The 72,089-nt window shown below is 41.7% G+C and overlaps 1 long non-coding RNA gene across 1 annotated transcript; it reads right to left on the bottom strand.

The window, feature by feature from the left end:
* Positions 1–24,902: 24,902 nt before the first annotated feature.
* On the bottom strand, positions 24,903–70,967 carry LOC102128375 (uncharacterized). The gene is made up of 5 exons (XR_001493156.4): positions 69,154–70,967; positions 64,214–65,864; positions 62,971–63,135; positions 60,004–60,103; positions 24,903–31,124 (listed from the first exon to the last, which is right to left on the bottom strand). It is a non-coding gene; the product is annotated as an uncharacterized lncRNA (long non-coding RNA).
* Between the last annotated feature and the right edge of the window lie 1,122 nt (positions 70,968–72,089).

The following is a 72,089-nucleotide window of genomic DNA, read 5'->3' as shown; positions in this document are numbered from 1 at the left end:
GTCACCTCCAGCCTGCTTTTTGAGGTCAGTAGGTGCCATGTCCCATGTGACCCTCTCCAAGCAAGCATCAGCTCAGTTACTAGAGATAGGCACCTGACCCCAAATGGGCCAGATTTTCTTTCCTGGAAATCTTAAATAAAGGCATAAAGACTTAAATATCCATACCCTGGAAAATCCTGGATATTAACATTGGAACTCTGGAGACTCAGCTAAAGACCATGTTGGGGCATGAATAAGCAGCAGAAGGCAGTGTCTAAGGTAGACACCAGAGAAAATTCATACAGAGAAGACAAATGAAGGACCACATCATCCAGGAGAGGCAGCAAGGAAGTGGGGCTAGGAAAAAGATAAGAGAGAGAGACAGAGACCTTAGGAGACCTTGGTAAGGGATCGTACTCTCTAAATTGTAAGAAAACAAATTGAGAATCATTATTCCGGAGAAACAGACTTACACATCTGACCTGGAGAAGGTATTGGAACAAAATGCTGCATTCCATTTTATGGTGATTTCAGGAGGCAGAAAAGACCCTGGCAAAGAAAATCTTAGGAAGGAAGCATCCTGTCCTTGCTGTCATGAGGTCAAATGTGGCACAAGGACATTGTGACAATTAAGTGTCCTAGAAATGTGACAAATCAGAGCGTTTGCCTGTGTTTAAGAAAGGAAGCCTTCTGCAGAACAGTAAGGTAATTATAGCCATTATATTTACACATTTGTTTAGCACTGGTAAATTGCTATGCCACATTTTGGGGTTTGGAGTTTTTCAAAAGAATGCTTGGGGTAAAGGGGTAACAAAATAACTCATTGAAGAGAAATGTAAATGCATATGTGCTGGCCATTGTGCCAGGTGGGCACAAAAACATAAAGACTGAAGATGATCCTTACCATAGGGAAGTTTACCTCCAGGGAACACGATAGTATAATGTTAAGTATTATAGTGGAAGTCTTAACAGGAAACTCTAAGAACCAGCATGAGCCAGGGGGATATGGATAACTATTTTCTTTCTCTTTTTTTCTTTTTCTTTTTTTTTTTTTTTTTTTTTTTTTTGAGACAGAGTCTTGCTCTGTTGCCCAGGCTGGGGTGCATTGGCACGATCTCGACTCACTGCAAGCTCCGCCTCCTGGGTTCACGCCATTCTCCTGTCTCAGCCTCCCGAGTAGCTGGGACTACAGGTGCCCGCCACCACGCCCGGCTAATTTTTTGTATTTTTAGTAAAGACAGGGTTTCACCATGTTAGCCAGGATAGTCTCAATCTCTTGACCTCGTGATCCACCAGTATCGGCCTCCCAAAGTGCTGGGATTACAGGCGTGAGCCACCGCGCTCGGCTGGATAACTATTTTCTAGGAGGAAGCATTTGAGTATTACAGAATAAGCAGAAATTCACTGGACAATTAAAGGTGGAAGAGGGAGGGTACTATGAAGAAATTATCGCACTATTCCTCCCAGTAGTATTTCATACATGTAGGTACTGATTCAAAAGCAAAACCTTAAGTCTGCCGAAAGTAGGTTCTGATTTTGTTTTTAGTTGATAAGCTGATATCTTTCTTGTTGCGTCCTGGTCAATCTTAATATATTTAGTGTTACTCCATGATGGTGAACCACATGAGCTTAGGTGTCCAACAGACTGGACCTCGGGTCTAAACTCAGATATTTCCTAGCTATGTGGCCTTGAGCAAGCTGTTTCATAGCTCTGTGCCTCAGTGTTCTAAAACAGGGGCTACCCTAGTATTTACTTCGTTGGATGTTTTTGATAAGTATACTACCTGCAGTAATATAAAAAATATTCAAAACATCTTAAGAAAAACCTTACTCTTTATGTCCCATTCTCCAGTAACATTATCTCCAAGTTATAAATATATTGGTATATGTAGTTTGTTTATGTACTAGCTTTTTAAAAGAATATTACAAGAAATTAAGAAAAAATATTTACCCACTTTGTTCACTCAAATTAAACATCAGTCTCCTCACACTCTTCCAAAGCTCCCTTCTGTTTTTTGATGCCCTCAGACTTAGATATGGAAAATAGCTAAAATTCTAGTATACATTTAATTACATGTTCCACTTCTTTTTACCTAATATTATTTACAAACTTTTTTGTCATATTTTTCATAATTATCGCTCAAACTTTTTAGAATGAAGGTGTTACCATTAATTTAAGTTGCCCCCTATTGTTAGATATTTGAATCATTTACAATTTTGCACTATTAAAAATAATATTACATTGCCTTCATTTATTCCATAAATAATTTTTGAGCATCTATTAAGTGCAAGACGTGATTCTTCAATGTTGGGTTAGGAAATTGATTCAGGCAGATATTCTGCTCGCAAGTTTTCAGTCTAGTAGAGTATAGCTAGATTGGTAGGTAAATACATGCAACAAGGGGAATTGCATGGGTGCTGTAAGAAATGTCCAATTACACTTTCGGAGCAAGTGGTTTTATTTGGCTATAATTCATGGTTAGTGAAACAAAACACGGAGAGATTAAATTGGATAGTAAGGGCAGATCATGGAAGGTCTCGAACTCTAAGTTAGAGAGTCTGGGCTACTTCCTGTGAATGATGGGTTACCATCAATTCAGGCACCATGAAATAATGGCTAAACGAGCATGAGTTCAACGATAAAAGTTTGTTCAATAAATCATGACATGTACAAGTAATGGAATACCATAAAGCCATCAAAATAAGTGGTAAAAGAATAACTAATGACTTGAAAACTATTTATAACATTATCTACATAGAAAATTCAGGTCATAAAGCGACATATACAGTATGACCCCACGTTTGTATCAGAAACAAAAAATAGAAAAAAGCTGGAAAGATATACACAGCAATGTCCTTGTGGTTATTTCTGAATACAGAAATTATGGCTGATTTTCATTTTTTCCTTTGTACTTTATGTTACTTTTTTCATTTTAAAGTTGGGCAAACTTAACAGAGCTCTAACTGTTCAGCATTTGGATTGTCTCCAATTTCCATGATTGGTGGAAATACTTTGATGAAAATTTTTACACAGAAATATTTCTGTGTGTCTCTGTCAATTTATGTAAGTGAAATTTGGGGATCAAGGAATATGCCCACAGGATATATATACTTTGTGTGCTTTTAAATACTTTAGTATTTAAATTTTTAAATTTAAAAAAGAAAAAACACGTTGTTTCTAGAGCTAGACTACCTATGCTTGAATGTAAACTCCACCATTTCCCAGAATGTGACCCTGAACAAGTTACGTTGGTTTTCTGTGCCTCACTTTGGAATGCGAGGATTTTGAAGCACCTTCCTCATGGGGTTATTGTAAAGATTAGATGCATTGTTTCCTATAGTTTACAACAGTGCCCAACACAGGGTAAGCACTTAGTCGGTGTAAAACATGTTTTTTTGTTGTTTTTTTTTGTTTTTTTTTGTTTGTTTGTTTGTTTTTGCCAGACATGGCAGCTCACATCTGTAATCCCAGCACCTTGTTTGGGGGGCTGAGGTGGGTGGATTACTTGAGGTCAGGAGTTCAAGACCAGCCTGGCCAACACGGTGAATCCCTGCCTTTACTAAAAATACAAAAAATTAGCCAGGTGTGGTGGGTGCCTTTAATCCCAGCTACTCAGGAGACTGAGACAGGAGAACCAATTGAACCTGAGAGGCAGAGGTTGCAGTGAGCCGAGATAGAACCACTGCACTCCAGCCCGCGTGACAGATGGCATCTGTTTTGAGACTTGTTTGAGACTTGTTTTGAGCATTGTTTTGAGACTCTGTCTCAAAACAAAAAAAAACAAACAAAACCAACTGACAAAATTATTAAAAAATTATGAATTTTTATTATTGATAATATAACAAAAAAGTATTTTGTTTTTACCTGAAGCATTTTTTCTTGTCATTTAATGTTTTCCATTAAGACAGTGTTTCACACCCTCAGAGTAATTCATTCTTACAGTTTCTATCACCACTTTAGAAATTGTTCTTTACTGGGTTTGAATCTACGACCATTAAGAAAATAGAAAATGTTCTTTAAGAATAATTCCCAAGTTATGGGATATGAGCCATTATCTTTTGCTCTTGATATGAAAAAGTATATTTTTAATAGTTTTTAAGCTATCCGATCACTAGTCACAATATATTTTGGCATGAAAGCTAGTTAGGATGTAGTTCTACAGTGTCAAAATCAATTCTGAAAGAACACAGAGATCCCTACAGGATTTCAAGCTTCAGTTTTCAAGGGAACATTACAGTTTGAACAAGCATTTGTTTCCTACATTTCCCTCTGGAGCCTCTCTGAGATAGATGAAAGAGGGAAAAGAATCTTTTTCATAAAGTGGAAGGTGCACCCGCCAGAAGCAATTACAGATAGGCAAAGAAAGCATCCTTTAAAATTTTGGGTTTTGTAGAACATAATCCTATCACATAAAGTATTCTGTTAAACAAAGCCTTACTTGCAAGATGAGGCTGCATTAGAATTCAGACATATTCTGTATGCCAGCAAAAGAAGTACGTCCTTTCCAGACTCCCTTGTGCTTCCTCTGCAAGTGTCTGTAACTGATACAATACCCACGGCTCCGAGGAAGGAACTGAGGACTGAAATTCAGGATGCTTGGATTTCAGAGTTGCTTGCTACTGATTACCTGGGTGACCTTGTACTAGTAGTTACAAGGCAACTTTTCTGAACTTGTTTTTTATGGTGGAAATGAGTTATAGAAACAGCTGATGTCCAAGTTGTCTTGTGGTCCAAACATTCTACTATGTTTTTCCTGATTTTATTGTTTCCTTCTAGACTTGGCTCAGAGTTAAGAACGCAGTAGGCAGTCATTAAATATTACAAGAGAACTCCCCTTAGCACTTGGAGAGCAGGTGAAAAATCATGTGCTAATATTTTCTCCCTTGACACACAACCCATATTTTTAAGGTACCTCTTAGGTGCTGGGCACTGTTATGTGGTGGGGACACATAATAAGCAAAACAGAAACTGTCTTTGTTCTTTGAAGCTGTGAGGAACATCAGACAATTAAACAGGTGATGACTATTAAGTCTGACAGATGCGGTGACCTCGGGATAGCCAGCTTTGAGGTGCTGTGATTTTAAAGCTGGACCAACCACTGGAAGATACTAATTGCACTAATGTGTCAGCTCCTTCAGATAACCCTCCCTGGCCCTTTCCAACATCCTTAGTTCAGGCTGGATGAGGTGTTTCCGCTCTGGGCTCCCACAGCATCCAGTGCCTACTTTCACCTGGTCCCTTAATACATTGAACCAAAAGTGTCTGGACATATGTATTCGCTCCATTAGATGCACAGTTCTCAAGAAGACGGGTCATTTCCATTATTTCTTTGTGCCTCCACCTAACCCCCCTATTTTAAGACATAGCACAGTTCCTGATGCCTTGTTGGGGCCCAGAAAATATTTGTTGACTAGACATACCAGGTGGTAGAACTCTAATCAGAGTCCAATCAGCCCAGGAGTCAAGAACCAGCTCTAGCCAACTAAATACTGTCTTGCACGGAAAACATCGATATAAAAGTAATTCTCTGGTTACCTTCATTCTCATTCAAATATTTCCTCATTTACCAAGCCACAGAGAGCACCGAGCCCTAAAGAAGAGATGATGTTGGAAAAGCTCTTTGACCTCTCTGCAAGAAGGTGAGTACACACACACACACACACACACACACACACACACACACACACACACGATAACTTTATATTCCTCTCACTTTTTCTTTTCCTTTTCCTTTTCCTTTTTATTTATTTATTTATTTTTTTGAGACGAGTCTCACTCCATCTCCCAGGATAGAGTGCAGTGGCATGATCTCCGCTCACTGCAACCTCCGCTTCCCGGGTTCAAGCGATTCTTCTGCCTCAGCCTCCTGAGTAGCTGGGACTGCAGGCGCATGCCACCACGCCAGGCTACTTTTTGTATTTTTAGTAGAGATGGGTTTCACCATATTGGCCAGGCTGCTCTGGAACTCCTGACCTCATGATCTGCCCTCTTCAGCCTCCCAAAGTATTGGGGTTACAGGTGTGAGCCACCACACCTGGTCTGACTTTTTCTTTTCAATTCAATTGAGTTCTTATCAGCAGTTGACCCTTATCTTCCATTTCAGGCAACATGCTTTTAATAAACTCCGTAGAAAGTCAAAATAGACAAAATTGCTGTAATACAACTTTAAGGCATTGGCACTGTCTTGCTGGTGGCCTGAAGGCACACCAGCAGCATCCTGATCAATCTCTGGCTGCCAAGCAACCTCTTTTCCAATTTGAATCAGGAAAGAAGCTTTCTGAGTCTGTGGATGGCTGGGAGCAGGGAATCTGCAGGTTAGCTGTCAGCCAACACCTTTGGTTCCTCCATTGTCTGTCCCTGACCCGTTAGTCTGTCTTTTCTTTCTTCAGCTCCCACTTGCTCTTGCCAAGCTGAGGCTCTCTGTTCTCTGAAAGCCCAGTTTATCTTCCACCTCCTTGCCTTTGCACAGACTGAACTCTGGCATCAAAACTCTCCCACCCTCTCTGCATATTCAAATATTTCTTATTTTCAAGGTTAAAGTCACAGGGGAAATGCTCCAAAATGTCTTTTCTGATTATTCCAGCTTCATATAGTTTCTCCCTCCTCTGAGCTTTCTATGGAGCCTTCTGTTTGTACATATTCTTAATAGTTCCTGCCTGGTGTTTTGGGAGTTCATGGACTGCTCTCATCTTCTCTGCTAGCTGCGAGTTCACTGAAGGCTAATTCATTGCTACATTCCCACACCCAATACAGAGAGGATGCTCAGGACATTTGAGGCGGATGCAGGGATGGGTTCTTCCACCCACTCTTGCACTTCTCATTCTTCAAAATAATGGACACATTTGCTGTTTGAAAGGAGTGAGGGAGAATTGAGAGGCCTGGTTGCTAGAGAGCTTCCTCAGGTTGGATTCTTCGTTCTATCCAGGCATCCCCCAAGCTAGGCTGATCTTGGGTGGAAAGCACTCAATTCCAAGGGGAAAGCATGGGCAAAGCCACAGGGATGTGGGCCAGCTGTGACTTTTGGAAACCATAGAGTGACTTGAATTCAGAGTCCACAGTGAGAGAAGACATGTAACTGGAAACACAGGAATAGCCTCAGATGCTAGAGACACTTATATGTCGTTTCAGAAGATGGACTTTATCCCATGGCCAATGAGGGCCCCCCAAGGAAGGTAAGCAGAGGAGGCAACAGTGTGTCTCCAAAAAATGACCTTGGCTGTTTTGTGAACAAAGACGGATGGGAAGTGGGGGTCAGGGAGATCAGCTAAGGGAAAGTTTGTTAGATTCCTTGAATGTACCATCTCTTTTGGTTTACTCTGGGTGGGAGAAGGAGAAGTAGTAAATTTAGATGGCATGCAAGCACTTTTTTTATAATTAAAAAAATCTCTGAGAAACAAATGGGCTAAATGTACCCAAAAGGCTTCCAAACACCCAGGCCACACACAAATGTAAGATACACATTCCCTCAGGCTAAGGGAAAAATGAAGCTTCAAATTTAGTACTGTTCCTAGGCACATCCTGCCTGTTCATTATTCTTCACACAGTGATTGACACCGGTTTTTAGCTGAAACATTCCTTCTTCCCCAGAAAATGAGGAGGAGGGCACAGAGCTTGCTGAGCTGGGGGAAAAGAGTAAGTCACAGATCATTCAAAACGTAAGTGTTATTTTAAAGTAAAAAAAAATTCCAAAGTGTTTTTTGTTTGTTTTGTTTAACTCTTTTAAAAAAACAAAACAAACAAAAAGAAACATGAGTTTGTTGTACTCATAGATAGGTCTTTCATTCCTGTCTTGGATTTGTGGCCACACCCCAAGTACATAACTATCACTCGCTGAAGAAGGTACGTGCTTTCGTTTAGGCTACCTTACTCCGCTGTTTGGGATATTCTGCTTTCCTGTGTCTGCCATTTTTAGAGCTCTAGAAGTCATACATAAAGACAGCTGATCAGTGGAGAGAAATTTCAGTTGAGGAAGTGATATAGTTTGGATGTTTGCCCCCTCTAATCTCATATTAAAATGTAATCCCCAATGTTGAAGGTGGGGACTGGTGGGAAGTAATTGGCTCATGGGGGCAGATTTCTCATGAATGGTTTAGCACCATCACCTTTGTACTGTCCTCATGATAGTGATGAGTTCTTGTGAGATCTGGTCATTTGAAAGTGTATAGCACCGGCCGGGCATGGTGGCTCACGCCTATAATCCCAGCACTTTGGGAGGCTGAGGGGGGTGGATCACGAGGTCAGAAGATGGAGACCATCCTGGCTAACATGGTAAAACTGCGTCTCTACCAAAAATACAAAAAAAAATAAGCCAGGCGTGGTGGCATGCACTTGTATTCCCAGCTACTCAGGAGGCTGAGGCAGGAGAATCACTTGAACCCAGGAGGCGGAGGTTGCAGTGAGCCGAGATTGTGCCACTGCACTGCAGCCTGGGTGACAGAGAGAGACTCCGTCTCAAAAAAAAAAAAAAAAAACAAAAGTGTGTAGCACTTCTCCCATCGCGCTCTCTGGCTCCTACTTCTGCCGTGTGATATGCCTACTGGCTGTTCACCTTCTGCCATGATTGTAAGTTCCCAGAAGCCAAGGAGATGCCAGTATCATGCTTCTGTACAGTTTGCAGAACCGTGAGCTAATTAAATCTCTTTTCTTTGTAAATTACTTAGTCTCAGATATTTCTTTACAGCAATGCAAGAACAACCCAATACAGGAAGGGACTCAGAACTGATGCCCTGTGTTGCTATGGTGCTTCCCCCTTAGCTGGGCAGAACTCTTCATTTGGGTCTTGTAGAGCATAATCCTATCACATTAAATATTCTGTTAAGTAAAGCCTTGCATGGAAGATGAGGCTCCTTTAGAATTCAGATGTATTATTTATGCTAGCAAAAGAAATCAGTCTTTTACAGAATCCTTTGCACTTCCCTTGTACGTATATATAGCTGATAGAAGACACTTGATGAGACCCCACATGGCAAAAATTTCTTTCTGAAGTCTTGTATGAATACTCTAGACTCCATTTTCCTGTCTAACAAGTAAGGTTAAAAATAATGACAGCTGACCTTTGGAGTCTGTTAATCTATCACAGGGGCTGGAAACTATGGTTTGTGGACCAAATCCAGCATGCCATTTATTTTCATATAGCCAGAGATCTAAGAATGGTTTTTACATTATTATTATTATTATTATTATTATTTGCGATGGAGTTTCACTCTTGTTGCCCAGACTAGAGTGCAATGGCACAATCTCAGATCACACAACTTCCACCTCCCGGGTTCAAGCGATTCTTCTGCCTCAGCACCCCAAGTAGCAGGGATTACAGCTGTGTGCCACCATACCTGGCTGGTTTTTTTGTATTTTTACTAGAGACAGGGTTTCACCATGTTGGTCAGGCTGGTCTCAAACTCCTGACGTCAAGTGATCCACCCACCTTGGCCTCCCAAAGTGCTGGGATTACAGGCAGAAGCCACCGTGCCCAGCTGGATTTTACCTTTTTAAATGATTGGAAAAAATCAAAACACTAGTAATAGATTGTGACAAATGAAAATGACATAAATCAAATTTTGGTGTCTGTAAATAAAGTTTCTTGGAATACAGCCACTTATTTGTTAACCTGTGGCCTGCAGCTGCCTTCCACTGTGGTAACAGAGTTGAGAAGTTGACACAGAGACTAAATGGCCTGCAAAGCCTAACATATTTATTATCTGGCCCTTTACAGAAAAGAATTTCTGACCCATGCTCTGTCTACTTAACAACCCTATGTGTGAGCTCCCACCAGTGTTTCCACTTTAACGGTGAGGACACTGGGGCACAGAGGATAACATGCTCTAGTGAGCACAGCTAGGAAGTGGATTCAGCGTCTACACCACCCAGTCAGATTCCAGTGGGTATACTCTCATTCTTTATATACTACACTTCCAAGCTTCTGTGTTACTCCCCAAATGCCCCCAAAGAGAAATTGGTTAAAGGGTAAAAAAAATACTGTCAGCTGGAAGAAATACGTTCTAGTATTTGATAGTACAGAAGGGAACTTATAGTTAACACTAATTTATTATATATTTCAAAATGTAACTAAAAGAGAAGAATTGTAACACTCCCAAGATAAAGAAATGATGAACTTTTGAGGTGATGGATATCCTAATTACCATGATTTGATTATTACACATTTTATATGGGTATTGAAATATCACACATATCCCCAAATATGTACAACTATTATTTGTAAAAAATAAATAAATTTAAAACCGAATTGAGGTCTCATCCCCTCTGAGAAGTCTTTTTCCACTATTTTATATTCTATTATTCTCTTTCTCCTAGCAAATTTCCATATCACTCCGTGTCTGTCCCATTCCTTTTGGCCCTTAGTCTTGTGCTACTGCAGTCACTTACTTGTTTTGCTATCCCAATAGAAGGCAAAGCCCATTGAGGGCAGACGATATGCCTGCTTTTATACCCCAGCCATTGGCACAGGACCTGACTCACAGTACGAGCTCGGAGTAAATGTCACTGATTAAACAAATGTGACTTAGTAGGCGAGTGTGATTCTTCTCCCCTCTACTAAAGCAAGCTCATTTATAACAGAGATTAAAACTTTTGCTCCCTGTGTTTCTCCCCACAGGGAAGAGCAACATGCTAGCTCTCAATGGTCCATTATTGGAGACTGCCTGTATTGAAAAGGAAAATAAAGACATTATAACCCTCATTTATTGACAACAGTATTTGGCCCAACCCACCAAGGGGGACTGCCTGCCTTGGGGTTGTTCAGTCATGCCATTTCAGTGTATTCTTTCTCAGTGAATCCTTCTCACGAGCTGGACCATTTCAAGTCTCTCTTTGAGAACCTGTATTGACTCACTACTATCTACAGAATCAAGTCCAGTTTCCTCAGCTTGGTTTTCAGAACCCTCAGGAGTTTGGTCCCAAGACAACTTTCCAGCTACATCTTCTGTTTCCTCACATTAGACTTTCCACCATCTCCCAAGCTGCCACCCTTAGCCTGTGACCATGCCTTTAATCACCCTGTTCCCCACCCCATGTCCCCAGTCATCATATCTTTGAATGCTTAATGCCATGGGGAAATGCAACCTCTACAAGGCCAGAAACTGTGCCTCAGTCAGTGCCCTCCTCTTGTCCTGCAGTGTTTAGCCAAGTCGCTGTGCACAATAAATGCTCAAGAATGACTTGTTTGTTGCTATGGTTCTAGTCTCTTATCCATCCGCCTGTTCTCATCTAAATCCTCTGACTGCATAGGGTTGGAACACCAGAAGAAGGTAGGTAAAGGAAAAAAGGCCTGTGTGCCTACAGTCTTCAAGCGTATTCATTCATCCCGCATTTATTAAACACCTACAGTGTGCCAGGCACTGTGCTGCGAACTTTATATTTATTATCTCTCCTAATATTTATAACATCTCAGCCAGGTAGATAACTTCATTAGATAAAAGGGTTAACCTAGGCTCAGAGAGGTGTGTAATTTGCCCAAGGCCACACAGCTATTTGTGTCTGCTCATGGAACATAACTTATGGTTTCTCTATCACATGTCGTCATCCCAAAATAAAGACCTTGCCACCAGAGAGTGAAGGGAGAAAACACATGAAACTCAAGAAAGTAAATCATAATTCCCTGAGCAGGTAAAACAAAGGAAGTACAAGTGGCTTATTCACATACAGATTTTATTTTTAATTGTGAAATGAGGAACTCTACAAACCTGGGTGGGGTTTTCAACATGGTTGGCCTAGCTGAAACAGAGGAGGAAGTGAAAATCAAAGGAAGGAATGAAACATTGATTTAGAGTGAAAAAATCTCTATTATCACACATGTTCTGGGTTTTTTCAAACTCATTAAAGTCTGTCTTCAAAACAGAAAACTTCAGGAAATTTAGGGGCTGTCCATGAAAATACACTGCTCAGATCTCCTGCCATGAGAAGCTGACTGAATGCCACAGCTGCTGATATCTGCTGTGTTCATGTCACGGCCACACCTCCCATAGGCAGCCCCCAGCCAATGACTACACACTACAAGGAGATTGGTCTGGGCCCATTCCTTAAGGCAGCAGTCCCCAGCCTTTTTGGCACCAGGGGCCAGTTTCATGGAAGACAAGTTTTCCACAGACTTGTGGGATCAGGAGGGTGGTTTTGAGATTATTCAATTGCATTGCATTTATTGTGCATTTTATTTCTACTAATACTATTACTACATTGTAATATATAACAAAATTATTATACAACTCACCATTATGTAGAATCAGTGGGAGCCCTGAGCTTGTTTCCCTGCAACTAGACGATCCCATCTGGGAGTGAGGGGAGACAGGGACAGATCGTAAGGCATTAGATTCTCATAAGGAGTGTGCAACCTAGATCCCGCACATGTGCAGTTCAAAATAGGGTTCACACTCCCATGAGAATCTAATGCCACGGCTGATGTGACAGAGGGTGGAGCTCAGGAGGTAATACAAGCAATGGGGGGCAGGTGTAAACACAGATAAGTCTCTACTGGCTGGGCCACCACTCACCTCCTGCTGTGCAGCCCAGTTCCTAACAGGACATGGAAAAAGTACAGGTCCATGTCCCAGGGGTTGGGGGGCCCCTGTTTTAAGGCATGAAAATGTTCACACAGGCTCAAGAACTCCCTCTGATCATGCCAAATTCTAGAATGTAGAGCTGTACTACAATCTGAGACTCTTTGCCACTCAATTTTCTTTCCTCCTCCTCTCCTTTCACAGGCGTGAGACCTGCAGCAGGTCTGAAGCCTCTCCCTGCCTTCTACTTCCTCTTTTTCTTCATGGGTGTTTCCTCTAATAAATCTCCTGCACAGTTAATCCTGCCCTCTGTGTGTGCTTCTCAGAGGGCCCAAACTTCCACATTAATTCATTCAGACTTTCAGATTATCAAGATTTTTTTTTTTAACTCACCTTCGGAGAGTTGGAAAGAATTAATGACAGAAAAACAATGATTCTCATACCCCTTGTCCAAGAAATTTCTGGCTTCTGAAAAAACTCCTCAAATACCACAGTAACTGCAATAATTGCTATAATGAAATATTTTATCTTTTACTCTGGAATAACCAGCCAAATGACACGAATGAGTGTTTGCTCACTTTAGAGATCAGAGAGCCGAGTCCCAGAACAGTGAGATGACTTGTGTGAAGTGCCATAATGTTAGTAAACAGGTATGGTAAACTGACATTGCCCAGCTCCTAGTTTTATAGGCACTCCATGCTTCAGTGTTACATGACTTCATGTTTCACACCAACTGCAGGACACAATCAAGAAACCTGAAATATCTATTTTGAGAAACATAATCAGTCCATTTAACCTAAAGAAACTCATTTCTGCATAGTAAAGAAATATCTATTTCTTGAGTGTTTTTAACCCACTTTAATTGTCTGGTCAAGGTCTTCAGCGGCATGAGGCCTCATCAGTTGGTCAATATAATCCTAGTGCCTAGAACCATTCCAAGACTACAGAAACCTCCTTACAACATTGACAGACTGTTGTTGGATGGGCTGAAGTTGGGATATCCACATGGCGTAATCTACTTTTCAAAGATGACAACTATAGTTGTTAAGTATGCCTTTCAATGACAAACTGAAGAATATAACATGTTGTCAAAAGCAATTAAAAATAGCATTTATTTGACCCTTACAATGTGCCATACACCATGCCAGAACCACCCTCGATTATTGCCCAATTTTGCAGATGAGGAAATTGAGACATTGACATTGGAGACATTAAGCTATTTGCCCAATGTATCACACTAATAAGTGATAGTGATCAGATTCAAGTCAGATTAGACAACCACTCTGCCATTCTGTCTTCTTCCCCTGGGTATTCCAGGTATGAGCATAAAAATCCTCATTTTGGCCTAGCAGTGCGGGTAAACAAGACTGAAACCACAAATAATCCAGAATAACCTTGTATTTAAAGAAACATTTTCCAGTGCTTCATTCAGACCAGATCAACAAAGTGATGCCTAAAAAGGTGTTGTAGACCATTTGAGCTATGTGCTAAGTAGAGGACATTTATAATTATCTCATTAAAGGCTTGACAACTAATGCTTCCAAGGTGCTTAGTGCATTTCAAATCATTTCTCTTAAGGTTTTTTTCTGCAGATCCCTGTTATTTTGTTCACATTCTAACAGGGGACCTTGAAAAGCCATAGGAAACTGCCCAAAGAGATGACTAAAGGGAACAAGCTTATCTTGACTTCCAGTCTTGCTTAGAAAGGGCTGGGTCATGTCTGTGCATGCAACCTTTGAGTGTACCATCAACCTCACCCATGCTGGCCTGTCTTTGACCACACTGACCAACTCATATCAAAGGCTGAATGCAGACAGTGTGACAAGCCATATTCAGTTCTTTCCACATTACCAAATTTAGAAAGAGTCATTGTCAGACTGAAAGAATAGCTCCATGGCTGCCTACCCCAGACTCGGGAAAGAGGAAACCAGAATTCTAGATGGAAAAAAGGCAAAAAGAAGAACATTCTATTCATGACTTATTTAGTCATTATTTATCCCCAACAAATACATATTGAGTGCCATTTTAGGCCAGGCACTGTGTTAGGAACTGACGAAAACAGCATACTTGTTTCTCAAGGAAAAGGGAGGCATGAGAAAGGAAGTACCTTTTTCATCAGACCCCGCGTACCAAATCGCCTTCCTTGATTCAGTCCCATGGATCAATCCTGAGTCTTCTCAACCAACCCACTTGCTTTGCCAGCCATTTGTTTACAGCTGGATATGTGACACACTTCTGGTCAATGGTATGTAAGAGAAAGGGGCCTTCTTGGAAATATTTGCCTCCCAGATAGAAAGAAAAGCACAGGAGAAGAGGTCCTTTTGCCAGCCCTCCCCCTTTCTTCTTGTCAGACATGTGTTCTGAGAGGATAAAATGCTTGGGGGTGAAGCAGCCATATTGCAACCATAAGGAGAAACATTGCTGAAACTTGAAGAATGGAAGAACAGAAAGATATACAGGAAGAAGGTCCTCGATGACATCGAAAGGTGACATGCATCAGAGTCCAGCAAGTATGTGATCAGCTCAGATAGGCCTAACGCTTGTGAAGATTTAAGAAATGTCAGGTTTTATTAATAATATCAATGAACAAAATGAAAACTTATAGTATCCACTTATTCTAGATCTATTTTGTGCCAAGCAATGGGCAAAGTGCTTTTCACATTATCTGTTTTCATCTGCACAGGAGAGCAAACAGATGCTCAAAAGAGTGAGATTGGGCAGCCACCTCATATTTATCCAGACTAAATGCAGTTTTTAAGTCTCTGTCATCTTTCCCTCTTCTTGTGTTAACAGCCCCTTCATGTTCCCATGTGGAGCCATGGTTACCCATCCCATGTGGTTCTGGATGAACCATCAACTGTGGTGTCTCAGGCCCCTTTTAGATAATTGAGAAACAGTAAACACTGAACTACTACTGATGTTCTCTCTCTCTCCACACCCCAAAGCACATTTGGCTCATTCTCTTTAACATATAAAATATAGTATTTTTACCTTGTTCTTTTTCCAAGACCCCACCACATTTTTTAATGACCATCTTTTTAATATATTTTTCAGCACATCACTTATTCTAGATAAATATACTGTATTACTAAGGTTCTATCTGGGAGTCAAGCAAAGTTCCAGACTCCCAAATTCTATGTGTTCTCTACAGACTAGCTCTAGAGGTATGTGGAGAAGGTGCACAGTTACCAGGAAACAAGGAGTTAGAAGGAAAATATGTGGGAGGAAGGGCTGTCACCACTCACACTTGTTAAAGAAATATTACAAACAAACACAAACTCTGAGAACAGATTCCCCTGCAAGCACACTGTCTCTGCCAGGAAAATGTTGCTCATTCCTTAACGCTGGAAAGGAATGAAGAGACAAGATCGGCCTAGGAAGTTCAAGAACATTTTCAGTCTGTTAATATGGCTTAGCACCTTTCAGATTCACACTGCTCAGACCATAGAATACAGAGGTCAGCAAACTACAGACCAAGGGCCACATCCCGTCTGCCACCTCTTTTTGTAAATAAAGCTTCATTGCAGCACAGCCATGTCTATTTGCTTATGAATTGTCTATGACCATGTTCACACTACAATGGCAGCATTGAGTTTCTGTGACAGGGACAGTCTACTCTGCAAAGTCTAAAATATTTTTTATACCTGGTCATTTACAGGAAAAGATTGTTGGCCACTGGTCTAGTATAATAATGTCAGCAATTATCAGTTATTCAAAATCCACATTTATCTAGATTTAGGCCTCACGACCTCTGAAGTAGGTACCCAAACCCTTATTTCCAAAATGAAAGGAAAGTGAAGCTTAGAAAACTTCAATAACTCACCCAAGGTAATGGACAGAGAAAGGATTCAAACCCAGACTTATTTAATGAATATTACCTGATGCTCTACTGTGCATTGGGCATGGGCTAAGTACAGAAAACACAATCGTGAGCAACAACTCGAATCTCTCTTCACTCTTTGGCAAAAGGGGCAGCCCCTTCTCCATCTACATACACCACCTGGGTGAGTTCCGTTCCCTTCTAGGCATCTCTAGATTCACATTTTTATTTCTGCCAGTAGCAGAGATTTAGGGGGATTTCTGCCAATAGCAGAGATTTAGTGGTTAAGAATGAAACTTCTGGCATCTTTCTGTTCTTCCGTTCTTCAAGATTTAGGGGGTGAATAATAATAATATTCACATTCAAACAACTTCAATTTCCAAAAAGATTTTAGATACATGACTTCATTTCACCTTCACCAATGCTTTCTGTCCCCTTCAGGGAGGCAGTATCACAAAGTGATTAAGAATGAAACTTCTGGCACCAAAATACTGGCATTTGAGCCCTGTTTGCTAGATGTGTGAACTTGAACAAGTTACTCAGCCTCTCTGTGCCTCCATTTTCTCATGTTTAAAGTGAGGATTTTAACAGTAATTATATTGTGGGATTATTATGAGAGTGATTTGCATAAACACATGAAGCACTGAGAATAGTGCCTGGAATATAGTTAAGTGCTCAAACAATGTTTGCTTTTCATATTGTTTTATGGATGAGCCCAAGAATCTTGGTCAAGGCATGTAGGCAGAGGCAGAGCAAGAGATTCCAAATTCCAGCCTCCTCTTCTTAATGCTAGAAATGTCCTGGAACCCAGCCCTCTGTCTCTGCCTCTCAGGTCTTACCACTGCCCTTCACATGCTCTGTTGTTCTTGTCCAGGCTGCAGATGTTGTTCTGTAGTGGAAAATGACCCAGAGCTGGAGATCAGAATGGAACACTGCACAGAAATGTCCAGAGAAGGAGAAAGAGAAGAAAAAAGAGAAAAGAGTATGAGGGCATGAGGGTCCATGGAGCATTCTGAGCAGCATCAGGGCTTCACTCAGGGGTGGGAGCACCCTGGGAAGGGGAATGATTCAGTGCTCCTTCAAGGAAATATGTTTTTAACTGTTTAGCCATCTATTCTGTATGGGGAAATCAGAGAAAATAGCTTTTTGGTAGCAGCCTCAGCCTCCCCTCTGTCCTCTCAGACAATTCAGCTCTGGCCCAGACTTGCATACCTTCCTGGCACTGACCTGATCCACCATCCCTAGAAGATAACTCTGTTGGTACCTCTTTCCACCTTCAGTGTCTTATCAAACATTTTTTCCAAGCAAAATTCTCCATGGAAGGAATATTAATAAATAAACTGTGTTCCATGTCATTAAATTTCCAGTGATGTCTCAGAGCCTATTATAGAATCAATCCTCTGGCAACTTCCTGTCTAGTCCACCCCTTAATTTGACTCTGAGTAGAGTTATTGCCCATTTTCAAGGCTAAGTTAAAAGGCATAATCACACAGATATGGCCAGAGAGTGGAGAGGAGCCAAATCACATACCAGCATGAACAGAAAGATGGCTTTAATTTAAAGGGAATCAAGCCCCTTCCCTACAAAACATTCCTCCACATGCCTTGCCAAGGGGCCTCCTTATCAAGGTATTCATTTTGTTTAAGAGGAAGCAGCCATTTAAGACATCAACTGATAAAAGACTAAATTGGAGCCAGAAATCTGATTTAAATCCTGATTCCAAAATCTATTACTGTTTACATCATTTAAGATGTAAGAGTAGAAATAATTATACTCACTTTACAAATATCATTGCATCATTTGCATGAAATAACATTTCTAAAGTATCATTAAAATGGTTGGCCTATTGCAATTGATCAATAAATATTATTGTCATTTAAGTAGACAAAGGAGGTAAGAGGGTCCAGAAAACTTTGTTTTGCCAGGAATCTGCTAAGCAATCAATCAGAAGGAATGTCCAGATGAGATCCCTTGAAAACATTCCTGTCTACCTGCCACCTCCTGGCAGCTGGTGTCCAGGTGAGTGAGCTTCTGATGCCCTGGACGCTGCACACAGTGTTGGGTGATACAGTGAAGCAGATGAGATGGACCCATGGCCTCTCTGGGAACAAGAAATTGAAGGTGTCCTTTCTTAAGACCACTCTCTCTGAGTGAGGGTCTGAGAGGACTGAAGTGGTGGATGAGGGAGTAAACATAAGAATGGCAACGGACAAGTAGTGGGAGATTTATGTGTCCACAAACAGCTAAATTATCATCCTCACTCACTGAGGCATCCTTTTATGTCCATGGCTGACTTGTCCTGTGAACCAGCCTTTGGATAAGATAATAACAACACAGTGAATGTTTATTTAGCACCTGTTATGAGCTAGACAATCTAGGGGTTTTACATACATTCTTTCTTTTAAAACTTCCCTCAAATCCCATAAGGTTGGAACTCTGATAATCTTCATTTTGTACATAAGGAAATAATCTCAGAGAAGCTCAATAACCTGATTGGGGTCACTGGCAAAATTGGGAATTAAACTCAAGGTCACCTGTGTTGCATTTTCTGATTGGTAACGTACTAGAGCATGTGCAACCCAATAAATGGTAACAATGATGATCAAGATAAGGAGACAGTCATGGGTTCCAGAGCGATACCTTGAAGACATCCTCGTCTCCTTACTGCCTGTCTCTGAATTCTTCCCTTAGTCTTCCCTCCCTCCTGGGACCACCAAATTACTATCTTTTTAATTCTTCTTTTGATTCTAGCTCACCTAGTCAGGAGAAGTTGTGACAGTTACTGAGGAGAGGTTCTCATGATTCAGAGGCTCACTGAACCTCTATGCCTCACCCTCCTCTAGTGAGGAAATGTAGCTTTAACATACTCTCTAAGGAGCCAGGGGACTGGGTTTGAGTCCATTCATTTGTCACTGATTACCCAACCTTGACCAAGTCACTTGACTTCAGTGAGACTTAGTGGATAATCAACACCTGTTCTACAAACACATCATATTCTCAGAAGGTGGCTGTGATGTCACCTCTTTCTACCATCTCCTCCCATCACATACTCTTTCTTAAGATATTCTGCTTCCACTGTACTCCCTCAGTTATGGTCCAGAAGCCCAAAATAACAGCATCTTTTGGAAGAACATCTTCCCAAGGCTCTAAGCCCCTCTGGTGTGCTCAGTGCTCTGTGTAAGTCCTTTCTTTCCTGATAGCACAGTGATTTAGTATGGTCCAGAAGTTCTCAAACTTGAGTATGCAGCAAGACCTACAGGAAAACTGTTAAAACTCAGATTTCTGGGCTCCACTGCCAGATTTTCTGATTCAGTGTCTGGAGTGGGACCAAGACTTTGCATCTGTAACAATTTACCCATTGATGCCAATGCTGCTGGTCCTAATACCATTTTGAGAACGACTGGTATAGTCTTTTGTTATTGAACAAGTACCTGCACAGCCAGGATGAATTGGTCAACCTACCTGAAGTTGCTGTTCAGCTCTTCTACTTTCTAGCTGAGCAAACTTGGACAGGTCAATTTCTCTGAGCCTCAGTCTCAGTCAACATTAAGTGGAGATGATAACAATGCATATCTCAAAACGTTATTACAATGACTGGAGGAGCTCCTGTACATAGAACCTTCAGTGTTCTACCTTGCCCTTAGCAAGTGCTCAATATTTGTGAGTTGTTAAAATTCCAGGGGTTTTAAATCCCCTGGGATCAACTATCCTGCATCCCCTCACTAGGATGCACTGCACAGCGCCCAGAAAAAAAAACAACTATCATAACTATTGAATGCATCTCTATACCATGAGCTTTCCAGAGATGCAGGCCAGCTTCCGAGTAAACCAGTAATTACAGGATGACAATGAGTCATTCCCAATTTCTGGGCTAGTAGCTAGACAACATTAAGTTTTTTAGTTTTTTACTCTAAGGAAAGAGCTCATGACACAATACTAAAAACTCAAAATTTGGACCTGGGTAACCAAGTGGGGTAACCTCAAACACGTTCAATACAATTTCCAGGGCTCAGGTTCCTCATCTGTTCAATGGGAACAATAATGTTAACCTCAAACCAAATGAGCTGCCAGCCTGTTTTGTGAGCTATTGTCTTTCTAGTTGTGAGAAATCCAACAGCTACCTAAACATTTGTGTCCATTACTGAACCAGGCAATTAAGGTGCCACCACTGATCACCTGAGTTCAGTCACTGCTCCCTGTCCCTTGACTGTGCTGCCACCTGGATTCTGTTATGTCATGAACCCTCATTTCTGAGGAAGACCAGTCTCCCTGTGTTTCCAGTGAATGCCATTGGCCTATGTACCTAGCTATAGACCACTCCAAAAAAGTGATGTTTTGCAAAGGCTGGATAGAGCCACAAAGCTCATAGGAGACAAAGTCCATAATCATGTGCCCATTTTTCTTCCCCTTCTCCTCCAAAAGTCAATTACATTACTCACTAGTCATGCTTTGAAAAACCTCCAAAAATCCCACAGGAAAGCACCACAAATTGTTTTTATCATTTTTGTTCCATTTCTCCTGTTTGCTTAGTAATCCTGGCAAATAGTTTTGTGCAAACAAAAACCTTTTAATTCTATTGGGTTCTTGCCTGTGACACTAGAGGCTCAATGTTAAGGTCCAGGGGTAGGTGGAAAAAGTGCTTTGGATTTAAACTACCTTACAAATGAGCTTATAACAATAATGAAAGAACACTTAGCAGTAATTTCTTTATGCATTTAAATAAATATTGAGTGCGTACTGGGTGGCAGGCACAGTTCTTAGCTGCTCAGACTATAACAGAGAATATAGCATAGGCTCTGTCCTCTTTTGTTAATACACAATCAAGGAATATGCTAGATGATACAAATAATTAACAGCAGAGTATTTGGCCAATAAGCACTGGCTCTGGCACCTTCAGTAGTTTAATTTATATTGGCCAATGTATGAGTACAGGAAAGACAAGACTTTAAGAAGTTATCTACCTCTTGCTTTTTAATTTTTTTTTTTACTGTGTCAGAAAAAATTGTGACTCTTCACAAATAATTAAACAAGTAATGTAAAATATTTTACCTATTATTTTAATTGGCTGCATTAAACAGCTATTCATATGTTTATTTATTCCCTCATTCAATCAACAATTGTTTTCTGAGACTTTTTACCCACCAGATACTAGAAATACAGCAGTGAATGAGACGCTCCCTGCCCTCCAAGACCTGTTAGTCTATTAGCGCCAGATAATTACCATTCAGAATGGTGAACTGTAGGAAAGCAAAACTAACAGCTACAAAATACACAAGAATCGTAAAGCCTGTGTGTGCCTGACAATGTGGCTCACATATATTCGCACAATCCCAGGTACCTTACACATGTTTGTGTAACCATCTCAACAATCCTACAAAGGTGGGAAGTATTATGAACGCCACTTTACAGCTGGGAAATTGAACCACGGACACATCAGGTCACACAGCATTTAAGTGCTACATTTGAGGAGGAAAACTTTGTAGTTTTTAATGACCATATGTTGCTTCCTCAAGTAAAACTTCTAAGCATTAACTTACAGGTTGGATGACAACTTAACTTTGCCATCAGCTTAGACTATCTTGACTTACAAATGCCCCAAAACATGAACTTCTTTATATATATATATATATACACACATACATACATACATATACATACACACACACACACATATATGTATTTTATTATACTTTAAGTTATAGGGTACATGTGCACAACATACAGGTTTGCTACATATGTATACATGTGCCATGTTGGTGTGCTGCACCCATTAACTCGTCATTTACATTAGGTATATCTCCTAGTGCTATTCCTCCCCCTCCCCCCACCCCACAACAGTCCCCAGTGTGTGATGTTCCCTTTCCTGTGTCCAAGTGTTCTCATTGTTCAATTTCCACCTATGAATGAGAACATGTGGTGCAAAACATGAAACTTCTTATCCAGTGGGATTCATTTCAAATATTAAAGAGTCCAGCAAGATATTTTTCCCCAGGATTGAGTGCCCAAAAGGTTTAATGACCCCACCGGGTGGTGGCCAGAGAAGCACATCATATATAACAAAGACAATGGAAGAACAGAAGATTTGCTTCCTGCCCCAGTGCTGTCTCTCTCTGCCATGTGACCTCCAGTAAATTGTTGGAGCTTGGGTTCCCCTTTTTAATTCAAAGGGGATTTCAATACCAACTTCAGGCCATCATTTAAGGGGGTTAGATATGACTATGTTTGTTTGTTTATTTATTTATTTATTTATTTAGAGATGGACTCTCGCTCTGTCACCCAGGCTGGAGTGCAGTGGTGCAATCTCGGCTCACTGCAACCTCCGCTTGCTGCGTTCAAGCGATTCTCCTGCCTCAGACTCCTGAGTAGCTGGGACTATGGGCGCGTGCCACCACGCCCGGATAATTTTTTGTATTTTTAGTAGAGACAGGGCTTCCCCATGTTAGCCAGAATGGTCTCAATCCCCTGACCTCGTGATCTGCCCACCTTGGCCTTCCAAAGTGCTGGGATTACAGGCGTGAGCCACCGCACCTGACCATGAGTGTGGTTTCTAAGCTGCTATATGACCATCTAGCAAAAGTCTCTTGCTCCTCTAGACCTCACCAGCACCATCCTCTGAATCGTGCTTTGTCCCTCTGAAAGAGTATTATATCTCATGTAACCTGACTCCATATGAAAGCTATGTTTTTTATTACCGTTATCAATACAGTCATCATCATCATCATCATCATCATTGTCATCTCCATGAGGAGCTTTGGCCCACAAATACATCAAAATGTATTTACTGAGTGTAAGTTAGTCTGGGGCATCAGAATCCTTTTTATTTTTATTATTTTTTTAAACTTTTATTTTAGATTCAAGGAAACATGTGCACATTTGTTATATAGGCAATCTCTTGTCACAGGAGTTTGTTGTGCAGATTATTTCATCAGCTAGGTACCAAGCATAGTACTCAATAGTTATTTCTTCTAATCTTCTTCCTCCTCCCACCTTTCACCTTCAAGTACGCCCCAGTGTCTGTCGTTCCCATTTGTGTCCATGTGTTCTCATCATTTAGCTCCCACTTATAAGTGAGAACATGCTGTATTTGGTTTTCTGTTCCTGTGTTAGTTTGCTACGGACGATGGCTGCCACCTCCTTCCGTGTTCCTGCAAAGGACATGATCTCATTCTTTTTCTGGCCACATAGTATTCCATGGTATATATATGCCATATTTTCTTTATCCAGTCTACCATTGGTGGGCACCTAGGTTGATTCCATGTCTTTGCTATTGTGAATAGTGTTGCAATGAACATATGTGTGGGTGTGTCTTCATGGCAGAATGATTTCTATTCCTTTGGGTATATACCCAGTAATGGGATCACTGAGCCAAATGATAGTTCTGTGTTTTGGTCTTTGAGGAATCACCACACTGCTTTCCACAATGATTGAGCTAATTCACACTTCCACTAACAGTGCATAATTTTTCTCTTTTCTCTGCAACCTTGCCATCATTTGTCATTTAAAAAATGTTTAATAATAGCCATTCTGACTGGTGTAAGGTGGTATCTCATTGTGCTTTGATTTGCATTTCTCTAATGATCAGTAATATTAAGCTTTTTTTCATATGCCTGTTGACCTCATATATGTTTTCTTTTGAAGTGTCTGTTCATGTCCTTTGCCCATTTTTAATGGGGTTGTTTGGTTTTTTTCTTGTAAATTTGTTTAAGTTCTTTATAGATACTGGATACTAGACCTTTGTTGGATACATAGCTTGCAAACATTTTCCCTTGTTCTGTAGGTTGCTTACTCTGTTGATAGTTTATTTTACTGTGCAGAAGCTCTTAAGTTTAATTAGATCTCGTTTGTCAATTTTTGTTTTTGTGCGGTGTTAGAATCCTGAGCCTAAGGCTACTTCATCAGTCACAGCCAAAAGCCTTAGAGAAAAAGGGAACTCTGTAGAGGTTTAGCCCAAAGGGGAAATCAGCATCACATCTGCAGCTGCTTCTTGCTGACCTGGCATGAATGAACCATGTACTCTGGATAAGCACTTTACAAAAACCACAGAATTTTGCCAGCTTAGAGTTTCCACATTGCCCCATTGGCTCTCCCTGAATTACCATACCCAATGCTATTCAATGATTCTGTGTGGGCCATTATGTCACTGCTATCAGCTAACATAATAATAAAGTATTTGTTAGCATCATTCCAGTTTTACAGCCTTCTACCTACAGTGCTGTATTTTCAGGTTCTCTTACCTCCCTAGTCTTTTTCACATTGTCCCTGCAGGAATTTTTCTTTCTGCTATGCAGTCCAGGTCACTCCAGGCTTTCCTTGCTGTCTTCCATGCATGTCACAGGCTGGCACTTTCCACAGCCTTAGCTCCAATTAATTATTTGTTTTGTTTGATTTCCAGCCAACAGCTAGCAACTCTTTGGGTTTTGCTCCTGGTTGCTTAAACAAATAAACCAAATGTTAATGTGTTGCTCATTGATTAAGTGCAGAGATCGTGTGACTGAAAATACTAATGATTTTCTAAGTGTCCACACTAGCACAGTAATGGTGTTGGGTTTAGTTCATGCTTGGTATAGTGGAGGGAAGGGGTGCTCTTTCTTTAACATTTTTAATTTTATTTGATTCTTCCAATAGCCTGGAAAAGTAGACAGGACAGGAATTATTGTCTGCATTTCACAGATGAGGAAACCCAGAGACATTAAATAATTTGTTGAACGCCACACAGCTCAGAAAAAGGTAACTGCAGCTAGGACTCAGTAAACCCAACTCCCTGTTCCGTGAAACTGCTGTAGGTGGCTCCATTCCCCATCATGTACTCCTGTGGAATAATAATAATCCTTTATGTGATGTATTAATATTTTCATAAACATTTTCTGTATTTTTCAGGATGTCTTCCATGGAACAGCAGTTGTGTGAAATGCACTATAAGAAAAGAGTCCCTGTGGTGAATGTGTGTAATATGCTGTATACTGCACCCACTTCTTGGAGAGTCAGTACATTGGTTACTATGTGAAAGCCTCTGAGAAGTCCTGTGGCAGAACAAGACTTGGAAATTTATTTTGACCCAGCATTGTTCAAATATATTTGAGCATGGATAGACAAGAGTGAAAGCAGAGACACCATATTTCAACAATACAGGCAAGAGACAAGAAGTGTTTGGGCAAAGGAGGATGGCAGCAGAGGTGGTAAGAAGCAACTGGATTCTGAACATATTTAAAATGCAAAGCCAACCAGATTTGCTGGTGGATAGGATATAGGGTGTAAGAAAATGAGAGAAGTCAAGGATGATGCTGAGATTTTTAGACCTGATCAACACATGAACAAAATTTTCACTTCCTTCAGGAAGCTCTCCCTAGACTAATAGCCCCACCCCTACCATCATAGTCTCTTACCACGTCAAATCTCTTGCCTTCAGAGATTGCACAGTTTTAGTTATATCTTTGGTTTTTTTTGTTTTGTTTTGTTTTGTTTTTTGAGATGGAGTCTCGCTCTGTCGCCCAGGCTGAAGTGCAGTGGCCGGATCTCAGCTCACTGCAAGCTCCACCTCCCGGGTTCACGCCATTCTCCTGCCTCAGCATTCCAAGTAGCTGGGACTACAGGCGCCCGCCACCTCGCCCGGCTAGTTTTTTTTTTGTATTTTTTTTAGTAGAGACGGGGTTTCACCGTGTTAGCCAGGATAGTCTCGATCTCCTGACCTCGTGATCCACCCGTCTCGGCCTCCCAAAGTGCTGGGATTACAGGCTTGAGCCACCGCGCCCGGCCAGTTATATCTTTGTTGATGACATTTTTGACAATGGCTGAGTTTATCATTTTTGCTTGCTATTGTATCTCCAGTGCCTAGCACATTGTAGGCATGCAATAAATATTTGTTGAATGAATGAATGGACAGAGACTAACATGTGGTCGTTGTTTAAATTATACCTACCATATTATTAATCAATCTAATATCCAAGTGATATTAATATTAATATGACTAATCAATTTAATATGCAATGTGGGCCTGGAGAAAGGTGGAAGAGGAATGACTGCTAACAGAAAACAAAAAAAAAAAAAGATGGTCAGAAACCCCAGATCTAACTTGAGTTATGCCCATACGTTTCTGAGTTGGCCTTGGGCAAGTCCCATCACCTTTTGAGACCCATTCTTCTAATGCTATTCAAAAATAGATAAGACAATATGATTTTCATCAGCCCTGCACCTCGCTGTCCACTGGTGTAAGTGGAAGCAATAGCTTGTATCTTCAGTAATCAGTAATGTCGTGCAGCACTTTTCAATGCAGAATCTGTCTGATTTAATGTTCCATTCTCTAGCACAATTTAAGTCCTTTAGGTACCTGGAAATGGGGAATGCAATTATTGCTGAAGTCACCCAGAAGACTTCCTGGAGATTTTCTTTCTTCCTCCTTCCAAGATCTTTAAGTAGCAGATGAATATAGTGGTGTGTAGTAGAGAGAAAAAAAACTTACAGTTTGTACTACTCTAGTTCAATTGACAAGATCACAATAGGAACTTGCCCCTTTCCTACCCGCTAAAGGACCACTGGGCAAAAGTCACTCGCCACTCTAGACCTCACCATTCATTCGAACCTTGGTTTGTCCCTCTGAAAGAGTGCTTTTTTCTTCCAGTTAGGAATGCACACAAATATATTTCCCATCTGGACCTTTTTTGAACTATTCTCCATAAAAACCAATCTTGGGTTCTTGAATATGGCCAGCTTGCACAGATAGTAACCTCACCACAATGCATACACAGGTCCACAAGGTTTCATTAGCTCTCTCAGTAAGGGCTCTTTTGGGTAAGGCTACCCAGAAAGTGATTTTTAGTTTCAGTTCATTTATTTTTGTTTTCCACCTGGCTGCCCAGGGCAAACATCTACCACAAGAGCTTCTTCCTCTGGCGACCATCCTCTCTATCATTGGTTGCCTTGGTACAAACGTTGTACATGTCTCCTAATGCTGAGGCCCTGCTAGACTCTTTCTTTCCCCAGAAGAGGTCACTACCTGATTAGAAAAACAGTAGCTTTCATCCAGCCCCCAGCCCCTCACTGCCACTCCACGCACAATTCTCCATGGCTAATAGTTAAACCAAAAAGTCACCCCATCTTTCCTAATGTTGTTACCGTTCATTTTATTATCATTGTTCTGTGAAAAATATTCAGGACATCATCTGCTTGTTACTTCCAGTAATTTAATTTTTTTAAATTAAAAAAATGTTAAAATATTCCACCATGACAATTTTTTAATTTTCCCCTCACAATGACCTTCTGTTGCTACTTAGCCTAGTTTATAGGTGAGAAGACTGAAGGACAAAGAGATGAACCGGCTGACACAATGACTATCGACAGCAAAGGTTACAAGAGAATTTGTGTCTCCTGATAACATGTTCAGGTGTTGAAAAGAGAAGTTGCCAGAATTCCATTGGTTGAACCATTCTTCTAAAGAAGGAGGGGAAAACTGGAACATGGAAACAATTCAAGGTGAGAAATGCCATCCTGTGAAAATAGGAGGTGACTGGAAAGCCAGTGGCTTAGCTAGAGGGCAGCTCAACATTCTTTCTGGCTCCAGGATTCCAGGATTCCTTAAAAACCAGGATTCCCTGGAAACTATGATACAAAGATGATGACAGCAGAAGACCTCACGAAGCCTTACAGCCAGTCATGGGGATGAGATCAAAGGGTGGGCCAATGCACCATGGATCCTCTGTCATTGAATGAAGCACCTGGGACATGTAGTATATCACTCTGAGTTCTTGGTTTCAATAACATATGGAGAAAAATTGGGGAAGAGGGGTTAGTGATTTATTGGAAGTTTATCAGAGGTTCACAGCAACGGGAGACTTAGAAAACAAGAATCGTAGCAGTCTGGATGATTAAAGACGAGGAAGCTCAACAATGATCTCGTAGGAAGAACATAGCTGAATACCACCACTGCAGCTGCCTGAGCTGTGAATAAATTATACATGAGTATTTAGCTTTAGGACATATGCTCAGGTTTCAAAATCCCAGAAGCAAGAGTCACACAGTCAGGATTCAAAATCGCAGATAAGGTGGCAGAGGGACATAATGGGCCAAACTCTGGACATTTGCTATACTCTATCAACCTAGGGATGAAAAGAGGGAGGATTTAAAGTTTCTGACATCTGTGATAAGTAGAGGCCACTATTCTCCAACCATACTACAAAAAGAAAGAGGCTCTGTACCAACAAGGAAGGAGTCTGCATGCTGGACAGCTCTCAAAATTACAATCTAGGAGAGCTCACTACACAGGAGGCTGGTATGCATCCCTGTAAGTTCAGTGGTTCTTCCAGAGCCCTAGAAGATGCAGAACACTATAGCATTCATGGTGGATACAAATAATAGCTATAATTTAGCAATCACCTACTGTGAAGTGAGCAAAATAGGTACTATATTCATATATTATCACATTTTATTTTCACAACAGCCATGCAATAGGTTTTATTAATTCTGCTTTATAGAAGAGGGACTTGAGGTTCAGAGAGGCAAGCTATTTCTAGAGTCAAACAATTTGCAGGGAGAATTAGAACTCAAATCTAGTTTTTCTGTGCAAAGCTGCAACTCTTTCCACTACCTGACCCTGTGCTCTCCAGACTAGACTAGGCAATCCTGTATTTCTATAGCAACGGCAGAAGAAGGATTGAAGACTCCACAGGAGCCAAGTTGGAAAGGTCATTTTTGATAAGGGTTTGAACCAACTTGGTATCTGAAGTCATCCAAAAAATAAATAAATAAGAGGGAAGCCATAAACTACTGGAATAGCTCCAACAGCGAATCACTTTCCATTTTTATGTGTTATTAGGTGGCTTAAACAATAAATAGGCAAGTATTTGTTGAGTAAGACTGTATTAGATTCTATGGAGGGTAAGAGAACAGATAAACCAGTATCTTTCTCTCTTTTCATTTAAGTATCTTGAAATCTTGTTGTTTTCCTATATGCTTAGATAACTAGTAGTTTGAATTATATCAATTCAGATATTAAACAAGGGTCTTATGGACTTTGTTGTCAGGGGAGTTTCACAAAAGCAGTAATACCTGAACTTCCCACTGAGTATTAGGTTTGAACAAGTGAAATCGAGATGGGCAGGCACACCTGGAAGAGGACCACCAAAGCAAAGGCACAGACACAAAAGGAGACTTGTCCACCTGGAGTTGAGAGTTCATAATACCATGTAGTGAGGGAAAGAATTAAAAAGCAGGTCGAGCCAGGTACAGTGGCACACACCTATAGTTCCAACTAACCAGGAGGCTGAGGCCAGAAGATCCCTTAAGCCTAGGGGTTAAAATCTATCCTGGGTAACATTGCAAGACCTTATTTCTTAAAGGAAAGAAAAAAAAGGAAAAAAAAAAATAGGTTAAAGGTATCAAAGCAGGTTTAAATAAGTAAATGCAGAGGTTTCTGAATGATAGGCAATGGGCCTTGACATTTATATGACAAGTGATGGGAATCTGAAGAAGATATTTTGAGCTCATTAATATGTCTAGCACCTACTTGAATGTTCGAGCTCTACCAGGCATGTTTGCTAAGTGAGCAAACGAATGAATGAATGCTATGTATAAGATGTGCTGGCATGGAAAGAGTTAAGAGTGTATTGCAATGGCAGTCTGGATGACATAAGATGGTACTGGTAACTGTAGAAAAGTTATGAAAAGTTTGGAAGCAATGAAAAAGGCACTATAAAAGAGAAATAAAGATCATATTCCACCATTGTTTCCTGAGTAGTAATTTACATGAAAACAGTAGAAAAAAATTCTTCTAATAACCTCTAAATTCAAGAACTCATAACTCTACCAGTGGAGCTCAAGATACCTATACATCTCTCTGGCAGTCAAAGATCTAGTCAGGGGAAGAAAATGAGAAGCATATTTTTAAAGCAGAAAGTAAAAATATTAAAACATGTGTTAAACTTTGGAAGCAATATTTAACTTTTTCTCTAACTAGATAATTGAAGCTCAGTTTACTATTGGTCACTGGAGAAATGCAGGTCTTATTATTCCTGGTTTGCAGACGGGAATACTGAGGGTCAAAGAAGCCCAACTTTCCACAGTGACTTGATTCCAGGTAAATTTATTCTAAGACCTGTATTTTGTTTTGTATTATTGCATGTCACAGAAGACTCGAGGAAGAAAAGAGAAAAAAAGATGAGAAAGATTCAATTCTAGGAAGTCTCCTTAGTAGATGTCTCAGGAAATACATGATGGGACTGTATTATAGTGAGGACCTACAGTTGAGCGTATATAAAACTTTTCTCTCTGCAAAGGTATAGCACTCTCCTGCTTACCTAGAATTTGCAGTGAATAATAATCCATTTTCTCTCCCAAGAGTTGATAAATTGATTTTGTTTGTTTGTTGCTTTCGAAATGCACAGACGGCATATATGGAGTTGGTACTTCTTTACAACGCTCTGTTGAGTCAATAAAGACCCTACTTTCCCATTTCTCCTCCCTGCATCTTACAGCCATCACATTCCAGCAGACACTAGGGAGCGCTCACCCAGGCCAATAAGCCCCAGAATTACCTAAAGCTACAATCATTCCCATCAAACAAGATCTTGCAGTTCGGAACAAGTCCCATAGCTTCAGCAATTTGGTTTTCTGGCCAGAGCCAAAAATGCTGATTTCCCCTCCCTGGAAGGTTTAGAAACCTGGGGTGCACCATCGATGGGGTGCTCCTTACGTTCTCTGCATCCTTCTTCATGACACAGGATCTGCTGAAGAGATGATTGAGGCTTCATAAAAGCTTTATGAGACACACTGGAGCAGAAGGGCTTTGAGCCACCATCACTTTCGTAAAGTCCAGCTGCTGCCATCAGCTCTGCAATAAAAGCCGAACAGAAAGGTTGGCCACATCCCACAAGTAATGCTTCTTTCTTATGATTCATTCAGGACTACCGAGTTCCACTGAGAAACTGGGGATAGTCCAGAGGCAGCCTCAACCAGAAGTAGTTACTTCTTGGAAATTATCACCTGAGAAATGTGCTTGAGTTTTAAGCCCCAACTGCTGGTTGCATCCCACTGGGCACTCCTGAGGTGAGTATCTCTTCACCTGTAGCACTGACTGCCTTTTCTCCAGTACCCTGCTAACCCACCATCCAGCCTTATTCTCCTACAAAAAAAAAAAAAAAAAAAAAAAAGGCTTCTTTTTAAAACAAAAACCCAGAGTTAATATGATGCACAAAAACTATTATAGCTGAACACAATGGCTCACACCTATAATCCCAGCACTTTGGGAGTCCGAGGCAGGTGGATCACCTGAGGTCTGGAGTTCCGGACAAGCCTGGCCAACATGGTGAAACCTCATCTCTACCAAAAATACAAAAATTAGCTGGGTGTGGTGGTGGGTGCCTGTAATTCTAGGTACTTGGGGAGCTGAGCTAGTGAACCTGGGATGAGGAGGTTGCAGGGAGCTGAGTTCATGCCATTGCACTCCAGCCTGGGCAATAAGAGCAAAACTCCATCTAAAATTTAAAACACACACACACACACAAAAAAAAAAAAAAAAAAAAAAAAAAAAAAAAAAAAAAAAAAACAGAAAAACTATTATAGACTAGAGTGGCCAGAGAGAATGGAGCAACACAGTGGTGCTCATTGAAGGATCATGGTCATGCCAGGATTTTGCTCTCATTCCTATAAGCAGCAGAAGTTCCCAGAGATGTCATTCTTCTCTTTAGCCAAGTTCACCATATAAAAGTTAAAAAAAGGGAAGGGGGAGATTGAAATTATTGCCATAGATTATTGGGAAAGAAACTTGAACTTGTTAAAGCTTTTTTGTAGAATAATTAGGGAGTATTCATTAAAACCTTAAAAAGTGCAGGCCCTTTAAACCAGAAACACCACCATTAGCTATTTATTCTATATTAATGGGCACAGAGCTAGGGATTGAGGTTACAGGGTTAAGGTGCTCCCAGCTTCATGGTAAAAATACCAAGAGACTGCGGATTATGGACATGGCAGCCCTGTGAATGATGACCCATAGATACAGAAAGCAGAATGCTCCAGACTCTGTCCATGAGAGGAAGGCCATGCCTAGAAAAGCCCATGGGCACCCACAGCTTTGTCACAGTGCTAACTGCATGATTCTCAGGGTGCTTTCAGGAACCCCCAAGTGCTTCATGCCACTGTTCCAGAAATGGGAAGTGGTTGGCCTTGCTGTTGGAACTAGTTAAGACCTTTAAGACAAGAATCTCTAAGGGGATTCCCTGAGACCAAAACCAGACATTTCATGTAATCATGATCAGCTATTTCTCACTCTCTATCAGACCGGTAAAAATGAACAAAGCAGATGAAGAGAGTCAAATGAGCCTGAACTTAATACAATGGAGTTGCATTGAGGTAGAGGCTGCCCTAAGACCCAACACAACGGAGTTCTCCCCCTCACATTGTGTTTTGCCTTTTCTGAAGATGTATACAAACACATACACACAGGCACTACTCACATACACTCAGACACGTACATCCATGCATATGCACAGATTCTCCTGAAACAAATATTATTTTAAAATATTAGAGGGAAATGACCTGTGAATTGCTACAGCAGCACTTTTCCTTCCAAGCCAAAATTGTATTTGAGTCAGTGTCTGTGGCTCAGATGCTGTGTCACTGAGCGAGAATTTCATACGGTTGTGTGGGAAACTGGTCCATAAACATACTTGTTAAGAGCATTTAGCTTTCTGGCTCCAGCCATTCTGATGTCTGTCTTAGAACTGTGTCAGGAGCCAATGACAGAAAAAGAAGCAGCATCAGCTTAATTGGGCAATGACTAGGACTTCCTCCACCAAAGAAAGTAAGGAGGGAAACTGTAGCTGACCTCCCTGGGGCTGTTTAGGGTCCTGGGTCCAGGGACTACTTTACACAGGATAAATATATCTGAACTTTCCTAACCTCCCAGCCTGATTCAATTAGTAAACACCTTCAAAGGGATCGAGCTGACTTCTGAGACAGAGTCTACCACACACTACAAAGGTGGGCAAATAAATACTTAAAGGGCACATCCGTGTAGGTGGAGGAGGGAGGGAAATAGATTAGGAACAGTAGGAACAGATATGAGTTAACTTTGGGAGTTCTGTTGTGTAACTGCCCTTGACCTTGCCCCTCTCAGTGGCTAAACTTGCCGTTCTCCAGGGCTTCTGTGGGAACTCTTCACTAGACACAGCCACCCAGCCTCAGAAAGAACTATCCCAAAATATGGATTCACTTAACCTTATTATAGTCGTGGTCAGAGTTCTGCTCACAGAATATTTCAATTGTCTTGAATGTCAGGGCTGAACAAGATCTATTTAAAAGTCCAGAACTAAACCCTGCTATTTAGCAAACTTGTATTAACATGCAAATCACTACTAAAATGTGTTTTGTTTTATCTAGCAATGATATAACCTAAAGGACTGACTCTTCAATGGTGGTGTTTCAGGAAACGCCAGCATTGTCAACTGCACCTCTGCAGAAGACCAGCCCTGTCTGTAACATTTCCAGACACTTTATGCTTTTTCAGTGGCTTTTAGCCAATTATCACATAGTTCCCCACCACATTGCGGTGGAACAGCAACTGACAAGACTTCCCAGGTCACACAAAGGCTTTGAAAGAATCAAAGTACATACCACACAAATGAACTATAATCAGTTCCACCTCCACTGTTAACACTCTGAAGAACTTGGGATAGAGAGATTTTCATAACTGGATTTAAATCTAGGAGTCATACTTGGAATTGGAGTGCAATTCTCTGAAGTGGTTCAGATGGGAGACCAATATGAGCTTCTTAATTACTTTATTTCACATATCAGAAGGTAGATGAGGCAGGGGAGTGAAGAATACCATTCTGGGAGCACCTGCTGAATTCCAGGTATGATATTCTAGGAATGATATGCTGCTGCCTGTTCACTGCCCATTTAATCCTCACGGCAAACCTGCAAACTATGTGTTATTATTCCTATTTTGCACAGGAAGCTGAGGCTTATGTACATCAGATGGGCTACATGCAATCCAGTCTGTTTTGTTTTGCTGTTTGGTTGGTTGGTTGCTTTTGTTTGTTTGTTTGTTTTTATTTTGTTTTTGCTCGTTTTGCTTTATCATTTGCACACTGATCATTCAGCAAAAATTGTAAAATACTCAAAGACGATAACTTTGTCTAAATTCTTTCCTCTCTATTCCCAATGCTAGCACTTAGCATTCATCTAAGTGCTAGACTCATATTCATTCATTTATTCATTCAAAATATGTTTATAAGACAATAGGGACACAGCGGTGAACAAAACCAAAAAGGTGCCTGTTATTATAAAGCTTACATTTTAACAGAGAAAGACAATCAATTAAATAAATAAGCAAGTTAGAAGAAAGAAAGGATGGAAGGAAGATAAGAAGGAAGGGAGAGAGGGAGGGAGGGAGCAAGAGAGAAAGAAATAAAAGAAGGAAAAAGCGAAATTATCAGAAAGTGAGGCATATCATGCAGAAAACTGAGACTGAAAGAGGTAATGGAGAGAGGCAGAATGATACTTCAAATTGGGTATTCAGAACAGGATTCTCAAAAAAAAAAAGAGCCCTTCAAACTGAACCTGAATGACAAGAAAGAGGAAGCCACAGAAAATCAAGGGGAAGATATTGTAGCCAAAGAAACTACAAAACCCTGAGATGGGAAAGAACTTTAAGAGCTTAAAAAACTGAGAAAAATAAATGTGGCTAGCAAAGGTCAGTGATTCAGAGAGAGAGTTACACAAGATGATGTCAAAGAGATGGTTAGGAGCCAGGTGACATAGGACTTTGTAAGCCACAGTAAGGATCATTCATCAAATATGTGTTGAATGAATAAATGCACAGGCCTTGGAACACTATAAGAATGTGAGTACCAGTAGCCTTTTAAGGAATTTATACTTGAGTCAGAAAGACAAAAGAAATCCATGTCCACTCATTCGAGAACTATTTCCTGAGGCCCTATGGCATGCTGGGCATTGTGGTTGATACAGGGGCACCAGAGTGAATAAGCCATACTCCTGGCCTTCTACCAATTCACATGTTTAAGGAAAGACACAAGATCATGATCAGAGTAACAGGTTTTTTAATTTGAGGAAACACTATGTGAGTACATGGAAAACATCTAACTCAGCCTGGAAAAGAAGTCAAAGAAAAGCAAAGACAGCGTATAAGTTACAGCCAAGATTAAAAAAAAAAAAAAACCTCAGAAATGCATTGGTCTCTGTAGGCTAGAAAGGTCAGAGAAAATTGTCACAGAGAAAATTAGACTTAAACTGGATCTTCAGGAGGAGAACTTGTTGGTAAGAGGGAGGAATTCGAGATTGAATAACAAATGCACACAGGTTTAAATCAAAGGCCAGCACCTTGGTGAAGCATACAAAACTCCCCCAGCCTCTGCTTCTTCTAAGCAACACCTTCCCTTCACACACACATAAGCTCCTATGCTCATCCTCCCTCTCTGCTGAAACACAGCTGAAATGACCTACTATTCATCCCCCAGATTACTTGATATCTTGGTCACTGGGAAATGAAGGTCTGATTCTCATTCCAGCTACAAAGACTATGTACATCTTGCTGATGGTTGAACATCCCTCGGGATACAGATTTCCTAATTTTACCAGTTCTTCTTCCTTGGCAAAGAGATTCCTCCTTAAAAGCAACAGAAGTCTGCTTTCTTGGTGCAGCTATTCTTTGATCCTAATTATTTTATGTTTTTTTAATCCTAATTTTAATCTCAGCAGTATGTTGGCCAACTATTTCTGGTTAAGAATCATTATCACAACCTCAGAGGCATGTACAATCAGCATTAATTTCTCACTTACGAAGGTATGGGCTAGCTGGGAAGGCTCTGGAGTATGCTGAAGGGTGGTGGGAGGTAGCTCTGCTCCACATTTCTCACCTTATCTGGGACCAGTGGGCCAAGTGGGCTAGGTTATCACAGTGATAGCAGAAGTATAGGAGGATGAGTGGAAACATGAGATGTTCCTTATAGGGTCAGAACTGGCACTCTGTAACATATACCTACATTTCATTGGCCAAAGCAAGCCACACATCTAATCCCAAAGTAAAGGAGAAGGAAAGTACATGCTGCCTGTTACAAGGCTATGACAAAATGGATGCAATGGGGCAAGAATTGCAGTGAAATATTCAACCAACCACAGAAGTTACAAATTATTCAACTCACTTTTCCTACTAATTTTGGATCTCAGCAGGTGGAGTTCATGTTCCTAAAAACATCTTTACTTTTCAAGTTAAGTTTTCTCAACTCCTTGGTTTTCAGCACCTTTCTCCCCACCCTGATCTGAACACATTTTAGTTTGTAAACATTTGTAGCCAATATTTGTGACTGCTTTTAGCAATCAGATGTGGTCATGGTATTGTCTTCCAGAGTGGCCTTGCCAGCACAAGACAATGGGCCCATCTGTTAGGATTCGATGCCTAACAAAACATTCCAAAAGTTAGCTCACACTCCTAGAAGTCAGCTAGGCAATTATTCTGGTCTGGATTGGGCTTGGTGATTTCAGCTGGAATCATTCATGCATCTGCATCAGCTGCATATCAGCTAGAGATTGGCTGGTCTAGGGTGACCTGGGCTAGGACAGGTGGGATCTCTCTCAACACTGTTTGTCTTCCTCCAGAAGGCTAACCAGGACTTACTCACATGGCTGTATCAGGGTTCCACGGGTTTGAGAATGGAGACTGCATGTTTGACAAATGGGCTCAAGTGACACACAACCTCACTTCTACCATATTCTAATGGCCAAAGCAAGTCATGGGGCCAAACCAGAATGAAAAACAGACTGAACCTCATATAGGAGAAGCTGGAAAGTACAGTGATCATTTCTGCAATTCCACAACAGGAGTATTCTGTACTGTATGTTCATGAATGCATTGAATGTAACCAAGCTTGCCTTGGGTTTTGGCCCATGCCACACTGTTAACTCACAGAGAAGTCAATAAACAACCTTGGACTTTTTTTTTCTTTTTCGTTTTCTTTCTTTTTTTTTTTTTTTTTTTTTTTTTGAGATAGAGTCTCGCTCTGTCGCCAGGCTGGAATGCAGTGGCATGGTCTCAGCTCACTGCAATCTCTACCTCCCGGGTTCAAACGATTTCCCTGCCTCAGCCTCCAGAATACCTGGGACTACAGGTGTGCACCACCACGCCCAGCTAATTTTTTGTATTTTAGTAGAGACGGGATTTCACCGTGTTGGCCAGGATGATCTCGATCTCCTGACCTCATGATCCGCCTGCATCAGCCTCCCAGAATCCTGGGATTATAGGCGTGAGCCACCACGCCCAGCCACAACCTTAAGACTTTTAATCATGAACTGTTGTCAACTAAATTCATATTACACTTGTATTTATGCAGCTGATTAGAACCAAATTGCAACCCTTCATGTTCAATTTCATCTCCATTGCTTCAGCCAGCTTTGATCCCTTCACATCTCTTCTTGTAGCAATCTTTTGATTTCTTTTTAAATCAATTGCCATATTCTGAATAACCTCTTCATGTATTTTCTTATCATAGCTGATGTAAGCAAAAAATTGATATCAGATTGGTTCTATCAACAGTTTAAGAACAGGGATATACACATTTTCTAGCCTTCCTGCATATACTATGGCAGCCACCAGCACATAGCGGGTCCCTGGTTACCTCATGAAGTTATATAAGAATGAATCAATACGCAAAACAACACAATTCCAATGGGGTAAATCAGTGGCTCTTGACTTTTTTTTTTTCTTTTTTTCAGTAAAGTTCTTCTTTTTAAGATAAAATACTTTATGAAAATCCAACATGAAAGGCAGATAAACATAAGAAGACATTTCTGAAATTCTTTCTACTTAACTTTTTCCATCCTTATCTCACATAAGATATCGGAAGCCTCCTCAGATGCCATGGAATAAAATTTGAAAAACACTGGATGAAGTCAACATTTTTCAAACTTTCGCAAACATAACCCTCAGGAAGAAATGCATTTTACATAGTGACCCAGGACACACTAACATATAGATAATTGAAACTACTGCTCTCAAGACTACTTCACCCTAAGTACAACACAATCTCATGTTTTCTATTCTACTCACCTCATTTTTTGAATGTCAGCCATGAACTACTAAATTGATTTTATAAGCCACTAAATAAGCAATGCCTCGTAGTTGGAAACTATTAGACTAGATGATCTCTTGAAGAAGCCTTTCAAGTTTTAAACTCTATTGGCCTATGGTTCTACAGCTTCTGTATTCTCAATTTCTATTGTTTATTCTCAGGGCAGAGAAGGAGGTGATGGGCACCTCCAAAAAGAGCAGAAGTTAAGTTCTAGATAAGCCACAATCACACTCCCCAAGTGCATGAAGACCACATAATCTCATGGGCATGAATAAAATCAATGGATCACTCTTATGAGGAAAGCTCACTCCCGAGTCAGACTACCTAAGTTTAAATCCCAGTTACTTAGGCTTTTTACTTAACCTCCTTATCAGTAATTACCTTCTCTGAAATTTATGCCTAATAATTCATACCTACCTTGCAGGGTCATTAATAGGATTAAATAAGATAGGGTATAATGAATTAGTTCAGTGACAGAAAAACGTGAAGTGCTCCAGGTTCTCTAGTATTTATGGGAAGTAAATGGTTTTTTCCAAAGGAGTGAGCTTAATTATCAAGACCAAAGATGTATAAATAATGCCCCTCCCCCACCCCCAGCTTTAATAAGCAGGGAGATGTAGGTTCAAATTCTTTCTCTGCCACTGACCAGGTGTGTGATCTTAGATGACTCACACTTTCTGAGCTTCAAGATCCTCAGTTGTGAAATGGAAATTACAAAACCTATCTGATAAAGTTGCTAGGAGGATATTAGGAATAATGATAAAACAATCAATATAAGACACCTGATCCAGGACTTGATATACAGTAAGTGCTCAAGAAAAAGAGTGGTGGTAGAGAGAAACACCCTAACAAAATCTGGCCAAAAAAAAAAAAATCAAAGTGCTTTGAAAAGCAACTGTTGATATTTTTAAATAATTAAAGAAATAACTACAGTCAGATCACATTGGTTATTTTAACTGTGATGCATTGCTCTAAAATGCAGAGCTCTACTAAGAAGTTCCAGCAACATAGAGTTGTGGAATTCATCACTCTATCGTGTGTGTGTGTGTGTGTGTGTGTGTGTGTGTGTGTGTGTCATCTGTTTGACTCAGAAAACACAATCATCTTCAGTGTACCACACAATGTGCTGAGGCTACAGGATAAATAAGGCAAGTTCCTGTCATCAGGAAACCTATACTTTATCAATATTTCATCTCCTTCTCTGTCTCTCTGAAGCTCTCTCCTCTTTATTTAGCACTTACTAGGTTATAGGCACTGTGCCAGGTATTTTACATCATTTCACCTAATTCTCATAGCAACCTGATCAGATAGGCTCTGTTATTCGCATTTCATAGTAAAGAATTCTAAGGCCACATAACTGTTCAGGGGCAGAGCAAGGATGTGAACTCAGGTTTCTCTATTAACCCCTAGTCCTCTATAACTTCCTGTAGGAGCACAAAGGTGTGATACCTTTCCTCGTCCTTCCTCGTCATAAGGATGGCACCTCTATAACAAGACAGGATGACAAGAGAAAAGCATGACAATTTTTTTAAATGAAAGTTTGATGTGACATAGGAACCTTCAGAAATGAAGACCCAATGACCTACAGAAAACTATCCAGTTTTATGCTTAGATTCAGTGAAGAATGGACCGCCATGTAGAAATGTGATCGGGCAAGAGGGTATGATCTGTTGGTAACAGAGGGCAACTCAGCATGATCTGTCTGTTCCTATTCTTCTTGGCCTCGCTGTGTGGCATTTCTTCCTCCCAGGTATCGGGTAGGATTCCTCCGAAATGGGAGTCTGATGACCTACTATCCAGTAAGGTAGGGTGGAGAATTTCTTTTTGGCCAGCTCCTCCCCAGTAAGGTGGGAGAAAGTTTTTTCTAGTTTTTGTGGCTGGTTCTGGGCAAAAAAGAGGAGTGGGAGCAGAAGTTCAAAAGGATCTCACTTCTATGAACTCCCTATGTCCTTCAGCTCAAAATACTCAGCAGACCATGGTGCCATACTTTGGGATATCATGTTCTAAATGCCAACACTCCCAATTCTACTCCTATGAATTGATAAACATAGAAAGTTCACCAGATATAACAAAATACTAGCTATGTAGTGTCTCTCTGTGTAGATCATAACAGCATAGGGTAGGAACTGAGAACATGGATTTCAAACTTGGTTAGATCTAGGTTTGAATTCTTGTGGTACCACTTAGCTCTGTGGAGAGAGAGAGAGAAAGAGAAAGAGAGAGGGAGAATTGAATTGAAACATGATATAATATAAAGTTTACATAAATACATACACACACACCATACACACACAAACACACACACATACATGCACATACCACTACCCCCATAGGCTCACTGTGAAAGGTACCTTAAGAGAAGACGGAGAAGATCTAATTCAATCTCCTTACTTTGCAGTGGAGAAAATCAACCCTGGGTGGGGACGAGGGCACAGTGGATTTCCTGCCAGTGCTCCCACAGGGAGGGAGAGACTGTTACCATGTTACCCCAAGCTCCAGCCCCTCAGCCCTGTGCTTTTCCCAGCACTGCATCCCAGGAGTTCAAATTTTCTATAAATGTGTCCAAGTTTTCAAGTGGTTACTCCTGAGGTCAAAGGAAATGGCCATCCCGGATAACGCAGACTCTTGAAGAGGAAGAAAGTTCCTCTCATTCCGAGATTTTCCTCTATCTGCCTCATGGAGGTCAAGAGAAGGGCAAGGGAAAGCTCCCATGACTTGACTCCTAGGTCTTCACATCCAAGAATGTAGTGGAGGTTTAAATAAATCACGCTGTAGGCAACAATTCAGACAGGCTCCCCGACATGTTCTATGTTTTCTTTGTTTTGTTTTGTGTTTTTGTTTTTTGTTTTTATTTTTTTTCCTAGTGGATACCATCAGCTGTCTTGTTGCTAAGAGACCACTCTGGTGGTCATATTTTTCAAACTTATCTGCAAAACCGGTTTTGCCCTTGCTCCCCCAAGGGGTTCTACTTCCTTAGGAACGGGATATTACAGCTAGTCAGATGGAGAGAGTGAGACTACATTTTTCGAGAAATGGACTGAGCTTTTCCTGGACGTTCGATGTCATCCAGCAGAGTACTGGGAGCTGCCAATTACAGGTCTGATGCAATGTTTGGGAAAGAGCCGCAGAGTACACATGACTCAACAAAATATTACCATTTGCATTCCTATCTCTTGGGAAGTTGCACTTATCAGCACCAACAAGTGCCATGCGGTCAGTGAGAGTGCTGGGCTGAGTTTGTCATTGGAGAATTAAAAAGGAATTTAAAAAAAAAAAGAAGGGGTTGTGGGGAGGTGAGTGTTTGAATCATTCCGGGACTTTCCTTTTGGGTTGCATTCCAATCAGACAGACCTAAATCTGGCAGAGCCATACCATTGCTCAATGTCAGAAACATTCGCCTGGAATGCAGGGATGTGTGAACTTGGACACCCCCCGTAGCTTCCCTGTGTGGCCCAGAATGCTGAATCCACCATAAACACACCATGAGGAGAGCAGAGGCAGAGCCCAGAGCTGGGGTTAGTGAGGAAGTGGCACATTTCATATAAAGGAAGACACAAAAGGTGATGCTCTCGGCAGCATTCCCCCTCCAAGGCCTTTGTACAGGCTCACAATGCACACTGATGACCCAAGCAGAGATGGAAAATGAGTTGGTGCATTTTTTTTTTTTTTTTTTTTTTGCCCTTAGAAAAAAGTAAGAATGTGAATTAACTTCCTCCTTCTCTGGGTTTCTACTTGGCAGTCTGAGACAGACAAAAAAAAAAAAAAAAAAAAATCCCTATTTCCAAAGAACTCTAAAACTCTAAAAGTGGATATATATGGACATCAAATTCCCCATCCTGCCCCTGTCCAGGGACCTTTTCCACTCCAGCTAAGACAATCAGGGGTCAATCCTTGTCACATGAGTATAAATGAGAACATAAATCAGCATATCCAAAAGCCCATTTAGACCTTGCAGCTTGTTCCCGAGCTCAGTCTCCCAGCCAGCAGAGAACTGATCATTGGCAGAGCATTCTGGGTAACTATATGCAAATCACATCAACCCTCCACCCCAGTACAGAAGAAAGGAAGGCATCACAGCCAATCTGCCATTAACAGCAGAAAATAATGGCACAGGGTGTGATGTTTGCAAGGGTCAGAAATACACAGTCTAAAAAGTAAAAACAGCCAAGCTAAATCAAATGCATACTATAAACAGGCAGATAGTAAGAATGTGATGGCTTTGTTGTATTTAATTGTCACAACAACCAATGGGATACATACAAAAGCTTTTCACATTCACCACTCTGATGATAAACCAGTCAAAATAACATTGGCAGTCCCTACCACACAGAAGGTGTAAACTTACTGCTAAAACAGTGATGATTACTCATGCCAGCTGTCAGAGATGATGCAATCTTTCACATAGGATAGCAATTAGCCGAAATAATCCCAAACCACTGTTGCCCTTAATCCCCAATTGCCTATCTGGGTTTGTGGTTTTGTCTACCGAAAAAGACACATAGAGTAGCAAGTGAAAGGACTGTCCAATGAAGATTCTAGAGTGAGGTTGAGTGTGTCTTTTTGGAAAAGTGACAGCTGCACAAAAGATCAGACAGTCAACTGAGGGAGTCCAAAGGTAACGTGTTCAAAATTGAGTTTACTGCCCTTTAAACTCTAGAATTAGGGAGGAGGTAGAGGTAGGTGGGGACAGAAGATACAATCACAGTAACTGTGAGCTCAGAGCCGATCCCAGTGTGGTTTTGGTTACGAACTGATTGGGTGACATTAATATTTTATTCATGGAGGCAATACAATGTAGTGTCATATATATCAGCAGCCTTAGTTCTCCTTCACAATCTGATAACTCTCATCATGTAACATCAGGCAAGTCACTTCTTCCTCATGGGACAAAACAGTTGAACCCAAGATTACACTTAAAGCCATGACTATAATTCCTACAAAGGCATTTATAAGTTATCTCTCAGAACACAGAGTTTAATCAGAGTATATGGCAATAGATAAAACAATGAGTCACTTTGAAATCTAAATTTGTATTTTGAGAAGGTAGCAAAAGAGTATGTCAAATTCTCCTTTGCGGCCAGGCGCAGTGGCTCTCACCTATAATCCCAGCACTTTAGGAGGCCGAGGTGGACGGATCATCTGAGGTCAGGAGTTCAAGACCAGCCTGGCCAACATGGCAAAACCCCATCTCTACTAAAAATACAAAAATTTGCTGGGCATGGTGGCGGGTGCCTGTAATCCCACCTACTTCGGAGGCTGGGACAGGAGAATCACTTGAACCCAGGAGGCAGAGCTTGCAGTGAGCTGAGATCGTGTCACTGAAGACACAGCAAGATTCTGTCTAAAAAAAAAAAATTCTCCTTTGCATTGTGCAGGACATGCAGAAGAATGTTGTCCCCACAGTAGATGTCCCGTAAATAGAGGTGTGCTTTGACGTGTGTCCAATATAATGGTAATCACTGTCAGGTTAAGCTCTAATAGTGTCTACTGAGCCTTTAGGAAAATTGCCACTAGAAACTTGTCAGCATTATATTGCTAGCATCTAGCGCAGTGCAAAGTTGTTGAATAAATGTTTGTTGAGTAAATTGACAACTCAATGAACTCAGTTTTGACCTGAGTTAAAGGAGATATTTCTCTAACGAATATTTGGTCAAGTCAATCAGTCAGGGCCATGATTTTCAACCTCACAACCTTGCCCCTCTTCCTATATTTCCTACATTGGTTAACTCTGTTCCCCATTGATGAAATACCCTCCCCCAACATTTGCCTAGCAAATTCCTATTCCTATTTTGAAACTTTTCTCAGATGTCTTCTCCTCTGAAAGCCTGTCCCTGCCACAGCCTTGAGGATAACTGATCACTTCCTCTTTTGTGCCCACACTGATACAAAGGACACAGTGCCTGGCAGATAGTATTACCTCAGTACATTTTGATTAATGAGCAGATGAATAAATGAATGGTCTGTAAGAATGCTGACAATTGAGATAAATCAATCAATAGCAATTAGGTGCCTACTTAGTATAAGGCATTGTGTCTCTGCCTTTTGTTAGAATTTCATATCACACTAAATGTCTTGAGGCAGGGAGGTAAAGAATCTATGCAATGAAAATCCTTGTAGCTTTTGCTATGCCTCAGTAATCCACACAGTGCTTTGGATTGGCCCCAGTTACTAATATTCTCCAAAACTGAGGAACCAAAGGAAGCATTAATGCTAATATTATCCCTGAAATGTTACTCATTGCAAAGTGCTGTGTTCAGCACCATCTCTGAAGGCCTTCTACCCATTCTCAAAAGAAAAAAGAAAGCAGAAGCAACCACCTTCCTCCTCTGAAATAGCGTTTGTCATTTTCATAAATGTCTTTGACTCATGCAATTTGTCATTCAGGCACATATTTCCTCCTGGGCCTGTCCCCTTTCTCCTTGAATGGGGAAGGATCAGTCTGGCTAAAGGAGGCAATCCTTCAGGAGAGAGATCTGGTTTGAGACCATGGCTTCCAAAGCAGAAACATAATAACTAGAGCTAAAATCTTTGGCCATATGGAAATATTAGAATGTCAAGAGGATTCCCGCCATTTCTAAATTTGGTAGGCATCTGGATTTGTTAATATCAAACCCAGGCCAAAAAGTCATGGAAAAACAATTAAGATGTGGAGCCCATTCGACTGTTCTCTCTAGCCAACATTTTATTTTCATCACAAAAGTTTCATGAACATTCAAGTCACGGACCATTCATACTGTTGGTGAGGAAGTCTGTACATTTGAACACCCATGTTTCAAATCCCTAATAAAATGTCTAGAAAGATACACAGAGAACTCTTCACTGTGATTATCTTTGGAGAGACAAAAGAGACTAGAAGAGCCATAAAGAGGAATTTTTACTATTTTCTCTAAGTGTTCCTGTATAGTTTGATTTTTTTGTACTGTGAACACATTGGAAATTTAAAAATAGTAATAAATTTATCAAAATGAGAACATAGGATGAGTTTGGGCCAACACATTGGAAATTTAAAATAGTAATAAGTTTATCAAAATGAGAACACAGGATGAGTTTGGGCCAGCTCCCTTTCTAACAGTAATTTTCCCACCTTTGTCGTGGAGCCTCTTGATACATGAATTTATTCCCTTGCTCTTCAACACTTATCAGGTCTCTCAGGAGGGAGTGAAGGGCTCACAGGGAAGAGATGAGACTGAAACTGGTCCCAGCACTGTCTGAGCCATTTCCTTGCACAATCTCATTTTCATCCTCCTAAAATCCCCACAAAAAAGTACTACTGGCTATAGAAAGCTGAACATCCAAATTATACCACTGATTTTCAGATTTTCTTTCATCTATAAATGAGTACTATATATGTCCTTCTATTTTCCAACCTGCTTTTTGCCTTTACCGGTACATCATAACCATCTTTTTAAGTAAATGAATTTCATTCCTGTAGTCATTCTTGATGGCTGCCTAGCATTTGTTCATATGGATATGCTGAAATCTACTCAGCCAAGTCCCTATCACATTTTGAGGATAAGAAAATGAAGTTCAGAGAATTTTGTGAGGTGCTCAGGGACACATAACAGGTGAGTAAGAGCAGGAATTAGAATCGTGGTCTGCCAGGGATCTGGCTCCCACTCTCACAAATGTACCCCACATTCCGTTCCAAGGACCCCATCCTCCAGCTTCTCCTGGGAGCCCTGGCCAATGACATCCTTGCTGGATCCATCCTGGCACCTTCCCCTATTCATTCTTCCATCAGAAGTGTCACTCTTTCCAGATGAGCAAAAAACAGAAAATGCAAAGCTCCTGCATTTTACTACTCCTGTGGCTCTACAGTATGATTGGCACCTTTCACTGCCAAATTATAGTAGAATTTAATCAGCAACTTTTTACTGACAAATTACAAGGCTTATTCTTGGACTTCCTCATAGTCATCCACCTGTCTGCTCAATAATAAGTTCACTTAAGTCCAAAAACATAAGACAAAGCACAACCGGAGAATAGAGGAGACATGGCCAGTATGAAAATATCTGGGGGTTTTAGTCAAAGTGGTTCCAGAATGAGTCAGCAGGGAGATGTGGATGACAGGAAAACAGATTTCCACTTTAACAACATTGAAATAACTCAAGTGCCAAGAATAGGGAAAGTCACCAACCCCTTGGATGTAGGACTGGGACAAGTTCCTTAGCCTCTCTGAGCCTCATTCTCATATAGAGAATGGGAATAATGATAAAAAGCAGCATGTAAATTGCTTCACAAAGTGCCTAACCCATAGCAAGCACTCCAAAAACAAAGCTAGTTTTATCAATCTCTCCACAATACTAAAGCAAACTCTATTATATGCCTTACTTTACAAATTATGAAACTCAGGTGATGAAGCTAAGTGGCAGAAAATAGACTAAAACCAAGTCTACCCGATTTTGAAGTCCATTTTCATAACCACCAAGTTATTACTTCCTCCCTTAATAGAAAATTTAGAACAAGAAAATCCCTCATAATCTTGTGACCCTGAGATAAACACTTTTACTCTTTTAAACACTTTCAGATTTATCTTCCATATATAAATGAATACTATTATTCAAAATTGGAGATCATGCATTACATTCTATTTTATAACGTGGTTTTTACATTTACTATTACATTGTAACCATCTTTTAGATCAATAAATGTTCATTCCCATAGTCATTTTTGATGGCCATTAGTTCATATGGATAAGCTATAACCTGTTCAGCCAGTTCTCTGTTGCTGGACATTTGTTCACAAGGTAATCAATACTGCAGTGAAAATCCTTGTTGCTAAGTCTTTGTCTTATCTATTATAGGTTAAGACAATGTTGATACATTGGAGTTTGTTCTAAACTAGCAATTGAGTGGATGATGAGAGTTTAAGACTCATTCCATGAGAAAAAAATGTGGAAAAACTGGCATCCTCCTCTCTAGAAAAGTGAGAGTCCATAGGCTGAAGTGGTGGCATGACAGCTGCCCTCAGATGGCCAGGAAGGTGTTGGTGACACAGTGACTAGACTTTCTCCAAAGGCTCTGAGCAAGTAGGACAAGAAGGCAGCAGGCTTCTGATGAAAAGCATTTTCTCACAGACTCAATTGTCAAAGGACAGATTAATGTGCCTCAAGGAGTGATAAATGCCCCAGGATGCAAGAAGCTCAATTATATGCTGACCTCCCCACTGTACAGGGATGTTAAAGAAGAAAGCAATCAGTCTTAATTCTTAGGACTGCCTGAATTTTAAGCATCTAAGCTCTATCTCTAACTTACTGACTTGCAATGAAAGTTGGGAACCTACTAAACACCGAGCACCCTACAACATTATTTCACTTCATTCACAGACACTTTAATAAAGAATGAGGCACAAGAAGGAAACCTAACTTATTTCAATGAACACAGCTAGTAACTCTTGAGAACTTAAACCTATATATTTCTGGTGCCAAAGCCCATGCAGTTTGGACCAGTAATTAAAAGCATGGATTTTAGAGGAGAACAGACTCAGGTCAACAGTTATCCTTCACTTGTTGGCTGGGTGACCTTAAGCGAGTGATTCAGCCTCTCTGAATCACAGTGTCTCATTGGTGGCTGCAGGATAATAACACTCACTTCTGAGTATGGCGATGAAGGTTGAAGGAGTTGACTTATGTAAAATGCTCATTAGCGTGCCTAGCACAAATGAAGCACTCAATAAATGTTAGGCAACATTAGCTAGTTGGCATGTGCTGAGAGGTTTAGGAGAAGAAAATTAAGCGTTGCATACTTTGTTCCATAACGCGTTCATCCTTCTCTAAAATGAGTTCATCTGTGTTTATCCATGAAGTTTTTAAGTGCCCTGACTTCCACAGCAAAAATCTTAAACATTGACTTATGCCATTCATTTGTTCATGGCTGGGCACTGGGCTAGGTGCCATGACTATGAAATGAATGAGCAAGACAATTATAGCGTCTACCCTCATGGAGCTTCCAGCTTCCTGGAGAAGACAGATTTTAACACATGACCATGATCAAGGATGAGAAGGGTACTACAGGCAAAAAGAGGGATGCTATGGAAGCAATTTGCAGGGCTCCTCACTTTGTCAAGGGGAGTTCAAGCAGGCTCCATAAGTGGGTGATATCTAAGCTGGGCCCTACAGGAAGAAGAGGTAGAACAAAGAACAAGGTGCTGGGTGAGCAGAATTACTTAAGGATCAAGCACAAGGGGGTGAGAGGTCATGGAGCAACTCTGGAAAGCTCATCAGGAGCCCCTTTTACAGCAAGTGCACTTTACTGTGAGGAGAATGTGGACTCATGGTGCAGAGGCTTAAGCAAAGAAGTAATATGAAGAGACAAGCATTTAGAGAGCTCACATGGGTGTAAGAATGGATGAAGGGAGCAAGCCCGGAAGCAGAGGCTTCTGGAAAATAGTAGTGGCCCCAAAAAGAGAGTGGCAATGGGACCCAGAAAGTGATCAGATTGGGGAAACCATTAGGAGCAGTGTCGGCCAAGCACATTCATTCTGGATGTAAACCTAGAGCATCTGCGTGAACAGAGTTTTCTGTCTGGGTTTCGTGTGGGGCTTAACGTGGTAGCTTGCACTAGGATTTTAAAAAACCAAACAAAGAAAGATTTTGGTGTCAGACTTTTTCAACTCTTCTTTGGTTCCACATGTTTAAATACGAGGAATTAAGACGATTCCTTCATAAGCAAAGCAGAATGATTTCTAGGCTCTGATCCCAAAGTTGTGCTTCTACAGATCTCCAGCCTCAAGTCAGTTCAGGGGATGGAGAGGATGCGGGAGCTGGAAGAATCAGGAAAACCAGTTCTTAATAATAATAGGTCGCCTCTGTATAATAACAGCTCTGGCTTACAGAGTACTTTCACAGACATTATCTCATTTGTTTCTCACAGTAAATTGAACTGTGGGGAGGTAGGTGGGGGAAATAGGGCAATTATCAATAGCCCCACCCTTCCAAATATGAACACTTGTGGCTCAGAGAGAATAAGTGATTTGCCCAAGATTATAAAACTGGTGAGTAGTGGGGCTGGGAATGAGAGTTTTATGACTCTCAGTTCAGTGTCTCAGCTCTATGTGTTATAGCTGTTTTGGTGGAGGTACAAAACAGGACAGTTTTGAATGGATTGAGCAAAGGATACTCATAAAAAGAGTGCGCACACTCAGTGCATGCCCAGTCTGGGGCAGGCTGGATGTACCAGAGGCAGGAAACCACTAGCACTTGTCTGAACTCAAGGATATTACATTAGGTGAGGAATGGAGTGAGGAAGGAAGAGTAGGCACTCCACACAAGAATCTGGGGGCCTCCGGTCGGTGAGTCCTTCAGCCGAGTCTGAAGGCCCATCCAAAAGTCAGGAAGCAAAAACAAATTCCACAGCTTCACCAACTCTGAGCAGGAGCATTCAGGTAAAGGGACCTTACTCTGGTGCCTGCTCACGTCACCAAAGAGTTGATAAGAGAAAAGACCTGAGACTGTGTTTGGACAATTCAGTAAAATCCTCAAAGCAGAAACCTGGCCCATATGGCCCTGCTAGCACCAGGGTCTGGCAGCTGCCCAGGAGGTTGTGAAAGGGTTTAGTTTCAAGAGCAGTTGAGCTACGCCCTCCAGCCCTGGAGAACCACAGAAAGTAATTTTGCAGGAATGATCCACAATGGCCAATCAGAAAGAAGGAAGGAGAAAACTATTCCCAGAATCCTGCTGGAGACCTCTATCGAAATGGCCCTGCCATCTACATCTTGAAGGGTGAGAACGTGGGCACACAGACTCAAACCAAAGGCACTCTTGGTCCTTACTGCACATCACTGTACCCCAAATTTTCTGCAAAGTCCTTTATGTTTAACACCAATCCATTCTCACAACAATCCTGCATTATGTTGAGGAAACTGAGACCCAGAGTAGATGTGGTCTCTGCTCAGGGTCCCATAGCAAGTGAACTACAGAGCTGGGATTTCCCAGGAGGTCTGGTAGCTCAGAGTCCACATTCTTTCCACTCCTCACAAAGTCTTGTGAGTTTATGTGCTTGAAATAACATCGGACGGAGAGAAGAGGAAGGGAGCATGGAGAACAGTGGAAATTGTGTCTTAAGCCACCACCCTGACTCACTCCCTTAATTAAGCAGGGAATGGCAGCTGAGGTGTCTGCCTTGAAAGAGTGGGGGTTTCTAGAATACCAGTGCTTATGAAGGGGAATCCAGACTGCCAGTGACTGAGGCATGATTCAGCATGGCGACTTCCAAATCAAAGAGGAAGCCTAAACCAACAGCAGCTCCAGATACAAGAACAGTGCCCATGCTATCTGACATTTCCCAGACCCACCGTGACTTCCTGCTTCCATCTCCGGCCTCGTTTCAAACTAAGATGCAAACGGCTGCAGTCTTGTTCTAGGATGCCCTTATCAGGAGCCCCACGTGACCTTTGGACTTTGCTCCTGAATTGGTCCCCATTGGGAATGTTCTTGCTCTTCTCTGCCTCCCTGACTCTGAGTCATATTTCAAAGATGACCCCCTCGATTCCCTTTTGTTCGACCAGATTTGTTTACCCTACTCTGTTTACTCATGGATTCATCCTATCATTCATTTAGCCAATATGTGCTAAGCACCTTCTGTTCTTGGGTTCTGTGGAGATGTTGGGATGCAGTGTTTAAAAGAAAGCTCATCTCAATCAAGTAAGTGTTTATGATGCTCACTTTGTGTGTCCATCCTGGTTCTAGTCCCCATGAAGAAGGCAGAGGAGCATTGTCCAGAGGAGACTTGACCTGCAGCTACTCATCCCCTGTCCTCATTGCCACAGAAGAGTAAGAAATACATGGCAATAGAGGGTAATAAGAGTAACAATAAGAGCTTGGAAGATGCTTCCCTGTTATAGAAATGTTTAACTTCTCCGGTCGATCGAGGGGTAAGAAGGCTTCCAAAAGCAGGTTGCAATCTAGATGTGTTTGGAATGATGAGTGAGATGAATGAACAGCTGGAATCAAGAAACCTGGGTTCTGGTGCATACTCCACCTCTGTCTGTGAAAGCTTGGAGCAAGTTATCTCATCTCTTTGGATCTCATGAGGGGGCTGGAGTGTCACAACGACCAAGGTCTCTCTTGCCTGAGCTCTGATCTTCATATTGAGTGACTTCATATTAACTTCATATTGCTCATCTCACATCTCCAGGCTTCCATTTCCTTGTCTGTAAAATTAAGATGCTAATAACCAAACCTTGAGACTCTAGAAGATTCCACAGGAGAATATACAGAAATACAAACATGCTGAGCCCTGGGAAGGGATGAGTAGGTGCAGGTCAGTTCTCTCCTGGACGATGCTCCTCTGCCTTCGTCGTGGAGACTGGAACAAGGATGGACACACCAGATGAGTATCATCAATATGTGCTGCATTGAGTTGAGCTTTCTTTCTCACACACACAACACACACTCAGAGACATACAGTTATTATCATCTCATCTCAGAATACTCTCCTCCTTCATTTCCATCAAAGCACTGAACTCCTCTGTATAAACCCCGCTCCACCAGCAGCCCCAGCAGCATTGCTCCCAGGCCCTTCACTTGCTCTCCTTTGTGGGTTCTTACATTGCATACATGCTGAGCACAAGGCTTTGGGGGAAGGCAGAGTTGAGAACTAAATTCTTCCTAACTGTATGATTTAAACTCACTGGGCCTCGGTTTTCTCACCCATAAGGTAGTAGAAATAATATATCTATGTTATGGGATTCTTTTGAGAATTAAGTAAGACAATCCATAAAAAGTGTGTGGCAGAGTGCCTGCACATGGTAAGTGCCTGATACACGTTAGTTGCTGCTATTCCTACTCTGTCAGTCACTCGCACTGTGAGTTTGACCAAGTGACTTCACCTCTCCATGCTTCTATCTTTTAGGATTACTATGAGGATTGGGTAAATTAAAGTATATAAAACAGTGCCTGGCATACATAAGCACTACAGTGTGAGCTATCATTGTCATTATTTTTATCACTACTTTTTGCACACAACTTACTTTTATAATCCTATTGTTTCAAGAAGACTTTTTTAGCTCATTGATTTTAAAACAATGGCTGCAAATTCTTAAACTCTCTTCCCATGGAGAAGTGGAGTCTATATTCCCTCTCCTTGACTCTGGGCAGGTTTAGGATAGCTTTGACTAGTAGCGTAGAATATAAAAGACACTGTGCGACTTTTAAAGCTAGGTGATAAAAGGTCATGTTCTTCTGTCCTGTTTACTGGAACACTTCATCTTGGAGCTCTAAACAGACATGTGGGAAGTATGACCATCTTGAAGCCACCATGCTTGAAGCAAGCATTTGATGGTTTCCCCCCGGCCCCATCAAATGCCCAAGTCACATCTAAGGGCCATCTGTAGGTACCTGGTAGCCCATTCCAGTTGATTTCTGGCTTCCAGTTAATCTAGTAGAGAAATTCCACCCCTCAGTTACTTGAACAATCCCCAGCCATTCAAGTCTTCCTAGCTGAGGCCCCAGATAGCATGCGGCACAGACAGGCTATTCTTGCTGTGCTTTGTCCAAATCCGTGGAATCCTGAAGAATCTGTGAGCATAATATATGGGTGTTGTTTTATACCACAAAGGTTGGGGTAGTTTATTTTATAGCAACAAATAGCAGGAATTAACTTGTTTGATAAGCCTGTCATCTATCAGAGACTTCACCAAGATTTATAGAGACCAGTTTGATATCTGTCCATGTTCCAGCTTCCTCAAAGGCTTTCCCTCGGCATCTCTCTTACACTCTCTAGGAGTCTCAGTCCCACCCCTCACTATTTCATCTCTTCATGTGTATGGGCATCCCAATGGGCTCCATGCCCGTTTGCAAAATTTTCCTCTTTATTCAATGAATTCTCAGGTCAGATCATGTTTTCTATTTTATAGATACTAAAGAAGAGGCTAAGAAAAATTAACTGACTTGTCCAATGTCATCCAGGTGTTTCGTAGGATGCCTGACTCCCATTCCAGTGCTTTTTCTACTACAATCTGTCACAATCACAGGGATAAAAATTGTCAAACCTCTATTTTCTGGGTCTGAAGCGGGGGAAAAAAATCATCCTGGAGCCAGAGGGATTACCAACTCCTTGAAAAACTCTAAGCTTCATTTCTTTATAAGCCCTACAGAACTGTCACCCAGCCTGCCTCTGCAGAAACAACCTCTTAGTGGCTTAATCAGAATGACAGTCAAGCATTTGCTTCAGAGTAAAATGCTGCAATTACTCTTAGGTAATAGGTGCATAGGTGCTTATGTGTGTGTATACAGCACTTTAGCTAATATTGCCAGTCACCACAGCACCTAGAAATCCTGAGTCCTGCCCAGCCATCCACTGCCCCCTCATTCTTTCCCATTCCCCAGGGCCAAAACACAATGAAGATTTGAAATTGTGTACTAGTGAAACAGCACTTCAAACACACACACACACACACACACACACACACACACACACACAAAATTTCTTCAAAGCCCTGATTTCTAACAGTGCCAATTTCCAGGGCATAAACACTTTCACCATGTTCATTTCATGTTAGCAACATGAGGAGCTGGGAAGATGTGAGCATAATTGGTTCTTATGAGCCAATGAGTCAGTTTCAGTGCACCAATGAGCCTCACTTCTCACTCTGTTGAAACATAACCACAGAGTCAAGCTGCCACACTGGTTTTGTCTCTTTACTAGTTTGCCGTCTGCAAATTCTCCCTGAAGACCAGTGTTCAGGGAAAAATTTATTCTCAGTACATTGAAGGAGCCATTTTCTGCTAGAACACAACTCGTACAAGATTAGAACATTTGTCTGGTGTAGTTATTGCTTGTTTATTCGTGCACTATTTTTATGAGACTTAATGCTGTTGATAATTCAAAAAATAACTCTTGCATCAACAGAATTTGATACTCTGCATTTTGGCTTGGAAGCCTAGCATCTACTCAGCCTTTGAGCCCCTAAGACATAGTTTTACCCGAGAACCCAATGTAAAGAAATGTAGAATGATAAAATCCTTAGAAAAGTACCGACAATAACTCAATATATACTGTGCACCAGACATTGTTCTAGACACTTATGGCAATACAACTATGATTAAAATAAAGTCTCTTGCAGAATGAACTTTGATTCAAGTGGAGGAGACAGGTGATAAACAACTCAATGGGAAAATGAACAAGATGAACACATATAGTGTCAAATGCTGAAAAAAAATATAAAAGGGTGAGGTGATAGAAAAAGTGTGGTATGACTTTAGATTAGGTAGTCAAGGACAGTCCCTGAAAAGGCAACATCTGAGCTGAGACTTGAATGGCAAGGAGGAGCCAGCCTTGCCAAGAGCAAGGGGAGGAAAGAGCTTGGTATGTTGGATGAAGGGAAAGGAGACCTTCGTGGCTGGAGAGGTCAGAAAGTCAGAGAGTGCTCAGCGTTATGAGAAATAGGAAGATGTTGGGATGTCATTCCAAATATGATATGTTGACAATTGGTGGGTTTAACTCAAGAAGTATATAATGTGTACTTATGTCTGGCTGTGTACTTAATGTACTTAATGTACTTAAGTCTGGCTGCTGTAGAGAAAAGAATGAGTGGAGGTGTGAGATGATGGAGAATGAATTGATTGAAATAGAATGACAGTGATACATATGGGAAGAAGAGAGTGGAGTAGAGTATATTTTGGAGGTAAGGGTAGGAGGACCTGATATTGCCTGCGCATGGTGTGTTGACCACTCTGGTTCACTCTTTTCTTGCTCCAGGTACAATGGGAACATTCCACAAATGTCTTTAATACACAGTGAGTGAGCACCTAATGCATGAATGCATCAAGCTAGGGCTAGGAACTCTGCAGTTAAAGTGGCAGGGCCACTAGCTTATTGGGGAGACAGGCACCTAAACAAATGACTTTAATATAAGGTGGTAAGTATCACAACAAGGCTATGTCTAAATCACCATGGGATATGGCAATGGACTGTTATCAGCAGAAGTGCCAAGAAGGACATCAAAAAGGCAGTAGCATTTGAGCTGGATATGGAGCGACAAGCATAGGGTTTTTATGAGGATAAAGAGCCAAACAATGCAGGGAGCTGCTTTCAGTGACAATAGTGCTGGTAACAGGATGCTAGGCCCAGAAGAATAACACAAGTTGGAGGAAGCTGATGGGAAGATGAAGAAGAAAATCCACTGCACTGGTCTTTGAGAAGGCAATCTGAAAATATAGTAAGCTGAGTAACTTTGATTGAGGAAATGGCTAGGACCATTCTAGGCCTCCTGGGACCTCAGCTGTGTAGTAGTCACCATTGAAAGACACTTTAATTCATTTCTTCCTTTTGGTATTAATAACTGTTTTCTCTTCTCCTCACCATGAATCAGCCACCAACATACCATATGTGAACACCATCTCTGGGTCCTACTTTCTGGGTGTCCCCCGGGGCATCTTAGGCCTTGCTGGTGTATGTGGCTGGTAATACTGCCATAATAATTACAACTACTTATTGAATGCCTGCTCTCTGATCAGGCTCTGTGACATTCTCCCACTGATCCTCACAACACCTCTGTAAGACAGGAATTATAATTCCCAATTTACTGACAGTAATTGCTGTCATGAAGTGAATGCTTAGCATGTGCCCAGCACTATACCAGGTATCTTCTAAGTATAAACATATTTCATTCATGCAACAGTGTGATGAGTAGGCATTTTGTTAGCTCTATTTTACAAATAAGAATACCAAGATACAGGCCAGGTGCGGTGGCTCACGCCTGTAATCCCCACACTTTGGGAGGCCAAGGGGGACAGATCACCTGAGGTCAGGAGTTCAAGACCAGCCTGACCAACATGGCGAAACCCTGTCTCTACTAAAAAATACAAAAATTAGCTGGGCTTGGTGGTAAGTGCTTGTAAACCCAGCTACTCCGGAGGCTGAGACAGGGAGAATCGCTTGAACCCCAGGAGACAGACGTTGCAGTGAGCCGAGATCGCGCCACTGCATTCCAGCCTGGGTGACAGAGTGAGACTCCGTCTCAAAAAAATAATAATAGCAAGATAGAGAGAGGGGTCAAGTAACCTCCTAAGTTTAGCAATTGGGGAGCTGGAATTCAAACCCGGGTCTACCTTACTCCAAAGTTCATCTATAACATGTTAGTTTGACATGTTAGATGGACAAGACCCAAAAGTGACCTAAAGTCAGAGTTTGGGATAACCACATAGCTGCTTTGCCTTTGTCATATACTGAAGCGCAGGGCTGATTTGGGGACTGCTGTCTCTCTGGACTCTGGTTTTGTTACTTTGCCCTGATGCGGCTTCGATGCCATGTCACTAAAGGGCCTCACTCTTCCTCTGTGGCAGGCTGCTAATTGCACATGAAAGGTGGGAAACAGGTGTGCCTCACATTCCTACTTCCACTGCTCATCTGGACACAGGGTTATACTCCACTTGCTCCTTTCCTCACACCTCTGAGTTCAGAAATGCCACATGGCAATGTCAAATGCACATGACAGTGATGGTTCCCCCCCATCAAATGCGAGTAAGAGTCACTGCAACCAATAGCTTAGAAAAAAGTAAATTTTCAAACTGATATTAGAGAAATCCATAATCTGACAGACTCTGTGAAATCTGTTTCCTCTTCTTCCCCGGCAAGAGATTGACTACATTTCCCAGTCTTCCTTGTAGTTAGGTGTGGTCACATGGCTGGGCTCTAGCCAGTGGGAACGGAGCAGGTAAGATAAGCACCACCTCCTGGACTGGCCCTTTTTAAACCTCCCTTGGTTGACCTCCTTCATGTTCTATTCCTTCTAGGTCACTGAAATAGTTATCAGGGTGGTCTCTGGAGCCGCCTTTGGGAGGTAGGTATCATCAGCACCATCAGTTAGGGTCTCTGACTGACCACCATGAGCAGATTGCTCAGCTCTTAGTCCACAGACACAGAACCACCCTAACACCTACTCAAATCCTTATACTTCTAAAACTAGATTGTAATTACTTGTCCATGAATTTTTGTAGCCAATGGACTATGAGCTCACTGAATATAGTCATTATTCGTGTTTAGATCTTCATAGCCTAATACAACGTCTGGGAAAAAAAGTGGTACCCAGTACAGCTTTACTTAATCATCAGTGTTAGCTGTCTCTGTTAAATTCATGAGCCGCTTCTTGTTTTTTTTTTTTTGTTGTTGTTGTTGTTGTTGTGGTTGTTGTTATTGTTTGTTTGTTTATTTGTTCGTTTTCATAAACCAGATTGGGCAAGAATTACCATACCCACAGGTGGATGCTTACATTTCATCCTAAGAGTATAATTATAGTATAAGCTTTGAACTCTCATTACATACAAAGGGCTCTAAAATTTGTGAGTCATGGATACCCATCGAGTCATATCCACTGAGAGCCTGAGAGATTTGAAAACCCTGGAAGTAGAGGAAACTTCTACTTCTGGCCAAGTTAGAGTAACAGGGATGAGATCTGCCTTCTCACTTAACAAAAAAAGAAAAAAAAAAGGACAAAATATGAACAATAGTTTGGAAAACACTTGACATCAGGCAACAAAGGACAATAACACATACCTGAGGCATGCTACAGAAATATAAAGAATATTGAATGGAGAGGCAAAGGCTGGGGTTCTAGCTCAGGTGGGTCCTATGATTGCACCAGGTGACCACTTTGAGAAGTTTTCCAGGTCTCAACACAGGGAAGGGGATCTAGGCAGAGCCCAGCAGGCAGGCTGAGTTGGGGAGATGAAGGTGAGTCCAAGTAGAACAATGTAGTTGGAGCTCACAGAACCCAGAACCAAACAGAAAAGAGCTGCACAAAGAACTGCAGAAGTCTGCACTACATACCTATTAGAAGAGCTAATGTGGGAAAGACTGACCGACCATATTCAGCATTGGCAAGGGTGTGGAGGAACTACAACTCTCCTACACTGTGAGTGGAAATGTAAAATGGTACAACCACTTTGGAAAACAGCTTGGCAGCTTCTTAAATAGTTACACATCCACCTACCACATGATCCAGCCACTCTACTTTTGGGTGTTTTCACAAATGAATGCATATGTCCAACAAAAATGTATACAAGAAGGCTCATAGCAACTTTGTTTGAAATAACCAAGAACTGGGAACAATCCATATGTCCATCAACAAACAAATGGATCTACAAATCATGGTACATACATACAATGGAATACCACATAGTAACAAAAAGGAATGAATGATTGGTATATGCTACAACATGGATGCATTGCAAAATAATTATGCAGAATGAATGAAGCCACATGCTAAAGAGTATATGATGGCTAATTCTTTGTATACAAAATTCTAGGAAGTGACAATTAATATCACTAATATCACAATGATAGAAAGCAGATCGTTGGTGCCTTGGGGATGGGGGGGACAGGAGGGTTAACAGGGACAGCCTGAAAGAAGGGATTATAAAGGGTCACAATAAAATTCTGGGGGTGATTGGCATGTTCATTACCTTAATTTCATGTGTGTAGATATATGTCAGAACTTACCAAACTACACACTTTAAATATAAGTATATAATATACACACTTAAATGAAGTGTTTGTTTTAAGAAAACCCTGGGATTGAAGGACATAGAGATATAGGTGTCAATTGTAATAAAAGCATCTTTTTTTTTTTTTTAAAGACACGATCTCGCACTGTCATGCAGACTAGAGTGCAGTGACATGATCTTGGCTCACTACAACCTCTGCCTCCTGGGTTCAAGTGATTCTCCTGCCTCAGCCTCCCCAATAGCTGGGATTACACATGCATGCCACCATCCCCAGGTAATTTTTTGGATTTTTACTAGAGACGGGGTTTCACCATGTTGGCCAGGCTGGTCTTGACCTCCAGACCTCAAGTGATCCACCTGTCTCAGCCTCCCAAAATGCTGGGATTACAGATGTGAACCACTGCTCCTGGCCTATAATGAAAACTTCTTAGTCTTGTGCAAAATGGGCTCCTGTACTATCCCAGAAACAGGCACATTGAGGTATCTGCTGGAGCTTCCCCAGAGGTGACTAGTGGGGAAAAAAGAGTATCAGTTGGCATTGGTTGAGGAAGAAAGAGACCTGGGTTCTAGCTCAGACCGTTCTTTTACACACCGTGTAACTTCACATGGAGCTGTCCCAAAACTTGGTTGGGAAGGAACCAAGCTCTTATTTTTAAAAAGCAGGAGGACATAATGGAGAGCATGAGTTTGCAAACCAGACACACCTGGATTTGTTTATCTACCTCGTCACTGAAGAGCAATACCCACAGACGAGTGCAGGAAGCCCAAGTATATGGTGATGAATTTTTACACACTGAAGCTCTCTCCTGAGCTGCCCACATCCAGATCAAGAATCAGGACATTATCAGGCCCCCAGGACCACCCCCTCATGCTCCATTTCAATCACTGCACACATCAAGCAAACCTCAATTCTGATTCAACCTCCACCACTCATCGGCCATGTGACTTTCAGCACATTTTCTCTTTCATAAAGTGGAGTTCATAATGTCAATTTGACAGATTTTATTTTTTGAAGAATAAAATGAAATCGCAGGTTTAAATCACCTACCACAACGTCTAACATGTCAGAGGGTTTTATACACAGGAGTTTCCTTCCCAAGGAGAAGCCTGGAAGGGCCAGACTCCAAGGGGCAGGAGACAATAGAGGACTCAGAGAATCCTAAGGTGCATCAGGGGCATACCTGTGGGTGAGTCACTTTGCCATTCTGGGTTCCAACTCCAATCCCATGAAACGAAGGCCCCATAAACACTGGATTCAATATGGTACTCCTTCAGGACACCCTGCCAGGCATACAAGGATGAATAAGACATGGTTCTCACACTTTGAGAGTTTGGAAGTCAGAGCTCTCTAGTTCTGATCAGCTGTGAGTTTGAACTTCAGTTTCTGTCCAATTGTGTAAATATATGTAAGTGTACAAATGGGGAGATCAGTGACATCTTTGAGGATGGTTCATCACAAGTACCAAAAGCTTTTATTTATTTTTATTTTATTTTATTTTATTTTATTTTATTTTGAGATGGAATCTAGCTCTGTCACCCAGGCTGGAGTGCAGTGGTGCAATCTCGGCTCACTGCAACCTCTGCCTCCTGAGTTCAAGCGATTCTCCTGCCTCAGCCTCCCGAGTAGCTGGGATTATAGGTGCCCACCACCATGTCCAACTAATTTTTGTATTTTTAGTAGAGACAGGGTTTCACTTTGTTGGCCTGGCTGGTCTTGAACTCCTGACCTCATGATCTGTCCTCTTCGGCCTCTCAAAGTGCTGGGATTACAAGCATGAGCCACCGCACCCAGCACAGAAAGATTTTACAACCAGCATCTCGCCTCGCACTCCCAAATCAGAAACTCTAGACTTAGACCCCAGAAATGAGTATGTGTTGCTAATCCCCCAGGTGATTCAGATGCAAGCGGTCTACACAGAGCACATGGGAACCACAGTGAAGGAGCCAGGATGATGGAAGTTGTACTGAGCCCAGGACCTACGTTGCCAAGTTAATCATTACTAATAAATCTCTAAGGCCAATTTGCATCCTCTTCATGTGCCTCTTTTCCCTAAGACATACCAAAAACATATTCTCCTTAATTAAGAATATCCAGTTACTTGAGTTCCAAACAAGTCATTTCTTCTTTCAAACCAGGATCTAAGTTGCGCATCCCTACTGAACATCAGCTATCAGAAATGATTTGCCTGTTTTTCAGCAGCAACTGATCATGACATGACAAGCCTGTCCTGGGGCCTCCTCTGAATAAACAGCCCACAGCACTGAGAACAAACTGTTCTGTCAACCAGCAGGCTGCTAGCACGGACAACTCTGTACACCTGTTGTCACAAGTGCTAATGATAAGTGACACTAATCACTGAGGATGTCTGAAACAGCCTTCCCACAAGAATGGACAGTTGAATCCAATTTCTAGCCTTGGATTATACGAAATAAAGAATGATCATTAATAATTATAATAATAACAATAGCCAGCATTCACAAGGCATGGATCATATGCTCAGATACTTCTGGGCACTTTTAGTGTGTTATTTCACTTACTCCCTGGTATAGAATGGATTATTGATTTCAGTTCTTCATCTTTCATTTTTCCCTTTTTTACATTCTTTGCCATGTGACTTATAGTTGTCCCTAAAGGTGGGGTGTATTTCCCCACTTCTTCCCCTCAGGCAAACCTAGTCTACATCAGCTAACCACAGATGTTTCAGTAAGAATACATGGTGCAAATTAGTGGATAGGAAGTCACTTACGTGGTGACTTGTTATATAACAACGACTGACCAACTCCATCTCCCAGAACAGTGATTAGCAAACCAAGGTCTGGGCCTAGGTTCTGTTTTTGTAAAAAAAATTTTTATTGGAACAAAAAAAGTCCACGTATTTACATGTCATCTATGGCGGCTTTCCTGCTGTAACAGCAGACTTGAGTAGTTGTCACAAAGACAGTATGATTTACAAAGCATAAATATTTACTATCTGGCACTTTACAGAAAAATAATTGCTGGTTCCTGCCCTAGCACAACTTTTCTCAAATATTAGCCTGCATCAGAATCACCTGGAGGACTTATTAAATCGATGTAGCTGAGCCCTAGACCCAGAATTCTGTTGGGTAGGTCTGGAGTGGGACTCAAGAATTGCACTTCTAACAAATTTCCAGGTAGATGCCAATGCACTGGTCTAAGGACCACACTTTAAGAACCATTGCACTACAACAGTGGTTCTCAACTCTGGCTATATATTAGAACCACCTGGAGAGCTCTAGCATTGAGCCCTGGGGTATATCAGTAATTGCTGAAAAGCTGGCCGGGCGCAGTGGTTCACGCCTGTAATCCCAGCACTTTGGAAGGACAAGACAGAGAGATCACGAGGTCAGGAGATCGAGACATCCTGGCCAACATGGTGAAACCCCATCTCTACTAAAAATACAAAAAATTAGCCAGGTGTGGTGGCACATGCATGTAGTCCCAGCTACTCAGGAGGCTGAGGCAGGAGAATCGCTTGAACCCAGGAGGTGGAGGTTGCAGTGAGCCAAGATCGTGCCACTCCACCCCAGCCTGGTGACAGAGTGAGACTCCATCTCAAAAAAAAAAAAAAAAAAAAAAAAAACAACTTCCTGGGATTTTCAGATTTATAACACTACTCAGGAACAACCCTTTTAGTCACTGAATTATTGGCTGAGCAGCTACCATGAACAAGCAACTGTCTTGAAAACCGTTTTGAGGACATAGCCCTGAACCTGAAGGAACTCCTAGTTTGAGGAAAGACACACAGGTAAATAGCAAAAATAGCTCACCTCCTGCATGCTGGAGACGAGCATTCAGTGAGAGGGATATCCTAGGGATGAGCTGTCAGGCAAGAAGGGTAGGAGGAGGTTACCTGGGGGAGGTGACACCTGAAGCAAATTTTGAAGATGGAAATGCAATACACATTTCACCAATAAGGAATGTGGACTCAAAGTTTTAGGTCGCTTGGCTAGGATCACATTCTAGTATGTGGAAGGTCAGGATAAGGATCCAAAGCCAGCTCTTGGAATATTCCCTTCCCACCCTGAAGCCTGTTTATGTTTGCCCTTCTGCATGACAGGTTAGTCGGGGGGTTCTGTTCCAGACTCCAGTCTCAAAATGAATGTAATGACATCTACAAAATAAGTACCTTCTAAAATTGTTGTTATTAAATGATGGATGTCATTGAGTCACGGTTTGATTCAGAAGGCACATCAGGGTCTTCAGGTGTCTCAAGGCCATCCATTCAAGCAGCAGTCATCCAAATATTCTAAGTATGTCAGAATCCTCACTAGGTACTTCAGAATCTTCATTTCTGGTTGAAAATTGTTTTGTACATTACAGAGAAACAAGATATCATTTGCCTCTGGATGGAAGTATACACCACCACCTGATGTCGTATGCTTGCCTGAAAATCAAACTTAAATTCAATCAAGGATCTAAGTACCATTTACCAGAAAAACAGTGAACCACAGAGGCGCAATCTGAGAAATCCAGACAGAATGAATAACTCAGAGCAGAACAAACAACTCAGCTTCTTCAATAAATTTAAATTGTGAGGAAAAGGTTGTTATGAGCTAAATTGTGTCCCCTCTTTAAAATTAAGATGTTGAAGCCATAACCCCCAGTACTTCAGCATGTGACTGTTTTTGGAGATAAGGCCTTTAAAGAAGTAACTACGTAAAAATGAGGTCATGTGAGTGGGCTCTAATCCCGTATGACTGGTGTCCTTATAAGAAGAGGAGATTAGGGTCAGGCGCAGTGGCTGATGCCTGTAATCCCAGCACTTTGGGAGGTTGAGGCAGGTGGGTCATTAGGTCAGGAGTTTGAGACAAGCCTGGCCAGCATGGTGAAACCCCATTTCTACTAAAAAAAAATTAAAAAAAAAAAATAGCCAGGCATGATGGCGTGCACCTGTAGTCCCAGCTACTTGGGAGGCTGAGGCAGAATTGCTTGAAACCAGCAGGCGGAGGTTGCAGTGAGCGGAGATCGCACCACTGCACTCCAGCCTGGGTGACAAAGCCAGGCTCTGTCTCAAAAAAAAAAAAAAAAAAAAGAAGAAGAAGAAGAAGAAGAAGGAAGAAGAAGGAGGAGGAGGAGGAGGAGGAGAAGAAGAAGAAGAAGAGGAGGAGATTAGGACACAGATGGTCCAACAAAGGACCATGTGAAGGCATACAGAGAAAATGGTAACCCACAAGCCAAGGAAAGAGGCCTCAGAAGAAACCAACCCTGCCAACACCTTCATCTCAGACTTCCAGCTTCCAGAACTGTGAGAAAATACATTTCTGTTGTGTAAGGTCTCCAGTTTATGATATTTTATTATGGCGGCCTTAGCACACTAATATCGGGTCCCTTATCTTTAGAGTTGATGCTTTGGGCATTATTCAACACACCTTTGCAAACAGCCTCTAGCAACTTCCAGCTGGTCTGGTCTTTGGTTCCAACTTCCGGCATTATGTAATAAAAAGTCTTATCCTTCTTCCACATTTGAACGCTTTATGTGAGGGAAGCTGCCTGCTACTCACAAGGCTTCCCTTTTCTGCCCTAAACACCTCAGTTCTCTCACTTGTTCCCAGGCCGTGGCTTCCCGATCCTCCCCAAGCATGGTGCTCTTTACACATCTGTAGAACGCCTACGGCTGTGAAGGACTGTGAAGGCCCGCCTTGCTCAGGGCGTTTGAATTCTCTGTTCCCTTTGCCAGAAACCATCCTGGCCTTGGATATTTGCTGGGCCCACTGCTTTGCTTTGTTTGGGTCTCTGCTCAAATGTCGCTTCATCAGAGCAGTATCCCCTGACCTTTTCAATCTTCACCCCTTTACTTTGCTGCTTCTCTTTCTGTAGCACATATTAGACATTTATACAAATCTTTATGGGTTGTCTGTCTCCATCCAATAAACTGAAAGTTCCCTGAGGACAGGTACTCTGTGTGCATCCCTGCTGCGTCCACAGCACTGAGGACAGGGCCTGTTGTTCTGAAGGGGCTCAGCTTGCTGGATGAGTGAGGAAATGACAGTTGTTTTTAAAGTGAGGCATTTCAGTTCCGGGTCACAGCAAATACCACTGCTTATTTCCCCCCCTTCCCTTTAAAAGCACTCAGCAACAAGCCTAAAAGTAGCAGAAGCACTCAGCAACAAGCCTAAAAGTAGCAGAAGGAAGCTCTGTCAGTGGCCACCCAGAGCCCTCAGCATCACTCCCCAACAACAACAAAAAAATCCCTGCCAGCCCGCCCAGGCTGCAGCTGGACAGCCCAGAGACACTTCGCGGCCATCTGTAGACCACCGGGCCCAAGTCAGCCGGCTGGGGAGACAGCAGGAGGCCTCAGGGACACGTGCTTCAGGCAGATGCGCACCCACCCTGAGCACATTCGACTTTCTCCTCATCAGACGGCTCGTTTGCATCTGCCCATGTGTACCTTGGCTTCCACAGCCTCTGTTTACAAATCTGGGTCAAGGAAGGACAGGAATTCCAACAACACGCGATTCACAGAAGCCGGCCTGCGGCCTCTGTTCTCATTTTTCCTTGTAAGAAGGCCGTGTGGAGCAGCATTGAGTCACTGGAGTTGGAGGCCACCCAGACCCAGTTGATGTCCAGCTGTCATCTGTGTTTACCATCATTGCGACTTGGGGAAAATAATATGATCTCTATGAGCCTCTGTTTTCACGCTTTTCAAAAAGAAGATAACGATACAAGCTTATCAGAATTAGAACTGGTGTATAAAGAGAGTAGCACATGGAAATCATTCAGCAATTTGATGTTATTATTTACATTCCCAAGTAATGCTCTAGTGTGTCCCATCTCAGGCAGAATCCTGGAGTTGTCCTTGATCCCACTTTCTGCCAAAGACAACTGGCCATGGTTCTACCTCTTACTTTATCATGAATTCATCTACTTCTTCCTCTTTCTGTGAGGACCTTCACAGGAAGACTGGCTGTTCCTAGCACAGACTCAGGAGTTGTCCCCTGCAAGGTCAGTCATGTCTCTGGCACTTCTGGCTGGGTGATGTTGAGCATGTTATTTATCTTCCATGTGACTTGGTTTTATAATCTGTAAAACAGAATGACAATGGTAGCCCTGGAGTCAACACTGTTGATTCCCTACTAAAAGCTTCTCCCAACACTCCTCTCCGTTGCTACCTCTTGTATGGAAGCTGGGAAGTCAAGTATCAGAGTTCCCAACCTTCTTTGCAGTTAGGGGTGTGCTGTGACTCATTCTGGCCCAAGATACAAGCAGAATTCTGCTGGAAGTGCTGACAAAGCTTGAAGGTTAGGTTATAATATCCATGGGAAATGCTTAGGGAAAGGACTGCCTAATAGAACAGAGATGCCTGTGGAATGAATGTAGCAAGGTGGAGATCAAGGAGGAAACAGAATTCAACAAGAGGAACGAGGTGAGGACCAGGTGCTGTGAGAAGATTTCAGGGAGGTGGATGGTGCTGGAAGAAAAGATAGGACCTGGGCAGGGCCTGGACATCCCACACTGCTTTAAGACGATCTCAGAAACCACCTGTTCCTGGAAGGGAGCTAGTTAAAGAGTCAGTACAAGGGAACCACCATTCATCATTGAACTGTGAAGTGGTTATGAATTGGTCTCCACATCATCTGATTTACATGGCGCACATTCCAGTCACCGTTAAGCGTGAACGGTGTCTTTCATCTCACACTGTCTGGCAGCCTTCTCACCAGACAGGGCAAAGCTTTGCGGGAAACTCCAGGACATAGGGTTGTGCACAGCAAGGTCCCCTGGGTTGCTCTGCAGGGGCAATAATAGCCACAGCCCCACTTGGTGGAACACTCATGTATGATAACCCCTCGTGTGCCCTGTCCCAGCTGGAGAGCTGCTGCACTGTGTCCAGGCCCTCGGAGGCATAAAGGTCAGGGAGAGATGTCAGGAAAAAGTCCAGTGAATGGGTCTGCTATAATCACAGAAACTGCCCCTCACTTTCCTGAATGTAGTGGGTCCCTTCCACCCACCCAGCCACCCCATGGTAGAACTGCTAATATCGAGGAAGAAGCCAGAAAACAAGCAGACAGAAAATATTCCCCCGACAGAGTGGCTTGTGGTCCCAATTGGTCCCAATGAGGTGACCAATTATGGTCCAGAGAGTGTGTCCAGATTCTGACTCCAAGCAGGGGTGGTACTAGCCCCGGCTTGGAGATTGTTCAAATATGTAAAAGGTTATATTATGCTAGGCACTCAGTAGCCCTTTTGAAAACATGTTTTAAATACCTCCAGTGTCTAGTTTCTCACAGGCTTAACCTGGAACACAACCACAGACATGTTCTTTCCAAAATGCAAATCAGACTGTGTCACTTTCCTACTCAGAGATGGGTGGCTCTGCCTTAATGATGAAATTGAAGCTCAACCTGGCAGATGCGTCCACTGTTTCCTCTTTCTCATTTCTCTTTATATGGATGTCCCAAACTCATTTTTATTACTCAGATACACAGTGATACTCATCCTTGCTTGCTTCTGCAGATCATTGCATTCATTCAATAACTTATTCATTGAATGAACATTTATTAAGCACTTCCTGCATGTCTGTATGTTACTTATTAAGATACAATGATGAACAAGAACAACTGCCTGTCCTCGAAGAGCATATGCTCAGGAGTGCCCATGCCTGGCAGCACAGGAGAATCATCCACAGGGCTGCTTAAAAGCACAGAGGTTTGGGCTTCATCCTACTATCTCATAATGAAAAGAGAGGGAAAGGAAACAGCAAGCAAAAATGTCAAAAGAGAATGAGGGGAGCTGATTACAAATTTCTCCTATTACCTTCCTGACAACCAACTGGGTGAATGGGCTGTATAGGGCCACAAACACTGGTTCAAAACTCAGGCATTTTTATATTCTGGCTTGCTGGGACATTTCCCCTTTGCATCTGTGGCTGTGAAATTATTACTAGTTCTCCCTTTTACTTTCAAAAGTGCCCTGTTTTGGATGATAAGTTCTATAATCACCTTATTCTATAGTCAGTTTTACCCTTTCCTACCCATGAGCACTTGGGGGAAATGGCTGAAACTTTCTGAGCCTCAGTTTCATGGTCTCTATCATAGAGTGAGCCATACCTACTTGAGAAGGTGTGAGAATTAAATGAGATGATGTTTGCCAAGTGCCTGGCACAGTAGATGTTTAATTCACAGAAGCTGTTGTTATTGTTTGCCTTGTAGAAAGTGGTTTTCATCTGCTCTGCATTGTTCACTGTCAAATGCAACGAGACCTCAATGATGAGAACATTTAGATGAAGCCCAGAGCATTTATATTAGTGGAGAGGATGGCCTGACTCAGGAAGACATTACTTAGGTAGTCGCTGACCAGGGTGACAAGCCTCTCTTAAGTATCTCTGTTACAATGTTTAAACTTAAGTTCAATGGCCTAGAAAGCTGAACTTGACTACCGTCCTTGTTGGTTTAAATTTCTATAGCGTTAGGTCAAATGCCAGCAACGGGCCCAGAAGGAGGGAACTGCAGCCTATTTTGATGTCCAGGGTCAGGCCGAGGAGAGAGACTGACACATTATCTGTCTGGCTGACCGTTCACTCCCCCACACCACAGTGATGACTCATCAGATGGCAAGAAAGACCCGTCTCCGCCTGTCTGAACAGTGATTCTGCCGGTGATTCATTGTTGCCCACCAGAAAGCCCCCTTCTTAATGTCCTCTTTCTGAGCTCTTCAATTAGCATTTGAGGCCAAGGATATTTAGAGGGAAGGGAGGGTAGAAAGATCTGCCAGCTGGACTAAGTGTGGCCTCACTCAGTGGCAGGGGACACAGGGAGGGAGAAGAGGAAGTGCTGGGTACGGCTTGCTCCCAGAGTGGAACTTGAAAACAGGTAGAGGAAAAAATTATATATAATAAATGCTGAATATTTATAATATCGCAGAGGTCCTTAGAGGTGAAGGAATCTCACCAAGGACAGGAAGAAGGGCCAAAACTTTATAGAAATCAGACATCTTTTTGGATGACATTGCATGATGGTTGCTACTTGAAAGGATTGTTTAGAAGTCTAAGGTATGTCAATGGATCAACATGAAGAGAATATTTGTAGAGTCTAGGATAAAAGGAAGACTAAGGCAGGCGTTATCCAGTGCTGTTCTAGAAAGACAGTCACTGAGGTTGGTAGATATTCAAGTCTCTAGAATTATCCATAAGTTCTCTAGTATGGGCCTAAAAGTGGTTAGTTTTCCCAAAGTGTGATAGGTAAAATTATTAATGTATATACACATAAAGAAAAAATATTTTAGAAGTAATCTGTGCATTCATACCACTTGTACATCAAACCAAGATTATCACATGTATTTTTCTTTGAACACAATTAAGTAAAAATATGCAAACCTTTTCTTTCTCCAGACATGCCAAGCTTCAGCTGAAACTCAGGCCTCATGCAGTTTTCTCTGCTTGGAATGTTCTCTGCCCAACCTTCTCCTGCCCAGCTTCTTGTCCTACAGGTCTCAGGTCTTCTTGTCCTACAGGTCTCAGGTCAAATGCCTTCCTCTCAGCGAAGACTTCCCTGGCCACCTTGTCAACATAAACGTCATCTGGTTATTCTCTCTCCAGCCTGTGGACTATTTTTTCTAAAGAACTTTTCAGGATCTCATCCATATCTTGGTTTACTTGTTTGTAACCTGTCTCTGTCCCCCAGAATGTAAGCTCCACGAGAGCAGCACCTTCTCCTTGACGTTATTCCTGCCTCAATCCTTAGCATCTAGCCCATTGTTTAATACATATTTCTTGAATGAAGACCCATTAAAGTGAATTATAGACTTAATAATGCCATTCATGCATTGGGGAAAAAAAGTGTGGAGTTGTAATTAGGACATGGAGAATTGGGTGTCATCCTGGACATGGCCATAGAAAGGTGTAAAATGTTTGGTGATAATTATACTTTTTTCCCCCTCAAATGAGCCGTAGACCTGAGAGTAAGGTGGGGATGAACTGTTTCCCTATGCTGGTAAATATGGATTAGAACACATGGCTTAAAAATGAGTCAAAAACAGGTTTCCCACTCCTGCCTCTTCTGATAGAGATGACTTACACAGTTACAGCTAGAAAACTGTAATCTTCTCTCTTCCTTTCCTCCCTGCTTCTCTTCTCCACCCCTCCTATCACCCTGACTCAGGGCAAGGGTTGTCCCAGGGAACTGACCTTACAGAAGAGGTAGAAGCTGACAGAACACACCCGTGACTCTGAAAGCCATTCTTTCATGGGGAAGAGCGGACCAGGATAGAAGCTTCCTCCCCAATTCTTCTGAGACTACAAGAATTTCTATTTGGAAGTGAGCTAATGCAGAAATGGGTGGAAGTAAAATGGTTTTCCCTAGAGTAAATATCGTGGTCATGCATGTGTCATGAGTGAAAAGGGAAGTCAAGGACTACTGTAAACCACCATAAGGTCCTAGAGATCAGGGATTATGTCAACTACTATTCAGAGACCACTGATCCTAGCACGTATCTTGTGCCTGGCACACAGTAGTGGTCAATCAGTGTGCACCTAACAATGTGCTCTGAAGGAATGGAAGACTATATGAATGATTGACTAGATTAGTGATTGAGTGAATAAACTATGTATTATACATCTGCCTCTTACAAATCTAGTTAATGTGAGTCTAATCTTAAACCCTGCTCACCTTAGAATATAGAAGAAAAAATATATTTTTTAGACACACAAGGCTGAAAACAAGAACTTGGACAGAAGTGACCCCACTAACTTCTGGCCGTGTTGTAAACCCTCTTGGGACACCTTTTAGCCCCACGGAATCTGGGGATCTTACAGTAGGTAGTTTGCATAATCTGTGATGAACCAATAAGCCATCTCTGCCTACATTCAGTCTCTTGAGGGGAGGTTCTTAACTTAGGTCCATGAACTCTTCAAGGATCAGAAGGTAGATGCCTGGAGGCCTGTGAAGAATAATGAAAAAATACAGCTTGATTTGCACTCATCTCTAATTGAAATTTACTATTTCTATCACTTGTGTATGTAGACAACACATAGTTTATTAGCAATAGCTGTGATTTTTATCACCCACAGAAATGACAGATAATTTCATATCATATGTCAGCTGTGGCAGAGATCATGAAATATTGCCCTCATGTCTATTTCAAAGTTACATTAGTTACTGGACTTCTGCTAGATCTTCCTTGATGCCTTTAAATAGCATATAGAGCACTTGTGGTAGTCAGGCCTCTAAGATGACCTTCAATGACTCCGCCTTCTGGCTTTCACAATTCGTATTCAGCTCTCCCTTGACTGTGAGCTGAACCTAGTGACTTGCTTCTCAAGGATAGAACAGGGCAAAGATGAGGAGGTGTCACGTGTCACATCCATGAGGAGATTAGAAAAGATTATGACTTCGGTCTTGCTCATACTCACTTTCCCTCTTAGCTACTCACTCTGACAGAGCCAGAGGCCACGTTGTGAGCTGTTCGCAGAGAGGTCCACGCAGGAAGAAAACTGAGGGCAGCTTCTGGCCAAGAATCAATGAGGAAATGAGGCCCTCAGTTAGATGTCCTGTGAGAAACCAAATTCTGCCCACAAGCCTGTGAGTGAGCTTGGAAGCAGGCTCATCCTTAGACCATCTCAAGATGACTACAGCTCTGGCAGACACCTGAATTGCAGCCTCATGAGATACCTCGAGCAAGAGGATCTGTTTAAGCCATGCCCAAGACCCTGACCTGCAGAGACTGGGAGATAATAAATGCCTGTTGCTCTAATATGCTGTTTGCTGCTCAGCGATGAATAATTAATATATTTGTGTGTGTGTGTGTGTGTGTGTACTGTTTTGTAACAGTTTTTTGCTATAATTAGTTTCCTTTGAAATCCCATGTATCTTTATTTAATTTATTTAAAGCCATTATTCTGAGAAGAGATCATAGGTTTCACCAATCTGCCAAGAAGGTCTATGCCACCCAGAAGAGCCGCTGCCCCAGACTCTGTTCTGAAGAACACATGGGTTCTTGGAAGAGGGATTATATATATTATATATTATTATTATTACTACTATATAAATGGGGTATATGTGTGTGTGTGTGTGTGTGTGCATGTGCACGCACGTATGCATACCACATTTTCCTGACTTTGGAGGTGGTGAAGTGGAGTTTGGTCCAGCTGATGGGGACCCTGAGGTTGGAGCAGTAGATTCTCATCCAGACAGCAAGAGACACCAAAGGGAAAGAAGAGAGCGGAGAATCTGTGTGGCAAGTTTGAGCCCAAAGTCTGAAGAGTGACAGAGCAATGGGGAAGATTGAGAACACAGGGATAGAGCCAGGAATGTC

This window comes from Macaca fascicularis, chromosome 8, assembly GCF_037993035.2.
Source record: "Macaca fascicularis isolate 582-1 chromosome 8, T2T-MFA8v1.1".
Classification (NCBI taxonomy): Eukaryota; Metazoa; Chordata; class Mammalia; order Primates; family Cercopithecidae; genus Macaca; species Macaca fascicularis.
Note: the sequence above shows the minus strand (reverse complement) of the source record. Positions and strands in the feature narration are given on the sequence as shown.